The 72,089-nt window shown below is 44.2% G+C and overlaps 1 protein-coding gene and 1 long non-coding RNA gene across 2 annotated transcripts; both read right to left on the minus strand.

Moving 5' to 3' along the window:
* Window positions 1-17,078: 17,078 nt before the first annotated feature.
* LOC115459410 lies at window positions 17,079-36,552 on the minus strand. The gene is made up of 3 exons (XR_003940266.1): window positions 36,542-36,552; window positions 35,204-35,211; window positions 17,079-17,194 (listed from the first exon to the last, which is right to left on the minus strand). It is a non-coding gene; the product is annotated as an uncharacterized LOC115459410 (long non-coding RNA).
* Window positions 36,553-52,188: 15,636 nt separating this feature from the next.
* LOC115459411 (39S ribosomal protein L32, mitochondrial-like) lies at window positions 52,189-70,904 on the minus strand. The gene is made up of 3 exons (XM_030189240.1): window positions 70,721-70,904; window positions 66,091-66,272; window positions 52,189-52,607 (listed from the first exon to the last, which is right to left on the minus strand). Exons 1-3 carry the CDS (start codon window positions 70,845-70,847, stop codon window positions 52,320-52,322), a joined length of 597 nt encoding a protein of 198 aa, XP_030045100.1. The 5' UTR covers window positions 70,848-70,904; the 3' UTR covers window positions 52,189-52,319.
* Between the last annotated feature and the right edge of the window lie 1,185 nt (window positions 70,905-72,089).

The following is a 72,089-nucleotide window of genomic DNA, read 5'->3' on the forward strand; positions in this document are numbered from 1 at the left end:
GCAGCCGAAGCCGCAGGCTGCCGTGGGGATAGGGAGGAGGACACTGGGAGCAGCAGCTCAGAAGAGGGTGAAGAGACTTCCCATGCAGCACCAGCTGCAAAGGAAGGGCGTGGGAGGGGTAGGAGGGGACGGGGGAAGGGAAGGGGAAAATGATGGGACATGCTGTAGGGTGAGGGTTGGTGGGAGGGGGGTGGGTGTGGGAGGGGGGTGGTGGTGGTGGTGGTGGTGGTGGGGTTGAACACACACATGCACTGAATGTAAAAAATAAATGTTCACTTACTTTCACCTAAAACTTGTTTCAATGAGTCTTTGTCTTGCTCTTACGCCAAGCTGGTAGGCATTGAGCTCTGCTCTGTGGGCTGGGGGTGGAGGGGGCTCCTCTTCCAGCTCATCTGGGGCCTCTTCTGGTGGTGGCTGTGGCTCCTCTGGGAGAGGCTGTCCTCTGCGCTGGGCCAAATTGTGTAACATGCAGCACGCTACAAAGATCTTGGCCACCTTTTCTGGACTGTAGAGCAGCTCTCCTCCAGACCGGTCCAGACAGCGGAAGCGGTTTTTCAATAAACCAAAGGTGCGCTCAATGATCCCCTGGGTGCTGCGATGTCTCCTGTTGTAGGTTTCTTCTGGCCCTGGTTGTGGGTGGATCAGGGGGGTCATGAGCCATGTCCTCTGCGGGTAGCCTCGGTCACCTTTGCAGAAAAGCAGAATGAGATAGATGAGTGTGTATCGCTTGGAGCAGGTACAGGGGGGGCGGGGGGGATTTGGATAGTGGGTTGTGGTGGAGGAAGCCAGGGCGGAGGGTTGCCCAGTGGAGGAGGTCTAGTATGGGTGGTACATGCATCTTGCACTTACCTAGTAGCCATCCACCAATGAACTCCCCTCGCTCGAACCTGCGGAAGATGCCCGAGTGCTGTAGGATGTAGGCATCGTGGCTGGAGCCGGGGTACCTGGCACACACGTCTAATATCTCCCCCTGGGCATCACATACAACTTGCATGTTCATAGAATGAAATGCCTTCCTATTTCTGTAGGTGGCTTCTTGTGCCCGGGGGGGTCTGAGGGTGTGTGCAGTCTATCACACCGATGACCGAGGGGAATCTAGCAACAGCATAGAAGGCGGCCATGTTGTTGTGCAGGGCCTGGGGGGTGGTGGGGAAAGTGATGTAGTGTGAGGTGTGAGTTATAAAGGCATCCAGGAACTGGGTGAGACAGTGTGAAATAGAAGCCTGGGTGAGGCCTGTGTTAGCAGCTAATACGGATTGAAAACTGCCAGTGGCCAGGACAGAGAGAGCGGAAGTGATTTTGAGGTGGGCAGGGATGGGGTTATTCCTACGTGTCTGGGGCTGAAGGAGGGGTGTCAGCTGCTCACACAGCTGACGAATGGTGGCCCTATCAAACCTGAACCTTGTTAGACACTGCTGGTCAGTGAGTTGTAGGAAGGTGGTGCGGGGCCTAAACACTCGGGGCCGTGAATACCTCCTGCGGTGGGTGGCCTCTTCGTGTAGCATGCATGCCACAAGTGCATTAAGTGCATCCATATCCCCACCACCAGTGCAAGTATTAGGACTAGTAGTCAAACAGCAACACACACAGATCTCTCACTTCCAGCCACCACGCCCTCTGGCCACTCACTCGCCAAACAGTACAAGACCACAGAGACAAACGGAGCTCAGGGAATAGAGTATACACGTGGGAAGAGTGAATGGGGAGGGGAAGGGGGCGATGGAGCAAAGGAGTAGGAGTAAGGAACGGTCAAAGGGTAAGACACAAAAAGAGGCAGGGCACACAGACGACCGTCACAGGTACTGAACACCAGGGGCGTATCTGCGTGGGGCCTCAGGGGCCTGGGCCCCCGCAGATTTTGCCCTGGACCCCCCTACCGCCATCAACCCTCCCCCGCTGCCGTTCTTACTTTTGCTGGCGGGGGACCCCAACCCCCGCCAGCCGAGGTCTGCTTCCACCTGCCGCTGCCTTCAAAACTTCTTCTTCAGCCGGCGGGGGACCCCAAACCCCCGCCAGCCGCCCCGCGCTGTTTAAAATTCATCTTCGGCCTCCGTGGCCGTGCTGCTGGGATAGGCGGCGCTGTTGAAATCCACTTCGGAGTCTGACGTCGCAGCACGTACAACGTACAACGACGTCAGACTCCGAAGTGGATTTCAACAGCGCCGCCTATCCCAGCAGCACGGCCACGGAGGCCGAAGATGAATTTTAAACAGCGCGGGGCGGCTGGCGGGGGTTTGGGGTCCCCCGCCGGCTGAAGAAGAAGTTTTGAAGGCAGCGGCAGGTGGAAGCAGACCTCGGCTGGCGGGGGTTGGGGTCCCCCGCCAGCAAAAGTAAGAACGGCAGCGGGGGAGGGTTGGCGGCGGGAGGGGGGTGGAGAGACTAAGTCATTGGTGGCGGTGGGGGCTCGGCGGTGGGGGCGGCGGCGGCGGCGGGGGGGGGGGCGCTAAAATGTGCCCCCTCTCTCTGGCTCTGGCCCCCCCTACCGCCGGAGTCCAGATACGCCCCTGCTGAACACGCTCGGCTTTCTCTCTGCAACCACCACTTCAGCTCTTCCACCAACTATATCGCCACTCTCCAACTACACACAATCGCTAATGGGTCTAAAGACGCTTTCCCCCTTGCTCTGGTCGCTTTTATTTCGGGTCCATCATATAACGCCCATCTTCCCGCTCAACCAGAGCCATTTCGCTATTCGTTATACGTTGTACCCGTCCACGTCGTATCACCGCCCCTAACACGCCCCCGACACGCCTCTTATTTGGACGTTTTTACGTCCACGTACGAGCGACACGGACGCACTGAAACATTGCTTTCGATTATATGGATTTACTCGTTTTTGTGAGATTAACGTCCATCTCCCGATTTAGGTCGGAACTTGGACGTTTTTCTCATTCGATTATAAGCAGGTAAGTGTATTCTATAACATAATGCTCGTAAATTCTAAGTTGAATAGTTGAAAAGGGGCGTGGTTATGGCTGTGGAATGGGCAAGGCATGGGTGTTTCTAAAATCTATGTGTATTATAGAATTTAGGTGTTGGTATTCACGCAAAGTAAAACATGGCCTAAATGGATGTGACCAAATTTAGTCACGCAGAGAGGCGCTCAGCGCATTGTATAAGTGGAAATTTAAGCCTATTGTATAAAATTTAGGCATACTTTAGAGAATATACCTAGGTGTACATTTTTACTGAGCAGATTTTCAGGTACCATATATAGAATCTAGCCCAAAGTGTCTAGCGTGCAACCCGAAAGGGAGTGTGGTCATGGGAAAGACATAGGCAGGTCAGGGGCATTCTAAACATTTTGATGCAGTGTTATAGAATACTAGGGTTATGTGTCCAACTTGCACAACAGGATTTACACCAGGTTTCAGCAGATGCAAGTCCTCACAACCAAAGTTGGGTGTGGGAATCCACTCTAAGTGCTATTCTACAAAAGACACTCAGCCCAGAGTGCCCTTAGAATAGTGTTTAGTTCCAATTTTCCCAACGTCTAAATTTAAGCACCATTTATAGAATTTACCCCATAGTGTTGCTGGCCTATTGAGAGCAACTTTTGAACAGAACTTTCTGACAAGAAGCCGGAAATAGTGAGAACCCATCAGTGTACACAAGGAAGGGGTATAACCAGCAGAAGAAAGGAGGTGTTGATGCCCCTGTGCAAGTCATTGGTGAGGCCCCACTTGGAGTACTGGATTCAGTTTTGGAGGCCATATCTTGCCAAGAATATAAAAAGACTTGAAGCAGTTCAGAGAAAACTGACAAAAATGGTATGGGGTTTGTGCCACAAGGTGTATGAGGAGAGACTCGAGGACCTGATGATGTATACCCTGGAGGAAAGGTGATATAAGGATGATACAAACCAGGGGCGTAGCCACGGGTGGGCCTGGACGGGCCCAGGCCCACCCATTTTCCCCCAGGCCCGCCCATCCTTCGCACGCTGTCGCTGCCCTTTGGGAGAGGAAGAAGGGACTGGAGGAAAGGGAGAGAGCATCTGGGACATGGGAGGGAGAAGAAGAAGGGACTGACGGGAAGGGAGAGCTGCTGAGACATGGGAGGGACTGGCAGGAAGGGAGAGAGCTACTGGACATGGGAGGGAGAGGAGGAATGGGGCTGGAGAGCTGCTGGACAAGGGAGGAAGAGGAAGAAGGGACTAGAGGGAAGGGAGAGAGCTGCTGGACATGGGATGGAGAGGAGGAGGGGATTGGATGGAAGGGAGAGAGCTGCTGGACATGGAAGGGAGAGGAGGAAGGGGCTGGAGAGCTGCTGGACAAGGAAGGAAGAGGAAGAAGGGACTAGAGGGAAGAGAGCTGCTGGACATGGGAGGATAGGGAGAGAAAGAGGGGAGATGGATGAAAGGTTGCAGAGAGAAAGGGGAGAAACTAGAAGGATGTGGAGAGAGGGAGGAGACTGAACAGAAAAGGGTAGAGAGATAGACACTGGATAGACGGAGAGGGGAGATAGAGACACTAGATGGAAGGATCAGGAGAGAGGGTAGATGAGTGGAAGGATAAGGAGAGAAAGAGGGAAGACACTGGATGGAAGGGTAGGGAGAAAAAGGAGACGCTGGATGCAAAAGAAAGAGGGGAGACACTGGAAGGATGGGGAGAGAAAGAGGGGAGCTGCTGGATGGAAAGAGGGAGAGGACAGAGTAGGGAAAGACTGGAGAATAAGAGGAAGGGGCATGTGGAGAACAAGGGTGAGGAAAAGATGAAAAGCCATAAGTGATGAACGGACAGGAAACCCTGGCAAGAGAAAGACGAAGGAAAGCAGAATCTAGAGACTGGAAGCAACACAATGAGAAAAAGTAAATGGCCATACAACAAAGGTAAAGAAAATAATTTTATTTTTAGTTTAGGATAAAGTAATATGGTACCTGTGTTAATAAAGTTTCAGAGACCAATACTTCCTTCCTTAGGTCAGGAGAGGATACCGTAACAGCATTATACTGACCTGAGGCAGGAGGTTTTGGCCTCTGAAAGCTCACTGAAAAGTGTGACTAAATTTTGCTGGGGGAGGGGGGTACAGAGAAAATTTTGTGCCCACCCACTTTGGGTTCAGGCCCACCCAAAATTGGCAGTCTGGCTACACCACTGATACAAACAAACCTTTTCCAGCGACGGGAAGGTGGGTAGAACTAAAGGACATGAATTGAGGTTGCAGGGGGGGGGGGGGGGGGGGGAGGGAGAGGCTGACTGCTGACTCAGGAATAACATCAGGAAGTACTTTTTAAATGGAGAGGCTGGTAGAGACCTGTAATACCCTCCCGCGGGAGGTGGTGAAGATGAAAATGGTAACAGCATTCAAAAATGCATGGGATAAACACAATGGAATCCCATACAAAAGGCATGGAACCAAACAAGCTTAGCGGTAATTAGATGGCAACACCAGTAATTGAGAAGCAAAACCAGTGCTGTGCACACTTCTATAGTCTGTGCCCTGAAAATGACAAGCACAAATCAAGATCAAGCATACATATATAGTATCACACCATACCTCATACTATTAGTTTATCTTCTTGGGCCATACAGGTCTTTATCTGCCATCATCTACTGTGTTATTATGTTGTAAGCAACAAAATTAACAAAGCAAAAGAAAAATCTCTTTAAAGAATTAGATCATCAGGGAAGGAAAAATGAGTGGGAAATGCACATATACAGTGTAAGTGCAGGAACCACGTACTATAGGTCAAACCTGACACCTGAATGGCTAAGGAATGATGAACTGAAAACTAAAGATGAGAGAATGATAACTGCATCCCAGGAAACTGAGTTACGGACAAGATGGTTCACTGCAAGCATAGAGAAAACTGGTGAGACAGGCATATGTAGATTACGCAAGAAACAGTGACTCATCTTGTAGCTGGCTGCAAAATTCTAACGGAGAAAGACACAATATGTTCTCATCTATTGGAAACTGTAACTGCTACAACACTGCTGTGTTAGAAAAGCATTGTTTGTTTTGTTGTTTTTTTTACTAAGCTGCGTTGAGCATCTACCATGCATGAAAACCAGCAGTGCAGTAACAAAACCCATGCAAACTGCTTAATGTGGATAGGGCTGAACCTAAAACCACAGAAAAGTAGAAGCTGGCCAAAGGACGATCCAACACAGGAGATAATGCTTGAAAGATGCTTTATTTGCTGCTTCGACAGAGGGACCCGACATGGTCTGTGTTTCGGCGTACTGAAAACACCTGCCTCAGGGGTCACAATGGTTCAACAAAGAATAATGAACAAACAAAGCAGCCCATAGGGATCCGCAGAATAAATACTGAGCATACAGCATAACCCAAAGGGGTCTGAACCTAGGCATGATATGGAAGGTCAAAGGAGTGGCTGGCTGTGACAACTAGCACAGGAGTTGGCACTGCACTCTAGTTGGAACAACTGCTGATACCATGGCTGCATTTGGTGCCACCTCAATTCGCCAGGTGGATAATGCTTCCCTGCCCGACACACCCTCTCCTGAAAAAAAAAAATCATAAATATACAAGTAAATAACACATGATTATCGTATGCTGACAGACAACTTACCACAAAACAACTGTCCTAACTTTATGCAGCAAGTTAACCAAGCACTGGTCTGAATATTGGCCAACACCTGGTTAACTTCTGGGTCAGCTGACAAACCGGATATTCAGTGCTGGGAGCTATGCATGCTCCGATATTGAATATTCGGATTTAGGTCAGCCTGCGGCTGGAAGCATCTTGCAAATCGCTTATCATGATGTGCTGAATATTCCCCCCTAGAAATCATTACTGACCACTCTGACACTGTCCGGATAATGCCAGTGTGGTATGGGGATGGAGCAATGGGGGAGCCAAATGTTATCTGGTTAGCAACAATACTCAGTCCACTAAGCAGAAACCTATCTATATAAATTTAGGATAGCTCAATATTGCCACTCTCCAGATAGTGGTGCTGGTCACTGCTCTTTCTGGATATTCAAAACACAATTTGGGGATATATGTACAAAACGCTGAAAGGTAATGGCTATGTAATCCACATCAAATAACAAAACCCACAGCCAGAAAAAGGGCATTTATCCATATGCACAATTTTATCAAAAAATGTATATATTTATAGGTGTGCTCAGAAAAAAGAGGCCAACACAGGTTAAAAACCCTAACACCCTGGGGTTTACTAAACCGTCTAGTGGCTGCCAGTGCGCTAATCCCAATACAGTCCATTCGCTTTGAATCAGGGGCGTAGCCACATGGGGCCACAGGGGCATGGGCCCCTGTAGATTTGGCCCTGCCCCCCCGCCAACCCTTCGACCCCCCCTCCCACCGCCAACCCATCCCCGCCGCCATTGAGTACCTTTGGGACCCCCGCCAGCCGAAGTCCTCTTCTCCAGAGCGGCCGCGTTGCTGATCTGTAAGGGCAGGCTTCTGTTTCTGTGAGTGACGTCCCAGACTCACAGAAACAGAAGCCTGCCCTTGCAGATCAGCAACGCGGCCGCGCCTGAGAAGAAGACTTCGGTTGGCAGGGGTTGGGGACCCCCGCCGACAAAGGTAGCTGATTTTTCCTTTCATGGATGGGAAAGAGGCAGGAGTGGGTCTGGAGCATGAGAGGAATGGGGCGAAGACCTAGGGGGCCTTTTTAATAGCTTAAGCTTCTTCTTTTTTTTTTTTTTTTTGTTTTGCTGGTTTTAAAGTGCACTATTGTAAACTAGCATGTACTAAGTAAAAGACAAAACATTCTCCACAAAATAAAGAGGAAATGTTATTTGTTTTTACTTATCTGAGTGTATGTTTTTTCCTATCAAATTTTGGCATTCCTTTCCTAATTTTACTAAAGATCAGTGCATGTTATCTGCCACAGGATCCATTGTATCCTTATGGGCCCTGCTGCAAATAACACTAATCTTTAGTAAAAGACACCTTTTATACATTGTTTTGTAGTTAAGGAAACTGCCTTGACCCATACATTGGATTATGTGGTGTATCAAACCGGTGTTAAACAATAAACAATAAAAAGAAAACTCACATTAATGTAACCCATATAGGGTTAAATTATTTTACCTGGGATGCCTCTGAGGGTGAGCTCCGGGGTGGTGCGGTGTACGCTGTCACGTGGGTGGCGTTAGCGGCGGCAGGGGCGGCAGCTGTTCAGTGGTGAGGGAGTTTGGGCGGCGATTCAGGAAGGAGGGGTTTGCGCTAGCAGCTGGGGAGATCTTCGGCCACGTTGATTGCAGCGGCACATTTTGTTTTTTAGGATGAAGGGGAAGGCTGGGAGGGCTGGAGAGGCCTGATTGGCTGCCCTGTGTAAGCGTCTGACGTCGACGTTATGACGTCAGACGCTTGTGAGACGCCGGGGCCAGGGAATCCCCGTTTCTTAAAGGGAACCGGCTCTTTTAGGTTACAGAGCCGGTTCTGAGCGGAAACGGGAACCCAGCGTGGAACAGAGTAAGAAGGGGGAAGTGCTCTGGTGTACTTCTCCGGTGTTTTTTATTTTCTAAATGTGTTGGCAGGCGTGCTGTTGGGTGGCACGTGCTGAGGGGAAGCCACAAGGAGGGAGAGAAGCAGCTGATGGCACGAGCCAGATGCTGGCTTGTGCCAGGGAGTGCAGCAGGCGCGTGCAGAAGAAAACTTAAAAATAAACACAGTTAAATGCTAAATGAGGTAAGGAAAATGTATTCAAATATGTGTAAAGTGCTGTATATTGATGAAAATGTCATAATTTAATGTAAAGTGTATGTTTATAGGGGATTGCAAAGTGTTAGGTTAGTACAGGGGCTCATGCTGGGCTTGTGCCATATATGACATAAGTTCTAAACGGCTTGTGTGGCAGTTGGGAGGTAAGCTAAAGGCTGTGCAGACCTGTAAAAGTGGTCTCTGCGCAATTCAGCCAAGAAATACATTTAAATTGAGTTTTGAAAGGTTTGGGTAATCAATTAAAAATATTGGTGTGTGTCTGCAGTGGGAAAACTTAATTTTAAAAGCCACTCGCGTGTTGTCAGGAGGCTTTAGGCAAGTGATTTTGGTTTGGATGGGAAAGCTGTTGCCTGAATCTTAATTTAACTTCATATGTTAGAAGTGTCTTTGATAAATAAAATATTTGGGCGCAGTACCAGTCTGGCTCCCTAATAGAAGTGAACTTGTAAGGAACTGGTGTGAGTTTCAGAATACTTCTGTGAGGGGTTATCTGCCTTGTGACAAGGTTTAACTAAATAATCACCCCAGTAATTGTGAGCTTCATCAATTTAAGGAAGAGGGAAAAAAATCTCATGATTATAATACCCCTGTCTCTGAAAGAGCGGTGACCTGCTGCAGAGAAAGAAAAAAAAAAAAATCAACACATAGGATTTAATAATCCTAGTGCTTATATTAAATTGTGATACATTTTTGGGGATTTATTGGTTTGGGAGGATTTAGATAGGGATGTTCAATCATATTTTATTTTACCTGGGAATAGCTAAATAGGGAAAGGAATAATTATAATGAGCCACTGCATATTAATATGAGTGGACTGGATAGAAAAGGTTTAAGGTTTTTCTTATTAAGTTGGTTACAGCTTAGAGTAGTAGGTCCTTCGGAGGAGTTCCAGTTCCTGCCTGCAGTATACCCGCTATCATCTTGAAAAGAAAAACAGCACGGTACTGGTACCCAACAATAAAAGAGAGAGAGATTCATACAAAAGTGCTGGAGAGGAGTATCCTTTAATATATCAGCCAGAATCAACCGGGCCCTGTTTAAAAACATTGACTTATAATACTTACCTTATTTTTCCTTGAAGAAGTTCCTGCAAAAGAAAACACAAAACAAAGAATCAGCTCTTACAGTTGTTGAGAATTTAAGAAATACTGTACTGTTGTGTTATATATATTAGAGAAGAAAATTTTGTTAGATTAGTAAAATATACTTATCTAATTTGTCTTTGCGATTTGGTGATGTGAGCCATGATATACCTATAAGAAGAAAAGGGAGAAAAAAACGCAAACTATACTTACCTGCTTGATGGATGAGGGACCTGAAAAAGAAATAATAACAAAGAATCAATTCTTATAGAAGAGGGGAATGTTTAGATAAAATTTTAAGATTAAATGCATATTTAGTTAATGAATTTTGCTAAAGTCAAATTATACTTATCTGATAAAAAGTTGAAGAAGTTGATCTGTTGAGTTGTTGATGTACCAAAAAAAATATTGAATTTGTTAAACGGATTTGAACCTTACACATACCCATAACCTAAATAAAAAGAATAATTTATTGAATTATCAATGTAAATGACATTTGTTTTCCTGAGTTACATTAAAATATATAACCAATTTAGTTTCAATCCTCTCCCCGTTTTAGAAACAGGGAGATGTGGCTAGTGTTAATGTCTGTACCTTAACCCTGTCCGATACACGATATTTTGCCCGAGATATTCTAAAGGTATTGTAGGGTGAAGTATCGTGCCCAGGGTGAGGTCACAGTTGCATTAAAAAAAAGAATGAAAAAAAAAAAGGTTGCACACTTTTCCAAACTGGGGTGCTGCAACAGGAAACAAAATACTACATCCCTTTACAACTCTAAATAAACCACATAGGATAGTTTAACACACATTTTCCGTTCTTTTGCAACAGAGTTGCACAGGCAGGAATCGACATGTCTTTCGACATGGCGGCACAATTCTCAAGCACATTCTTTCAGATTTTTTAATGGTGCTCTGGCTATATTATGCTTCTGGAACAACACACCATGCTTTCTCTTACTTAAGACTGTCCTGCTGCATTCTAGAGAAATTCTCAGCCTTTCTATAATCACAGCTTGCTCATGTCACATTTATGTAAACACTGAGCATACAGTGCTATATATAGAATGCACATATTATGAATATTTAAATATATCAGTACGAGCTAAAATGCCAGTTAAAAATTGTGGGACTAAATTATTCAAACTGGATCTTTAGGTTCACAAGATTTTTTCCAATTTCACCTTTTTCCAATTTAGGGGATCTTTTACAAAGCCGCGCTAGCGTTTTTAGCACGTGGTAAAAATCAGCCGGCAGTAAACACTGAGACGCCCATTATATTCCTATGGGCATCTCAGTGTTTGCTGCCAGCTGATTTTAACTGCGAGCTAAAAACGCTAGCGCGGCTTTGTAAAAGGCCCCCTTAAATAACTGTATTGCATAGTTCCACAGATTTTAACCCATTAAAAATCATCCCAGGAATCTTTACTATGAGGCTCTTTTACTAAGCTGCACTGAAAAATGGCCTGCAGTAGTGCAGATGCATGGTTTGGGCGCACATGGAATCATTTTTCAGCACACCTGTAAAACATGACTTTTTAAAATTTTTGCCAAAAATGGACATGCGGCAAAATGAAAATTGCTGCATGTCCATTTTGGGTCTAAGACCTTACCGCCAGCCATTGACCTAGCAGTAAGGTCTCACGCGGTCTCACACAGTAATGGTCTACGTGAGTAAAATGGCAATTACCACCCGATTACCGCCCGCACGCCAGAAAATAAAAATATTTTCCGGCACACTGAGCAGACAGGTGTCAAAAATGAAATTACCGCAAGGGCCACATGGACATGCGGCAAAATGAAAATTGCCACGTGTCCATTTTGGCTCTGAGACCTTATCGCCAGCCATTGACCTAGCAATAAGGTCTGACGCGGAAAAGAGGCAGTAATGGTCTACACGAGTAAAATGGCGATTACCGCTCGCACGCCAGAAAATAAAAATATTTTACGATGCACATAGTGGGCACACGTCAAAAATGAAATTACAGCAAGGGCCATGCAGTAGCCGGGCAGTAACTCAAAATTGGCATACGTTGGGCACGCGTAGGCACCTACGTGGCTTAGTAAAAGGACCCCTATGTATTCCCACTCTAGGATAAGTGACAGTAACAGAAACAACAGGAAAAACGTTCTCATATTATGCCACTACATTGTGGAACTCCATCTCACCTGAGGCTCAGATTACTGTCTGCCTTCTAGGGACCCTTCTTACTAAGCAGTGTTAGGTGCTAATGAGGGGCATTTTTGAAAAAAACGTCCAAGTTGCGATTTGGATGTCCTTGCAAAACGGTGAAATCTAGGGATGGGGAAACCCGTATTTTCAAAAAAAAGATGGACATCCATCTTTCATTTCGAAAATACCGTCAGAGACGTCCAAATCCTTAAATTTGAATATCCCTAGATTTGGAAGTCCCTAGGCATGGATGTTTCTGACTTTCGGCGATTTTCGAAACCAAAGATGTCCATGTCAAAAACATCCAAATGCAAGCCATTTGGGCATGGGAGGAGCCACCATCTGTAATGCACTGGTCCCCATGACATGCCAGGACACCAACCGGGCACCCTAGGGGGCACTGCAGTGGACTTCATAAAATGCTCCCAGGAACATAGCTCCCTTAACTTGTGTGCTGAGTCCCCCAACGCCACAAAAAAAAACCTGCTGAGTCCCCCAACCCCACAAAAAACACCACTACACCCAACTATACACCACTACCATAGCCCTTACAGGTGAAGGGGGCACCTATATATGGGTACAGTGGGTTTTTAGTGGGTTTTGGAGAGCTCACTGTTTCCTCCACAAATGTAACAGGTAGGGGGGTATGGGCCTGGGTCCACCTGTCTGAAGTGCACTACAGTACCCACTATAACTGTTCCTGGGACCTGCATGCACTGTCACGGACCTGAGTATGATATCTGAGGCTGACATAGAGGCTGGCATGACATATTTTTAAAGATGTTTTTTGAGGGTGGGAGGGCATTAGTGACCACTGGGGGAGTAATGGGAGGTCATCCCCGATTCTGTCCAGTGGTCATCTGGTCATTTCTGGCACCTTTTTGTGTCTTATTCATTAAAAAAACACATCCGGGTGAAAACGTCCATGTGTTCATCAGGGACGTCCTTGTTTTTTTCAATTATGGGTCCAAGTGTTAGGCACGCCCAAGTCCCACCTTCTCTATGCCTCTGACACACCCCCTTGAACTTTGGATGTCCTTGCGACGGACTGCAGTTGGAGACGTCCAAAATCGGGTTTCGATTAAAGCGATTTGGACGTCTCTGGGAGAAGGACGTACATCTTACGTTTTATGTCGAAAGATGGACGTCCTTCTCTTTTGAAAATGAGCCCAAATGTGTGCCTAATGCAGCTTAAAATTGTGTACCATAGGACATGCTCAGGCATCCTGCAGTAACACTTAAATGTACGCATGCTAACCATCTGCAAAAAATATTGAGGGGGCATGGATAGCATGTGAGCCCTTACTGCCTAGAAAATGGGTGGCGGTAAGTGCTCACACAATATGTTTTTTTAACATTAGCGCATGGCCATTAATGCAAAAAGGCCATTTTTAAAGTTGTAAATGTGCACTAATGCCACTTTTTACCTCAGCTTAGTAAATATGCCCCTTAGTAAATTGTTTAAACCTGCTTGTGTAAACTGGCTTGTTAATTAGAATGTTTAAAATTCTAGCTTTTTAAAAATTATTTACAGCAGTTTTTACAATACATTTCAGGAAAAATCTTGACCAGGATATTGTTCACTCTCTCGAGCTCTTTCACAAACAAGCAATAAAACAGTAAAAGAAAGAAACAAAGAAATCACCTACTGTACATTACCAACTAGAATTCTACCAAGCCCTCTAAATAAGGAGAAATTCTAATGCAATAAAATGCTAATATAGGATAGAATATTAAAAATAAAAATCACCAGAATTTCAATTCATCCAGTAGATCAAGCAGAATGCACATTCCCAACTTCTGACATACTTAGCTCTAAGCAACTAGTAGATTTTCTTTGTTTTCTTCAATTTATTTTTCTGCCTCTCCTTTCACTAACTCTATCCTCTCCCCTTTTCCATCCAGTATCTCCCCTCTTTCTCTCCCCATCCTTCCAGTGTCTCCCCCTTTCTCTCTGCATCCTTCCTTCCAGCGTCTCCTCCTCTCCCTGTCCTTCTATCCAGCTCCTTCCCTCATTCTCTCCTACTCTTCCATCCAGTATCTTCCCTCTTTCTTTCTTTCTTTCTTTCTTTCTTTCTTTCTCTCCCTGTCCTTCCACCCATCTATCCTCTCCCAATCCTTCCATCCAGTATCTCCCTCTATCTCCCCTTCCTTCTAGTCTACCCTTTTCCATTCAGTGTGTCCCCACTCTCTCTCCCCATCCATCCAGTCTCTCTTTCTCTCTGCATCCTTCTATCCGGTGTTTTCCCCCTCTCTCTCTACCCTTTCCATTCAGCATGTCCCCTCTCTCTCCCAATCCTTTATGTCTTTCCTATTTCTCTCCCAACCCTTCCATCCAGCATTTTCCCTCTTCTCTCCCTCCTTCCAGCATTTCTCCTCTTTCTTTCTCTCTCTCTCACTCTCTGTCTGACCAGTCAGGGTCTCCCCCTTTCTCCGCATTCTTCTCCCTAGCTTCTCTTTCTCCTGCCTTTTCCCATGTCCCCTCTTTCTCTCCCCATCTTTCCACTAATCTCTCTCTGTACCCCTCTTCCATCCAGTGTCCACACTCTTCTTTCATTTTCTCCCCTCTTCTCTTTCCATTTACCAACTCCTGCCTCCTTCTGCATGCCCTTTTCCCCTTCCCCTTCCATGCAGTACCCAGTGTTTTGTGGCCACTGCTTCTTCTCTTGATGAGCAGCAGTGGCCATGGCAAAACAAGAAAAGCAAGTGCAGGGCCACAGCAGCCTTCAGGCATGCAATATTGGCTCTGCCCGGGGTCAGAGGACTGGCAGAGCCGACAGGGCATGCCTGAAGGCTGCTGCAGCCCCGTGTTTGCTTTTCTTGTTTTGCCGCAGCTGCTGCTACTGCTCATCAAGAGAAGCAGCAGTGGTAGCATTGGCGGCAGTGGATCACCTGGTGCACAGTGTGTCTCAGCGGGAGACTTTCCTACTTTGGCAGGAGTTGAGTGTGGGAGATGACCCGCAAAAGCAAGAGTCTCCCGCTGAATGCTGAATGCGGGAGACTTGGCAAGTCTCTGTATTCTAGTTATTGCTCCTCCATTCTTCTGCAGCTTGTTGGCTGACTCCCTCCCGTCACCCCTGCAGCCTGTCCAATAGACTGCAGGAAAGAAGGGAACTGTTGTAGCCTAGCAGCTGCTAATGGGGAAAGCTGTCACGTCTGTGGCCGTGACGTGACCCCTCTCAGACTCACCTTATTTCCTGTGGTCAGCTTCTGAGCTGGATTCTGTCTGTTCTTTGTGAGTTAGTTCTGTCTTTGTCTCTGTGTGCTGGCTGTATTAGATTGTCGGTGTGCTGTCACCCGTTCCAGATTTCAGCTCAGTCCAGTCCGGATCTTCCAGGCTGCCCGACCCTTAGTTGCCTGGTGATTGTTGCACCTGAGTCTGAGCTTCCTGCTGGGCTTATTAGCCATTTGGAACCTCTCTGCCTTTGCCTTTGCATTGCGTCTAAGGCCCTGGTATGTTAGTGCTTGTTGCTCTGCTGCCTAGTTTTGAATCCTTGCCTTGATTCTTGTCTGTTCTAGCCAGTTAGTGTGTAGTTAGATTAGGTTGTTGTTAGTTTGCTAGTCTTGTCTCTGGGTTTTAGTTTTGTGTTTAGTCCTTGTCTGTTTGTATCCTGCTGGCTGCTTTGCAGCTTTTAGTTCTGTGTCTTGTTAGTCAGTGTTTTGTTCCCTGTTTCAGTGGCTGCTTGCAGCTTTCAGTTTCTGTCCCCTAGCTTGTCCTGTCCCTGCCTTGTGTTGTATTGTCTAGCCCAGTTTTCTGCCTTGCTGCCCATGTTCCTTCCTTTCCCCTCTGACACTCAGTCCCTGTGCTGCCTAGCTGTTATCCAGCTCCTGCCCTGTCCTGCAAAGTCCTGTCGGCCACCTGAAGCTGGGAGCTTAACTCCTGGTGGAAAGTGGCCAGGTACAGGTGAAGCCTAACTGTTGTCAGAGTTCTGCCTTGCCCCTGGTGTGGGGTGGTTTTGCCTGCCACTGCCGCTTCTCGGCAGTGGCACAAGGGCTCACAACCCAGTTCCAGCTTTGAAAACGTGACAAAAGCAGACAGAGTCAGATAACTTTATTGTCATGACAATCTTATCTATGTTGTCAAAGTAATACCTATAGCAGTTACAGTACAAAAAAAAAGAGAGAGAGAGAGATTGGGAGAGGAATAAAGAAGGAAAGGAAGGGGTGAGAGGAATAGAAAGGGGTCACTGGTGAGGAGATGCAATGTTGCTCTGAAATGCTGGAAGAAGCAGAAAAGAGCAGTAAAGGGAAGAGAGGCTGGGTGATGGGGGCAGGGACTGATAGTGGAGTTGTGGGAGAGGAGTAGACACAGGCTGTGAGGGTGAGAGGAACTTAGGAAGAGAGCATGGGCTGTTTGGGAGAAGGTTGCTAGCAGAAGAAGACATGATCTGGGAGAGGGGAAGAGCAAGCAGAGTGCACACAAGCTGTAGACAGAAAAGATGTAAAGAGATGGAGAGTAGCTGTGTGGGACTGAGAAAAGAGCGGCTTAGTGAAATGGTGGTCATGGAGGAGAGAACAGACAAAGGTGAGAAAAGAATGAGAAGTGGAGAAGGGAATAAGACTAGAAAAAAGAGAGATGAGAGAAACCATCCAGAGAAAAATATACATTGAGGAAAGAGAAATAATGATGACATGAGAAGAAGACCTGGAAAAGAATCATTAAAAGAAGGAGCATGAGGACAGAGAAAAAAACCAAGGGACTGAAGTTAAATACAGACACAAAGGCTGGAAAATTGTTTTAGTTTTTAGTAGTTGAATATGAAGCATTTGTCTGTGGAGACCTTTAAACTACAGGTTCTTGAGGTTTCTATAAAAAAGGACATTAAATTGTTGGGAGTATGGTTGGACTCAAGTCTGACGATGGAAAGTCATGTAAATAATTTGATTTGAAAGACTTTCTATAAGTTGAAATTACTTAGGAGGTTAAGATATTTTTTGGATAAATATCATTATCCAGACTTCAGTCCTTTCTTTGCTTGATTATTGTAATATTTCCTTTCTGTTAAACAATTGCAAAGCTTGCAGATTTTACAAAATGTTTCTGCAAAGTTGAGTTTGGGGTGGGGAGCACTAAATTTGATCATACTGCACCATTGTTACGTGAACTACATTGGTTAACTGTCCATACAAGAACTGAATTTAAACTTTTGACAAATGTTTTTAAGATTTAATATGGTTTGTGCCCCAATTATCTGGTATCTTTAATATTGGTTTATCAGCCTTTTCGTTGTTTACGATCTTCAAAAGAACTGCTTCTGGCATCTCCAACTCATCTATGCTGCTGCTTAGTTAGTACCAAAAACAGGTTGTGGGTTGTGTAGATGGGCTAGGGTAGACTGGAAGGCACAGTGTGAGTGTGGTGTAGAAGAGCTAGGAGTAGGATGGTTAACTGTGGCGATGAGTTGGGGTTAGGGGGGAAGAGAGACTGGTGGGATTTGCAGTGCTACTCCTAGCCAGCGGCGCAGCAAGGGCGGGGCGGTGGGGGCGGTCCGCCCTGGGTGCACGCTGCTGGAGGGGTGCAGAGAGCAGCCGCACGCCTGTCAGCTCTGCTGTTTCCCTGCTCCCTCTGCCCTGGAACAGGTTACTTCCTGTTCAGGGGCAGAGGGAGCAGGGAGCCAGTGGAGCCGAGAGCCGCGCGGCTGCTCCCAGCAGCCAAGAATGCACCCGGGGGGGGAGGGGTTTGATGCGCTGGGGGGGGGGGTGTTGTGCTGCACCCGGGGGGGGGGGGGGGTGCGCATCGGCGATCCACCCCGGGTGGCAACCGACCTAGGATTGTCACTGCCCCTAGCATTTCATTACCCACAAGTCCTCTCTAAGTGTGCACCACCTGCTGTGCTCTTCGTTTAAAGACGGTCTGGCCAGTTGTGTTCACAACCCACCATGCTTTAATTTCCTTTATATGGACTTGGTAATTTATGCCGAGTTGATCACCTCCAATCATTTTGAAAAGTTGGCTCCTATACCAGAGAGTCAGGGCTGTCACACTGAAATAAGCATTTCTAGTATCGTCAAAATATAATTGGCGATGCGATGGAATAACCATGAGATTATGTTGTGATGAACAAAGAATATGAGCTGGAATATACAGTATCAGCAGATTAAATGGAAAGGATGGTAACCCAGAATTTTAAAAAACCCCAATGGGTAATAAGGATATTAAAAGGGATTCACAAGGAAACCAGAAATCAGTGTTTTTTCATCAAGAGGGGGGGGGGGGGCAACATGATCATATTTTTTAGTTCCAAAAAGCATCTTAACGGATGCATTTTGAACTAACTGTAATTGTTTAATACGACAGAGCTTACAGCCTTAGAGTAATGAGTTACAGTAATCCAGGCATAAAAGTGCTAAAGAGTGGAGAAGCAAATGACGAGTATTATGATCCAAAAGTGAATGGATATTGCATGCCAGTATTAGCATTGAACATTTACATCAGCCATAGACCTGGCTTAACTGTGGGCATGTAGATGCAGCAAGGACACATGAAACCTAAAGGATTCCATAAATTACACGTGTGAGTGGGAGCTCCATCTATGTCCTACCCATATACATACACCCCTCTTACATTTATATGCAGTTGTAGAATAGCACTTAGATAACCCACTGACACTTTTCTGAATAATAATACTCTTGTGTGCATAACTGCTAGTGTTCTATACAATTACAGTGGTGGAAATAAGTATTTGATCCCTTGCTGATTTTGTTAGTTTGCCCACTGACAAAGACATGAGCAGCCCATAATTGAAGGGTAGGTTATTGGTAACAGTGAGAGATAGCACATCACAAATTAAATCCGGAAAATCACATTGTGGAAAGTATATGAATTTATTTGCATTCTGCAGAGGGAAATAAGTATTTAATCCCTCTGGCAAACAAGACCTAATACTTGGTGGCAAAACCCTTGTTGGCAAGCACAGCGGTCAGACGTCTTCTGTAGTTGATGATGAGGTTTGCACACATGTCAGGAGGAATTTTGGTCCACTCCTCTTTGCAGATCATCTCTAAATCATTAAGAGTTCTGGGCTGTCGCTTGGCAACTCGCAGCTTCAGCTCCCTCCATAAGTTTTCAATGGGATTAAGGTCTGGTGACTGGCTAGGCCACTCCATGACCCTAATGTGCTTCTTCCTGAGCCACTCCTTTGTTGCCTTGGCTGTATGTTTTGGGTCATTGTCGTGCTGGAAGACCCAGCCACGACCCATTTTTAAGGCCCTGGCGGAGGGAAGGAGGTTGTCACTCAGAATTGTACGGTACATGGCCCCATCCATTCTCCCATTGATGCGGTGAAGTAGTCCTGTGCCCTTAGCAGAGAAACACCCCCAAAACATAACATTTCCACCTCCATGCTTGACAGTGGGGACGGTGTTCTTTGGGTCATAGGCAGCATTTCTCTTCCTCCAAACACGGCGAGTTGAGTTCATGCCAAAGAGCTCAATTTTTGTCTCATCTGACCACAGCACCTTCTCCCAATCACTCTCGGCATCATCCAGGTGTTCACTGGCAAACTTCAGACGGGCCGTCACATGTGCCTTCCGGAGCAGGGGGACCTTGCGGGCACTGCAGGATTGCAATCCGTTATGTCGTAATGTGTTACCAATGGTTTTCGTGGTGACAGTGGTCCCAGCTGCCTTGAGATCATTGACAAGTTCCCCCTTGTAGTTGTAGGCTGATTTCTAACCTTCCTCATGATCAAGGATACCCCACGAGGTGAGATTTTGCGTGGAGCCCCAGATCTTTGTCGATTGACAGTCATTTTGTACTTCTTCCATTTTCTTACTATGGCACCAACAGTTGTCTCCTTCTCGCCCAGCGTCTTACTGATGGTTTTGTAGCCCATTCCAGCCTTGTGCAGGTGTATGATCTTGTCCCTGACATCCTTAGACAGCTCCTTGCTCTTGGCCATTTTGTAGAGGTTAGAGTCTGACTGATTCACTGAGTCTGTGGACAGGTGTCTTTCATACAGGTGACCATTGCCGACAGCTGTCTGTCATGCAGGTAACGAGTTGATTTGGAGCATCTACCTGGTCTGTAGGGGCCAGATCTCTTACTGGTTGGTGGGGGATCAAATACTTATTTCCCTCTGCAGAATGCAAATAAATTCATATACTTTCCACAATGTGATTTTCCGGATTTAATTTGTGATGTGCTATCTCTCACTGTTACCAATAACCTACCCTTCAATTATGGGCTGCTCATGTCTTTGTCAGTGGGCAAACTTACAAAATCAGCAAGGGATCAAATACTTATTTCCACCACTGTACATGTACACAGAGTGTGGAAATGTGGCCACCTAGATTATTGAATGGCCCTTAACATGTGATTAGGCAAACTGTATGGAGTACATGATCTATTTCTATCCTCGTGTTTTATGTCTCTATATGTCTTTTTAATATATTTATAAATGTCATGTATATGTATATATATATATATATATATATATATATACATGTCAGACCTAATAGAACTACCACCCAGGAATGCAAAAATATCTTCTCGCACATTCCTTAATCTTCATCCTCCCAAGTGTAATGGTCTGAAATACAAATTAATGCACGCATCTACCTTTTCCTATACGAGCACGCAACTCTGGAACACGTTGCCACGTAACCTGAAAACGGTCTATCAACCGACCAATTTCCGTAAACTACAGAAAACCTATCTCTTCGACAAGATATATCACAAAGATCAACATGTGTAACTGTATAATCTTTAAAACTTCTAGAATTGTCTTATAATGTCTTTTGCTTTAACACTATCATGTATTTCACCACCATGTAACACATAACCCTCTGTAAAACCAAATGTATATTCTCTTCTATTTCCAGTACCCATGTTGAATTGTAAGCCACATTGAGCCTGCAAAGAGGTGGGATAATGCAATAAATAAATAAAATAAATTATCTAGAAATAGGAATAACTAGTGGGCTAACTAAATTTGTTTTGTCACAAAGTTATTCAAAGTTGTTAAATCGCAAGAGGATTATGAAAAATTGCAAGAGGACCTTATGAATTGGGAGGCAGATGACATTTAATGTGAGCAAGTGCAAAGTGATGCATGTGGGAAAGAGGAACCCAAATTATAGCTACGTAATGCAAGGTTCCACGTTAGGAGTCACGGAGCAAGAAAGGGATCTAGGTGTCATTGTTGATGATACGTTGAAACCCTTTGCTCAATGTGCAGCAGCGGCTAAGAAAGCAAATAGAATGTTAGGAATTATTAGGAAAGGAATGGAAAACAAAAATGAGGGCATTATAATGCCTTTGTATTGCTCATGGTGAGACCGCAACTCAAATACTGTGTGCAATTCTGGTCACCGCATCTCAAAAAAGATATAGCAGAACTAGAAAGTGTACCGAGAATGGTGACAAAATGATAAAGGGGATGGGATGACTTCCCTATCAGGAAAGACAAAACTGGCTAAAGCTCTTCAGCTTGGAGAAGAGATGGCTGAGGGGAGATATGACAGAAGTCTATAAATTACTGAGTAGAGTGGAACGGGTAGACGTGAATCACTTGTTTACTCTTTCCAAAAATACTAGGACTAAGGGGCACGCAATGAAGCTGCTGAGTAGTAAATTTAAAACAAACTGGAGAAAATATTTCTTCACTCAGCATGTAATTAAACTCTATAATTCATTGCTAGATAATGTGGTAAAAGCACTTAGCTTAGCAGGGTTTTTAAAAAGTTAGGATAATTTCCTAAAAGGAAAAATTCATAAGCCATTATTAAGATGGACTTGGGAATATCCACTGCTTATTTCTAGGATAAGCTGCATAAAATCTGTTTTACTGTTCTGGGATTTTGCCAGGTACTTGTGACCTAGATTGGCCACTGTTGGAAACAGGATACTGTGCTTGCTGGACCTTCAGTTTGTCCCAGTATCATGGCAATGCTTATGTTCTTACGTTCTTACAAAAAGATCTAAAATTTTCAGAGCTAAATAGGAGGAAATAGGTTGCTGCCTTCAGTATCTTGTCTCCCTACCATCAGGCTTGCCCTATATGTTTTTCTTCCTAGCAAGTTATCCATTAAGCCATCAAAAAGCAGTGTTGAATTTCATTACTTACAGTAAAGCCCATCCCTTAATTAAACCTGCTGTCATCTAATGAGCAGGGACATAGTGTAGTTCAGGCACAAGATCTCTGACATCCACCACAGACTAATGAAAGAGATAATTCAACCAGAATGTAATACACTGTAAATTCCATTCTTTCTCTTCACAAGGCGCAAAGCAGTAATTACCTGAGAATCAAGCTTCAAGAATGATTTCAGGATTGCCAGTTATGCCATGAGCATTCTGGTGAGGGACGAAGGGTGGGGGAAGCATGGAATCTATCTAGGACAATGACTTTTCTCACCTAGATACAATCCATTGCTGACTTCAGGTATGCAATAGCTTCTGTGAGGGAGTACCCCAGCCCTATCCCTCCAAGCATATGCCCTGATTTTCTGTTTTCAAGAGAGCTGGACTGGAAGGCACAACAATTGTCATCACATAACACATTGTTTTGCGTGAGTTTCATTCCTTTAAGCCAACACGCCAAAACAAAACATAATGTAATTTGTCATCTTATTATGGAATAAAATTGAACAGCTAAGTGGCTAGCTTGCTAACATGTTGCCACAAATACATGTTGGAGATTTTTATTGCTCAGGCTAGTGGTAGACCCCATCCAGCTAAGAAAAATGCAATTCAGCCCTGTTCTGAGGAAGAGTAGTAAAGCGTTTCATCCAGGGCCGCCGAGAGCCAGAGCCGGGCCCGGGACAAGGCCGCCCCCAGGCCCCCCCACCCACCCCACCCGAGGTTGCCGTTGGGCCCCCCCACCCGAGGTCACCGGGCCCCCCCCTCCACCCGCCACCGGGCCCTGAGCTAACCTCCGCCCTCGCGGACGTTACCTCAGGCGAGGGCGGGACACGTAAGGAAGGAGTGGGCTGCCATGCTGCTGCTTGCCGCGAAGGTGGTGAAAGGAAAGGAAGGAGGCATTTAAGGTTAGTTAGTTCGGGAGCGACGGCGGGCGGGCCTGACTGCGGTGGCGCCGGGGCCCCTCTGGAGGCCCGGGCCCGAGGACTTTTGTCCCCCCTGTCCCCCCCTCTCGGCGGCCCTGGTTTCATCCAGTGGTGTGCTGGTAAATGTTTAACAACAGGCTCTCTCCCCGGTCCACCTCTGAGCCCCCCCCCCCGTCCACCTTTGCGCCCCACCCTCGTCCACTTCTGCGCCCCACCCCCATCCACTTCTGCGCCCCACCCCCATCCACCTCTGCACTCCCCAAAATTGCAGAGCTGGCTATAGCCGAGGAGAGAGCCTGGGGGGGGGGGGCAATGCATTACTCTCCCCAGGAAAAAACCCCAAAATGATCCCAGGTTCCAATCTAATTCATGTTTAATGTGGGATAAAATGCCATAAATAAGTAAATAAATATAAACTTTTAATGTTGAGCACCTGATTCTCAAAGTGGACATATTTCAAACACTATAATGAAAATAAAATGATTTTTTCTACCTTTGGTGTCTGGTGACTTTGTTTTTCTGATCATGCTGGCCCAGTATACTATTCTGCTGCTATCTGTCCTCTTAACTCCGTTTCCAGGGCTTCCTTTCCATTTATTTCTTTACTTTCCGCCTTTCTTCTTCATTTCTTGCTCTACATCCATAAGTAAAAGCTGGGTCCTACTCCGCAGACTTGACTGTCCAGTGGATCCAGCTTCTGCCTATTTTCTTCATCCATGTGCAGTTGTTCTCCTCTCTTCCTTTTCCCTCATCTCATCTCCTTTCTCACTCTTCCCTTCCCTCTCCTCCATCCATGTCCAGCAACCCTTCTCTCCCCTGCCCTCCCCTCCATCCACCCATGTCCAGCAACTCTCCTCTTACCTCCCCTCCATCCACCCATGTCCAGCAACCTTCCTCTCCCCCTGCCGTCCCCTCCATCCTCCCATGTCCAGCAACTCTCCTCTCCCCTGCCCTCCCCTCCATCCACCCATGTCCAGCAACTCTCCTCTCCCCTGCCCTCTCCTCCATCCACCATGTCCAGCAATTCTCTTCTATCCCCTGCTCCCTCTATCCATCCATACCCAGCAATTCTCTTCTCTCTTCTGCTCCCCCTCCAGCCATCCATACCCAGTGATTCTCTTCTCTCCCCTGCCCCCCTCCAGCCATCTACCCAGCGATTCTCTTCTCTCCCCTGCCCCCTCCAGCCATGCGTACCCAGCGATTCTCTTCTCTCCCCTGCCCCCCTCCAGCCATCCGTACCCAGTGATTCTCTTTTCTTCTCTCCCCTGCCCCCCTCCAGCCATCCATACCCAGCAATTCTCCTCTCTCCCCTGCCCCCTCTATCCATCCGTACCAGCGATTCTCTTCTCTCCCCTGCCCCCATCCAGTCATCCGCACCCAGCAATTCTCTTCTCTCCCCTGCCCCCCTCCAGCCATGCGTACCCAGTGATTCTCTTCTCTCCCCTGCCCCCCTCCAGCCATGCATACCCAGTGATTCTCTTTGCTCCCCTGCCCCCCTCCAGCCATCCATACCCAGTGATTCTCTTCTCTCTCCCTGCCCCCCTCCAGCCATCCATACCCAATGATTCTCTTCTCTCCCCTGCCCCCTCCAGCCATGCGTACCCAGCGATTCTCTTCTCTCCCCTGCCCCCCTCCAGCCATGCGTACCCAGCGATTCTCTTCTCTCCCCTGCCCCCCCTCCAGCCATCCGTACCCAGTGATTCTCTTTTCTTCTCTCCCCTGCCCCCCTCCAGCCATCCGTACCCAGTGATTCTCTTTTCTTCTCTCCCCTGCCCCCCTCCAGCCATCCATACCCAGCAATTCTCCTCTCTCCCCTGCCCCCCTCTATCCATCCGTACCCAGCGATTCTCTTCTCTCCCCTGCCCCCATCCAGTCATCCGCACCCAGCAATTCTCTTCTCTCCCCTGCCCCCCTCCAGCCATGCGTACCCAGTGATTCTCTTCTCTCCCCTGCCCCCCTCCAGCCATGCATACCCAGTGATTCTCTTTGCTCCCCTGCCCCCCTCCAGCCATGCGTACCCAGTGATTCTCTTCTCTCCCCTGCCCCCCTCCAGCCATGCGTACCCAGTGATTCTCTTCTCTCCCCTGCCCCCCTCCAGCCATGCATACCCAGTGATTCTCTTTGCTCCCCTGCCCCCCTCCAGCCATCCATACCCAGCGATTCTCTTCTCTCCCCTGCCCCCCTCCAGCCATCCGTACCCAGTGATTCTCCTCTCTCCCCTGATTACCTCTGTCGAAGCGGCTGTGTCATTAAAAGCCCTGCCCATCTCTAGCCTTCCCCTTCGTGAGTTCGCTCCCTCAGAGTCCCGCCCTCGCAGAAAGAGGAAATGACATCAGAAGGCGGGACTCTGAGGGAATGAACTCACGAAGGGAAGGCTAGAGACGGGCAGGGCTTTCAATGACACAGCCGCTTTGACGGAAGTAATAAAAATGATTTTAAACCCCCCCCCCCCCAAGGCGGCGCAGGCAAACGAGGGCAGTGGTGGGAGGTGAGGTAAACGGGGTAAGCATGGCTTGTGGTGCCCTCCTGCCATGCTTACCTTGTTTACCGGAGCCGGTTTGCCCTGCAGAACAACCGGCTCGCAAGATCTTAAAAAATTTAACAACCGGCTCTTGCGAGCCAGTGCGAGCTGGCTCCATCGCACTACTGGTTTCATCTTTTAGGTCAGTAGTCTTCGTTAATGTTTAAGTCAGGACTGCTTTGGGTCCAAAAGGGCTGACAAATTTCTTCCCACATGAAGTGATGATACTGACCAGTGTGTGTCTGTGACATCCATTCCTATCAATCTACCCAAAACTTCCAGATGACACATGAGACCTTTGCGGAATTGCTTATCATAAGTACATAAGTATTGCCATACTGGGACAACCTGAAGGTCCATGAAGCCCAGCATCCTGTTTCCAACAGTGGCCAATCCAGCTCACAAGTACCTAGCAAGATACTAAAACAGTACAATACATTTTATGCTGCTTATTCTAGAAATAAGCAGTGGATTTTCCTCAAGTCCATTTTAATAATGGTCTATGGACTTTTCCTTTAGGAAGCCATCCAAACCTTTTTTTTAAACCCCTCTAAGTTAACTGCTTTTACTACATTCTCCAGCAATGAATTCCAGAGTTTAATTACACATTGAGTAAAGAAATATTTTCTCCGATTCGTTTTAAATTTACCACTTTGTAGCTTCATTGCGTGCCCCCTAGTCCTAGTATTTTTGGAAAGAGAAAACAAACGATTCATGTCTACCCATTCCACTCCACTCATTATTTTATAGACCTCTATAATAGCTCCCCTCGGCTGTCTTTTCTTCAAGCTGAGGAGCCCTATCCACTTTAGCCTTTCCTCATAGGGAAGTTGTCCCATCCCCTTTATCACTTTCGTTGCCCTTCTCTGTACCTTTTCTAATTCCACTATATCTTTTTTTGAGATGCGGTGACCAGAATTGAACACAATATTTGAGGTGCGGTCGCACCATGGAGCGATACAAAGGCATTATAAAGTCCTCATTTTTGTTTTCCATTCCTTTCCTAACAATACCTAACATCATAATTAAGCCACACCCAACCCCCACACAGTTTATAGGCCTGCAAAATAACATCAGACTACCTAAGCAGGCCAGGATACAGGGTGGGCTTAGCTTCCCCTATGACACTAGCAAACATGTAAAACCTAACAGCCAGTTGAAAATGATTTTCGGCACACACACAATTTTTTTCTTCCAAATTTCATCCTTAGCCTCATCCTTCTTCTTGGTGGACCCATCTTGGGGAGGATTGTTGGGGTAGAGGTAGGGGTGGGGTTCCTTCTAGGGCATGAGGTGATTCAGTCCATGTGGCTCGTGGGTCAAGGTCAGTTAGGGGTACACACAAGTCCCTGGCTTTTTCTCCAGTCTTAACCAGGGAGAAAAGAGAGAAAGATCTCTTTGCTGAGGCCCTGTGAACAGTTATATTTGATAACCTGTGAGCAGTTATATGTGCTGATCTCCCCAGGTACTATGTAGATAGAAGATAGTAGATAGTTTTATAATTGATTCATATTTCAGTTACTTGTTACTGTTTGCTGATTGCACCTTTCCTGTTCATTGTTCTAATTTTTTCATGAAAATAAACATTTTTACTTTATTGCCTCTGCTTGTCTGGACTGAATAAGAATCCTGGTGGTTTTTGTGTTGGGTCTGTCAGTGCTTTTTAGGATCTGTGGGACCACTGGGAGTGTAGGCCCAATAACCTAGAAATCTCTGGAGATAATTTGAGAGTGGGAGACTCGCCCAGAGGCAGTTGGGACCCAGTCGGTGGGAGGAAGGTGCTAGTGTAGAGCACAAGCGGCAGGTGCAGGCAGAACTAAGCTGTGCTGAGAATAAACCCTCTAAGTGGCCATAGAGTAGCCCCAAGCGGATGGCTAGGTGTTTCGTGACAGTGCACTAAAATGAAATAACTTGGACTAACACAAAATGTCCTGTGTTATTTTATTTTAGTATGCTTTGAAACTAAATAACGCACAACAAAATGTTTAATTTATGCTAAAGGTTTTAGCGCACACTAGACAAAATGAAAAAAAAGAGCAATTGCACATCTCCAATAAGCACTCTCTGAGTCACCCTTAAATATGACCTGGAATTAAAGATTCTGCTATGGGAGGTTCAACTTCTCTTGTAAGGTACATTAGCATACTGCAGACTTGGGGCCCGGTATTCAAAGGATTTATCTCCAGAGGTCTCACCAAAAAGGTTTACATAGAAGCACTATCGCCTCCCTTTTCTTGCTATTATTATATAAATCTTGTTCTCCCTCCACCCCTGTTTACCTCAATAACCTTCTTATCCCATATTCCCTCTTCCGATGTCTATGCTCTGCTGACAACAATCTACGGGCCCTACCCCCACCTTCACGTCTTCATCTTAACACCTCCTGTGACTCAGTTTTCAGGTACCTTGGCCCTAAATTATGGAACAACTTACCTCTCAACATCAGGAATCAACCAACTCTTGCAGACTTTAAACAAGCCTTAAAAACCCATCTGTTTTCATCCTCCTGTCCTAAAAAAAATTAACCTCGCTATTTCAACCCCACTGGTACTTTTCTTCCTTTCTCTTAAACACCTATAGAGGCTTATTTTCAAAACACTTAGGGGTCCTTTTACTAAGCAGCAGTAAAAAGGGACCTGTGCTGGCCTCAGAGCATGTTTTTGACATGCACTGAAGCCCCTTTTACTGCAGTGGGTAAAAGGTTGTTGTTTTTTTTTTTTTTTTTTTAAGAAATGGCTGTGCTGCAAGTGAAGCACTTTCCATGCGGCCATTTTGAAGGAAGCACTCACTGCCACCCATTGAGGTAGCAGTAAGGGCTTCTGCGCTAACCCAGCTGTAACTGGGCAGCGTGCTTCACTGTCCAATTACCAGAAATGAATGCACTGGGGGTGGAAACTACTGCTCGGCTGCTGAGATAGCCCGGTGGTACTTCCGGTTTAGCGAGCAGTAAGCCCGCATTTGGCTTACTGCTGCTTAATAAAAGACCCTCTTAGACTTATTTATTTAAACATTTCTAGTCTGCCTACAAGTAGGCATATCACAAATCAACATATATAATAAAAAACAATAACAGGCACTGGAGTATACAATATTCAAAAAATAACAAGCAAAATCAGTCCCATGCATGTTAAAAAGTTCCTTCCTTGTCATCAATATCAGACCAGTCCAGACTGCTCCTTCAAGTCAGAATCTTCTTCCCTTGTGGGCTGTGAGTTTCTGCCCATCCTCTGGGGGCCCGCCTGTCTGTAGCAGCTGGGTTGCTGCTGCGGTCTCACGGGAGGACTTTTCCTCAGCAGGGTCTGGCTGCATTTTGTGCCCTTCCCTCTTGGCCATGCTGCTCTCTCTCTCTTGTTCTCTCCCTCTCTCACATTTTTTCCCCACATGGGGCATACCAGCGGTAGTGGTCCTTAGCCTGGGCATTTTCTCTGTGCGAGTCTGTCTGTTTCTGTGGTGGCCCAGTGGTCTGAGCCAGTCGGACTCTTCTGTTGCCAGGCTCGCTCCGGTGGAGGTGCATCTGTCCCAGGGGCGTAGCCAGACACCCAATTTTGGGTGGGCCTGGGCCCAAGATGGGTGGGCAGAAGAACTCCGCCCTTTCCCACAAGTGATTTGGTCTCTCCTTCTCTCGCCTGCATGCCATATGGTCTCTCAAACGTCCCCCCCCCCCCCCCCCCCCCCATACCTTTTAAATAGCAGATTTTCACTGGCAGCAAGCAGCAAATAATACACACTGCTCATGTTGGCTCCACAGCCTTCCCTCTAATGCAACTTCTTGTTTCCACATAGGCAGGAATACATCAGAGGGAAGGCTGGTATGCAGGAAGGACAGGAATTTTTGGCTCGTGGGGCTTGGGAATCCCTATCAAACACTTCATAGGTGTGCTGCTACTGGGTGGGCCTGAGCCCTAAGTAGGTGGGCCTGGTCCCACCCAGGCCCACCCTTGGCTACGCCACTGATCTGTCCCTTGCAGGTCTACAACCTCACTTTCCTGAGGTGCGCAGTCTCTTGCTGGTATAGTAGAGTACTTTGTTTAGGGAGCAGATCCTTTTCTTAGGTTGCTCTTCCTTTCCTTTTTCTGCCCTGCCTTGGGAGGTCTGGATTTCACCCATCTTTTGATATCAGGCTTTGCTTCACCTCTGACTGTTGGGCCTTGCTATGTCGCAGCTGGCCAGACCAGGTATTTTCTTCAAACAGTTGCGAAGTGCTATGCCTTGCTTATTCTGGCGGGTTTGGACCTGGCACCCTGTGTTGAGCCTGGTTCCGTTCCTGGAGATTGTGCCTAGCCGTCTCTCTCCTTGTCCAGTTGGGTTCTGTCCTATGAGCCAGGGGTGGCTGTTTTGCACAGATTGTCTGTGGCCACTTGGTTCCTCTGGAGAACCCAGATGAGACTTCTACTGGAATAAGTGGCTTATTTATTTATTTATTTATTTGCATTTGTATCCCACATTTTCCCACCTATTTGCGGGCTCAGTGTGGCTTACAATACATTGTAAATGATGGAAATACAGTTTGTTACATTACGATTATGGGTTACATTGTGAATAGTTAAGGAAGACAGAGTCAGATCAATCACCTTTGGGGCGTAGAAACTAAAGGATATGATGTTGGGAATTACTACGCTGATCGAATAATAGCAAGAGAGCGATGGGGTAGACAGTTTTTATCTGTGGGTAGATTGTTGAATGGGAGAGAGTACGGGGAAGTGGAGTACATGGGGTAATATCTTGAGGCATTGTTATGGTGTATATAGGATTTATATGTTTTGATCCTTGCGGTATGTTCCTCTTCTTTCTTAGAAGTGGGGACGTTCCGTTCTCTTTGGTCTTTTGTCTTGGACTGGGCACATTTGTTTTCAGTCAGTGATCTTAGAGCTCTGGCTTTGGTCCGCTATCTCAGTGGGAGGCTTCCCCTCTGTGTTCCCTGGTGGGCATGGGAGATGTATGCTGCTGATTTACGATCTGCTTCTGATTCCTTGGGAGATCTTAGGCTTGTTTTACACCTCCCTATGTCCTCGTTGGGGGGATGTGAATCTAGGGTCCATCGGTTGAGGTCTGAGCCAGTTAAGTTCTTCTAGCTGCTCCTTGTTCACTGTTGCTGTGGAGTTCCGACTCGAAGGCAGTTCGGAGAGTGTACAGTGTTTTCTTTCCTCTCTGTCTTTGATTGTTGGTCACTGTGGGTTGTCATCTCCTCTCTGCTACATTCTTTACAGTTGGAGCTGGGTCTTTCTGGCGTCCATGTTTTGGGTCTCTCTCTAGGTTTCTTTCTCAGGCTCCTCGGAGCTTTAGGGCTTTTGCTCTCTCCATGGTGTTTTCACCTTGCTGTCTAGAAACCTCTGTCTTCTTGCTTCTGTCAGGGTTCTGTGGACAGTTCCCTGTACTGGGGTTTCTCTCAGAGAGATTTCTTGGTGTCTGTATGGACATTTTTCTTTGTCCCAGGGGGCTGGTGATTTTTATTGTCCTGCCCTACTGCTGTGACTGCTTTGCTACATCCAGTTGGTCTGGACTGGTCTGGTATTGATGACAAGGAAGGAAAAATTACGTTTCTTACCTGATAATTTTCTTTCCTTTAATCATACCAGACCAGTCCAGACGCCCACCCTGTCTGTTTTCTAGATTTGCTTCCTTCTCCCTTCTTCTAGGGCTCAACTCATCAGCGTTGGGGATTGGATCAATTTTTGACGTCTGAAAGCAGAATCCTTTTCAGGAGGATGGGCTTCGCCCTTATTCTCCTTGCCACTTGTGATGCCAGCTCTGGACAGCTCTTGATTATTTTTCCATGATAAGCTGGTTCTCCTACTACAGGACAGCATCGGCATGCCAGCCGGAAAGTCTGATTGGTGCTCCTTCTTCCTTTTCGATGGGTAGTTTGGCTGCTGTTGGTCGTGCAAGGGTCCATAAGGTGTCCCATCTGGTAGTTCTTGGAGTGCCAGTAAGCTCTGTTTCCTGTTTTCTTGTTTCAGGCAGTAGAGAGCACCATTGCTTATTTGAAATACTGAGCATTCCAGACTGCACGATACCCTTAAGAGGCGAAGTACTTGGAATTGTTTTCTTTGTCTCCTTCCAGTGGTGGGTGGACATAACCCATTGGTCTGGATTGGTCTGGTATGATTAAAGAAAAGAAAATGATCAGGTAAGAAACATAATTTTTCCATAGTAGCCTATAGAACTTTGTAGGTCTAAGTGCTTTGAAAATGAGCCCCTTAGTGGTGTAAAATGCCTAGACACCTATGTGCAGGCCTTTGGCGGTATATCAAGTATACTGTAATAAAAATACAAATAAAAATAAAACAATTCAAATATGTCTACCATCTTACAGATTTTTGTGGCAAACTGAAAAAAAAACTCATTTTTCAATAGCCCTTATGCAATATTACATATCAAAATATTGAAAAGTTCTAGACCAAGGACTGGTCTGTGAGGCACACCACTGGTAATGCCCCTTTCCTTGAAGTCAACCCCATTACCACTATCCTTTGTTGCCTCCCACTCAACCAGTCTCTACTCAGTAAGTCATTTTAAGGTCCATACCATGGGCACTCAATTTATTTATGCCACCTATCTGGCATCATGTCAGAGACCTTGATAAAATCCAAGTATAGTACATATGGTGGTTTCCTCTGATCCAGTTCTCTGGTCACTGTTTATCTTTCTGCCCTCTCCCAGGTATAAAGGTACTAGTTACCTGTAACCTGGACTGTCCAGCACTCCAGGGATTATGGTCCTAACACCACCAGGTGGAGAGACAGAAAGTCAAAGAAGGCTATAGTAATATGAGAATAATCAGTAATTGTTTATTACACTTACCAATCAGGACTACGATTAGAATACGTAATATAATTAATTAATTCTCATATGAGATAGCAACCGGGACACAAACGTGACCTCTGACATTAGCTCTCTGATTGCCTCTGTCCATGATTCTCCTTTTATACCCTTTTCTCTCATAGGCTAGTATTGGAAGTACAAAGTCAGCATATCTTAACATATTCCAGCATATTCTAGTAAATTCTATCTTACAGAAGCAAAGTTCTTCATAACATATTTGCTTATCATAAGTAAGGTCAGTAAGGTTATCCTACTTTGCAAAAACCATCTTCCCAGCAACCAAAGTTGTGTCTCTTCATTATCTGCTTTCATGGTCAGCAGCAAATTTCCCCTTACATTACTACATTCATGTACAGTATTGTCCTGCCACACATATCTCTGTTATGACTCCATATCTGCCTGTCTCACCAACAGAAGGGCAAGCTGACATGAGATTCACATTCTGTGTAATTATTATTTAGCTTCTCATTGACGCTTAACCTGTTCATAGCCTGTTCACAGAGGCCTAGCTTTGCTCATAATTCTCAGTTACTGTTGTAAAGTTATTTTATGGTTCATGACCTGCATGTCCCATATAAACATCACCCAAAGAAATTGATTAGTTTTGCCTGACAAGTTCTACCTCTGCTAAAATTGTGCTGCCTTGAACCCAGTAATCCACTAATTTCAGAAACTCCACTATCCCCTGTTTCAGCAGCAACTCCATTAATCTACTCACCGTCAAGGTCAACCTAAGTGTCTACTGAGATGTAACCAAAAGAATATCCATCTTCACTCAAACAAAAAGAAAAATGCAATCCAATTCCTTCACTTTTTATAGTAATAGTGAGAAATGGACATACAAACTATTTCAGCTATTTCAAATTACCTTAAACATACACAGTTAATTTAATAGCACCACAATCAACTGTGTGCCCCCACTATCATTTTCAAGTCATGCTACACATATTTCTCAGTTCTAATACCTCCTAAGTAGACCCCTTTGTAACAGTTGATTGGAAAAACTACAAATTTAATGATATTTGTCCAAAAGGAAGTCCAAAACACCAGGTGCTTAACTGAACCCTACATCATTCTGACAGATTGTATGATCATTTTAAAAAAGGAAAGATTTTACTGTCCAAGCTAGCTGCTCTACCAGCCACAGGACCATTAGAGGGAGATAAAAGAGGCATTGGGTACTGGAAAATTATTATCATCCTCACCAACCCCCCCCCCCCCCCACCCCTTTACAAAGCTGCTGGGGGGGGGGCAAATCATTCTGACCAGAATACTTTAGAAATAAGTGCTAATGCAATAAAAATAAAACAAAAAAAGAATATAAAGCAATACCTTTTGGATTGCACTAATATATTTTTGACTACCTTTCAGGAGCTAATCCCTCCCCCCCTTCCTTAGGTGGGACAGAAAGTGCAAAAGATAACAATATTAGAAAATAAAAATGCATTCTAATGATAATCTAACAAGTCAACCTTGAAAAAAGATAGATTTTTGAACATATATCACCCTAAACCCTTCAAACATTACTGATATATTAATAACATTTTTATGATTTGGACAGAAAAGACAAACAATTTCATAACTCTTTCCATGCATTCTATCCTTCAGTCAGATTCAAAATTGACTATACAGAAAAGGTTAACAACAGCCATCAACAAACATCTGTATCCAAGAAACCAACTGACACATATAGCTACTTTCACAAATTCAGCTTTTGCCCCCTTCCATCCAAAAAAATTAGTTATACACACCGAGGCCACACAATACCACCATATACACTCTGACCCAACAGACAGGGATGACCACCTCAAAATCCTGACTGAATCCTTCAGACATAAAGGCAACAACCCCAAATCATCTGGCATGCAATCCAAAGGTGGGGAAAACTGAGAAAAAGCATAAAAGATCTATAACCACAACTTTAGAAGCATGAAATCTAATTAAAGAAGGAAATATTCCCTGTTTTGCCAATACTGGCCTTCAGAAAACCACTCAAACTGAAGCAAAAATTAGTGAAAGACAAGTTTCTACCAGAAGGTCAAAAACAAGGGGGTGGAACAACACCCTGCAATATACCACACTGCCAACTGTGCCAGCACAACCGGAGGACCCCACAGTTACCCACATGGGAAAACCATTCAGCCTCATATTGTGCAATCTAGTGGGTTCATGAGAATGATTTGATAGATTTTGTTTCTACAATTCACATTCCAAGAATGAGTTCATTGTTATGAATTTATAGAAGAATCACCACAAAGTGCCACCACAACATCAGCACCAGAAAAGCAAATCCATTAGCAGAATACCTCCCATGAGCATGCGAGAAAGAAGTCCTTTCTTTCTTTCTTGCATTTGGAAGTGTGTGGATGCAATTTTTAATATTCAATTGCATTTCAAGTGTGAGGCTTTCTCCAGCCCACTTATATTTCCTGTTTAGTACCTGCATTTTTGTAGTATGATATTTTATTGAATTTTAACACATTAAAAACGGTAGAATAAAGTGTATACACCTATAAATGCTCTGGTTTTGTACATTAATGTGTAACACAAGAAACCTCGAAAGTTTGATAAATCACTCACATGAGTTGGACTTGATGTAAGTAGTTAACAAGTAAGAAAAAATCAATATGCACTATTACAGCATCAATCTTATATTATAATATCTATTCCTCCTTAATAACAAAATGAGAGAAAAAAGAAATAAAAAAGTATCATGTTTGTGAATGTAATGTGGGCATCCTTCAATCCTTTCTTTCCAGAGTATCTCAGCAAGAAAAATCCTAGAATTAAAAGAAGTGAGACCAGAACATTAACCCCCTAATTCCATAAAGGTCATTGAAAATTACGTGTGCAAATTTAGGCAATTTGTGTGCACAATTTAATAGGATAACAAGCAAATTAGTGCCAATAATTGACTTTTTAACAAGTAATTAGTGGCACTAATTAAACTTAATTGAATGTTACCTGTGTAAAAGTTAAGTGCGGGATATGCGCCTAAACTTTACAAACAGCCCGAAAAAGGGGGTATGGAAAGGGGATGGTCATGGATGTGTCGAGACGGAACAGGAGCGTAGCTTTGAGTTATGCACGTAATTACAGAATAAGGTGCTGTGTAGATTGTAAGCTCTGATGAGCAGGGACTGTCTTTTCATGTTAATTTGTACAGCACTGCGTAAGTCTAGTAGCGCTATAGAAATGTTTAATAGTAGTAGTAGTACATAAATGTAGGTGCAGGCATTTCCACCATGTTTTCGTTTGTGCAAAATGCTGGTGCCTAGATTTACATGTGACCATAACACTTAAGAATAATTCTATAAACTGCATTGAACATTAGGCGCAGCGCTTAGAATAAAGCTTAAGTGGGTTTTTTGAGCCAAATTTTTAGGTGCCATATATAAAATCTAGCCTTAACTGACCTAAACAATTCCTGAAGGACACTATAAGGCTCTGAAAAGATCTTAAAAGGTTAAAATAATATCCTAGAAGCAGAGTCAGATTGCTAAAATTTTTTCTTTAGATTATTTTTTATTTTTATTCATTTATGACATTTATATCCTGCATTAGCCCGAGTAGAATTCAGATTCAATGTGGCTTACATAACAATTAAAAAAGCATGAACATGCTCAAAATATATTAACAGAAAATAAAATACATCATATAATGTTAGACCAGTAAAACTTGAGCTAGGAGCAGATGTAATCAAATACCTGGGGGCCCTGTTTACTAAGATGTGTTAGGGTTTTTAGCTATATTCCTATGGGTGTCTCTAGTATTAGCACACGCTAAAAATGCTAAACGCCTATAGCGCAGCTTCGTAAACAGGGCCCATAGAGGTCCTTTTACTAAGCCATGGTAAAAAGTGGCCTCTGGTAGTGTAGACACGGGTACTGGGCGTGTGCCGGGTCAGTTTTGACTGCATCTGCAAAAAAACCTGAAACCGGCACACGTCCAAAACTGGCCTGAGCCCTTAATGTCACCCATTCATCTAGCAGTAAGTGTTCATGTGCTACACATGTGGTGACCGGTCAGCGCATGCCAACTGCCGATTACCACTGGAAATGATGCGCATGGGAGGAAATAAATAAAGCAGCAGAAGAGAGGGTCCAAGAGTACATAAGTCCAATGGGCAACACAGAAAAGTACAAAGGGGCCTCCAAGGTTGGAAAAATGCAAAACTTTAATGGAAGGAGACCTGACACGGGCCGTGTTTCGGCACTCAAAGCACCTGCCTCAGGGGTCAAGAATGAAGTCTTGAGTATCAATAAGCATACAAAGCACATAATAGTAAACTCACTCTACTGCTTGCTAAAGTTTGTGCATCAAATTGTAGAGTGAGTTTACTATTACGTGGTTTGTATGCTTATTGATACTCAAGACTTCAATCTTGCCCCCTGAGGCAGGAAATAAATAAATCAATCATCCAGATGTTATGGGTGACCACCAAATCTAAAATTACCACCAAGGGACATGGTAACTTGGCAGTAGTCTCATTTGTGCGTGCACTGCATGTGCATAGCGCATAACGCGTCTTTGTAAAAGGGCCTCTTAGTGATTTAAGCTAGATAATTGAAATATGGAGGAAAAGGTAGGGGCTAGAATTAGCTGGGATACACAGGAGTAGTGGGAGGTGGGATGAGGTAAAAATTAATGCCATGAGTTTATTTAAGAAGAGTGCTTTTAGCCTTAAAGGCTAGACTGAAGAAGTGAATTTTCAACAGACTTCAGAATAACAAATAATCATTGCTGCATTTGATGGTTTTAGGTAAGGAGTTCCAAATTTTAGTGCATTGATATGAAACGTTAACAGTATGGATTGATTGTTTTGTTGGTTACTTTCTTACAATTCTGGAATTGCAGGATAAGATACTCTCTAGATGATTTAGAGGAGTTATGTGAGGGTAATTCAATGAGGTTGTTCATGTATATTTGGGCCGAACCATACAAAATTTAGTGAATGAAGGTATATAGCTTGAATGATATTCTATCTTTTATTGGCAACCAATGTGAATCATACAGAAGGGGAGTTGCTTTGGCAAAGCATGGCAACATAGTAAATGATGGCAGATAAAGACCTGAACGGTCCATCCAGACGTGCGGCAGTGTTTTGAGCAGTTTGTAGTTTTTTTGAGGCGATCCTCTTTAAGTCCTGTGTAAATAGAGTTGCAGTAATCAAATTTTGTTAGGACTAGGGATTGAACTAGGGTACACAAGACTGGTTTTGTGAAGAATGGTATTAGTCTCCTCAATTTATATAATAAATTGAAGACATAATGAATTGAAGATTAAGACAACTTCAAACTATACAATACTTTCTAAGTATACAAAGTTTCAGAATTATAGTACAATCCATTTTCCCCTGGATTCTAAATAGCACGACGTGAGTTGTGCACAAAATCCAGTCACATTTCTGGATTTGTGTGCACAACTTAATTAGTTAACAAGCCAGTCAGTGCCAATAATTGCAACTTAACAAGAAACTATTTACACTAATTGGCATTGATTAGGATTTATGTGCAGAACTGTCTAAGCGCATTCTATAACATGATGCATATACATTCAAAGTTGAATAGTTGTACTTATGCAATCACAGAGACGTATATGTTCCTGTGTTGCCCTGTTGATATTTTAGAAGTCTATTTTTCATGCTGCTTGTCACTGGCATATGAATGTCCATTTCACCATGTATTTTAGAACAGGCTCTACATTGGCAGATCTTGTTCTACGATACTAGAGGAACTTCATATGTCCTGACTTGAATGTCTAAATTCCGATATGGACAACCTTTCTAAAATGCTGCCCCATACTACTATATTGTATTCATTAGTGGAAAAGGGTGATGGACCCCCCCAACCTGCAAGTGTATCTCCAGGGTCATAGGAAATACAATCCCAAGAGCTTTAGTTACCAAAGTATATTGTTTCCCCAAATCTTTTAATTTTTGGACATTCCCACCACATATGATAAAATGAACCCTCCAATTTACATCTTCCTCTCCAACACAGGGCAGATTCTTCCAGTAAACCTTTATGTAAAATTTGAAGAGTTAAATACAGTCTCATCAAAATCTTAACTTTCATACTAACTCTAGTTAAGGAAATCAAGCCTTTAAAAAAATATTGTTAAGTAGATTGCCAGAAAGAGTCCTCTATCTCCTTATTTAAAGTTGTTTCCCAGGCAGTCATATATTTTGAGTTACACAAGATTTCTTCATCTCATGTAACATTTGATAAAGCTGAGAGATCATCCTTGCTGGTTTCTATTTCCCAAATAACACTATTCCCCAATTCAGTAGGGAATGATAAATGTGAGTCTTCTTTAAGTGTAACAAAATGTCTTAGCTGGAAATTGATCAAAAGAGAGCAGGGTACCAGTAACAGCCTCTAAATCTTTCTGGGAGTTTACCAGCTGTCTAGTATATAGCATAGGGAATAATATTAACTCAAACACTCTTAACCGAGATGTAATATGCTTCCATATTTCTCTGACAAAAAGGCTTGCCAAAATAAGTGCAAAACAGAACAAAGTTAAGAAATTCAAGCTTTATTATATATTTTCATCCAAATTGTAGTCAAGGGTTTAAGAAAGGAATGGCCTGAGCAGTTAGCTAAGTACATAAGTACATAAGTACATAAGTAGTGCCATACTGGGAAAGACCAAAGGTCCATCTAGCCCAGCATCCTGTCACCGACAGTGGCCAATCCAGGTCAAGGGCACCTGGCACGCTCCCCAAACGTAAAAACATTCCAGACAAGTTATACCTAAAAATGCGGAATTTTTCCAAGTCCATTTAATAGCGGTCTATGGACTTGTCCTTTAGGAATCTATCTAACCCCTTTTTAAACTCCGTCAAGCTAACCGCCCGTACCACATTCTCCGGCAACGAATTCCAGAGTCTAATTACACGTTGGGTGAAGAAACATTTTCTCCGATTCGTTTTAAATTTACCACACTGTAGCTTCAACTCATGCCCTCTAGTCCTAGTATTTTTGGATAGCGTGAACAGTCGCTTCACATCCACCCGATCCATTCCACTCATTATTTTATACACTTCTATCATATCTCCCCTCAGCCGTCTCTTCTCCAAGATGAAAAGCCCTAGCCTTCTCAGCCTCTCTTCATAGGAAAGTCGTCCCATCCCCACTATCATTTTCGTCGCCCTTCGCTGTACCTTTTCCAATTCTACTATATCTTTTTTGAGATACGGAGACCAGTACTGAACACAATACTCCAGGTGCGGTCGCACCATGGAGCGATACAACGGCATTATAACATCCGCACACCTGGACTCCATACCCTTCCTAATAACACCCAACATTCTATTCGCTTTCCTAGCCGCAGCAGCACACTGAGCAGAAGGTTTCAGCGTATCATCGACGACGACACCCAGATCCCTTTCTTGATCCGTAACTCCTAACGCGGAACCTTGCAAGACGTAGCTATAATTCGGGTTCCTCTTACCCACATGCATCACTTTGCACTTGTCAACATTGAACTTCATCTGCCACTTGCACGCCCATTCTCCCAGTCTCGCAAGGTCCTCCTGTAATCGTTCACATTCCTCCTGCGACTTGACGACCCTGAATAATTTTGTGTCATCGGCGAATTTAATTACCTCACTAGTTATTCCCATCTCTAGGTCATTTATAAATACATTAAAAAGCAACGGACCCAGCACAGACCCCTGCGGGACCCCACTAACTACCCTCCTCCACTGAGAATACTGGCCACGCAATCCTACTCTCTGCTTCCTATCTTTCAACCAGTTCTTAATCCATAATAATACCCTACCTCCGATTCCATGACTCTGCAATTTCTTCAGGAGTCTTTCGTGCGGCACTTTGTCAAACGCCTTCTGAAAATCCAGATATACAATATCAACCGGCTCCCCATTGTCCACATGTTTGCTTACCCCCTCAAAAAAATGCATTAGATTGGTGAGGCAAGACTTCCCTTCACTAAATCCGTGCTGACTTTGTCTCATCAGTCCATGTTTTTGTATATGCTCTGCAATTTTATTCTTAATAATAGCCTCCACCATCTTGCCCGGCACTGACGTCAGACTCACCGGTCTATAATTTCCCGGATCTCCTCTGGAACCCTTGTAACATCCATATTGAGGATTCCTTACTTGGATGTAAGTGGTGTAAACATCTGGGCTTCCAATCTTACTCAGAGTCTTCTCATTTAAATCATAGAGGTAATGTATATATTTAAGGCAAGCGGACCAATACTATAGTAATAAATTTGGTATACCCTTTGTTCAGAAATTTCCTACTTCAGACTTGTCAGGTTTTCTTGCCCTGTCAAATAAATGTAAAAAAAGAAAGATTATGGTAAACAGATAGGCAAGTGTGTAAAACAAAATAAGAATTTAGGGGAGACAACCATTTTTGATATATTTATTCTACTTTGTCTTGCCATAGCATTAATTTGTACATAAGTATTGCCATACTGGGAAAGACCAAAGGTCCATGAAGCCCAGCATCCTGTTTCCAACAGTGGCCAATCCAAGTCACAAATACCTGGCAAGATCCCAAAAATGTACAAAACATTTTATACTGCTTATCCCAGAAATAATGGATTTTCCCCAAGTCCATTTGGTATTTACTTGCATTAGTAATGTGACACTATAACCTCATGATATATTAAAAGAGGAAATAAACTGAAATGAGGTGTGTTTTAAAGAACCTGTAGTTCTGCAAGAGTCTAGACCACATGGCATCAACACTGATTTAGTAAAATTCACTGAGAAAACAGATACCTGTCTGAAATCCTTCAAAATAACAAGTTTGGCAGTGACTGGGATAAATTTTGTAGAAAAATGAATGTGTCATCTGCATATACAGAGAGAGAACATTTTTCTTACACTACAACAATACCTTATTTCCAAATAAGGGAAAAAACTGATAGTTACAGCAAGTTATAGATCTGTCTCCCTTTTAAATATTCAGTAAAGAAGCATTTCTGTCAATAGATGTCTTTAATTCAGCATACAATATGGCTGGAACTCTGCTGCCACACTCTGGCTGAGAATGAAACAATCCTACTGTTTTGAGGACAGCTTCTTCAAACCCAGTTACAACCTAAAGTTTGGACAAAAATAAAAGTAAAGAAAAAACTGCACATATTTTCTTTTGATTTACTTTCTTGTAACTTCTATAAAGAGGGGAAACAATTCCATAGGAAAAAGAAAGCCCTAAAATATTTAAAAGAAGCACTATAGGATTTCTTCCCAATTCTTGAGTAAAGTGGTATGGTAAAGGTTAAGAGTAAAGGGGTTTTTGATAGCCGTGATAGTCCACTTTTAAAGTTATTAGAGCAATAAAAAAATAACAAAGAAACTAAGATGATACCTTTTTTATTGGTCTAACAATACATTCTTTGATTAGCCTTTGAAGGCATAAATACCTTTCTGATCTGAATACCTTTCTGATTTCTATTTCTTCCCAATTCTTAAAACCTAGAACTGTCAGGCAAAAGTCCTACTGTGCTTCATTGATTAACAGGGCAATTCTATAAATAGCACCTAGAGGTATACGTGGTAAAGGTGTCATGAATTGACAGGCACCTCTGTGCATTAGATGCTATTCTATAAGGTAACACCTAGGTGCCATGGTGCCTCACTGCATGGGGATCTTGGTCATGGATGAGGTGTGTGCAGCATAAGGGGCAGATCCTTGAAAAAGCCACAAGGCAAAACACGGCACGTGTTTGATAACACAGCCCCTTTGCTGATTTACTACTAAAGATGTGTAAAATTGTGAGAACTAAAATTCGAACAAGGTATTGTTTTTGTAAATAGTTTGATATAAAACAGATTAATGACAAGAGAGCATGTAAAGCTTAGAACAAAGTGTGGAGCTCGGAGATGTGCTGCTGAGGTCTGTGGAAAGAATTAAGAATCCTGAGTGGATGGGATTATCTTTACCTTATGACTACAAGGGGAGGCCATGGGTTTCTCTCCCAGTTACACTCATAGGGCCTTATACTATAAAGGTTATGCTCCTAAATGTAGGCTTATAATGGGCATCTCAGGGCTCCATTGCCCCAGGTACAAAAGAGGTACCTATATATTGTATGTAAACCATTTTGATTGTAACCACAGAAAGGCAGCATTTCAATTGTTTATTTTAATTTAATTTTAATTGTATTTAATTGTTATTCAAATTGTGCATAGAGTTAATGATTGGAAGTTTTTTGGCCAATGATTGATTCATGTCATGAGGAGGTATTGCTGTGAAGAATCAAATAAAGCAACCTCTGACTGTCGACTGCTGAGCCTTTTTCCTCAGTACAAAAAAGTAAAAAAAATGTAAAAAAATAAAAAAGTAGAAAATGATTCATTGAGGGAAGGAGCAATGATGACAGTTAAGAGACTTTTAGATCATCAGTTGTCTTTCTGAAATTTGAGCCGTCTCAATTTTTGTATTAATTTTTTTTAGATTATAATAGTCCTTCCATATTATATTTGTATTATTGTTGGTTTAGAGGACTAACAAATATTTTGTATACCGGCTTTTGCTTTTCTTGTCCTCTGGCCCTGTGTCCTCATCAGTACAATTATCTCAGTAATGATTTTGGCTGCACAGTATGGTATTCAATTAATTGCAGTGGTATCAATAGGGTGTCCCTTTACACAGGTTATTCATCTTACTTATACTTTTTACTTTAGTTGTAAATTCAATTTTGGTCATTTTTTCCTCTCCTGAACCCCAGCATATTTGTCTTTTTTCAAATAGGAAAGTAGCTCAGTTGTTAATTCCTCCATCTCTGGGTCTTTCTTCTGCATTTCTTCTTCCTCTTCAATTGACTTCTTAGCCTTATTTTTATTTATCTCACTTTCTAAAGTTTCCAAAACAGCTGTCTTTCCAGCACTATCTCCTCCACCCACCTTTGACTAAAATTGTGAAAGAAATTTCTTCAGGAAGGTAGTTTACCGAACTCTCTGAAGCAAGCAACTGTAAAGCCCTTGCTTAAGTTACTTGATCGATGGTAAAGCTATGGTAATGTATAGTGTGATTGGGGTTAGATAAGATCAAGAATTTAGTTTTTTTTTTCTCTATTTAATTTTAATTTAAAGGTGGAGGCCTGATTTTCTATCCAATCAAGGCCAGATTTAACATTATTCAGCACGTCTTCAATGGTATTGTCAAAAGGGATACAAATTGTTACATCATAAGTACATATAAGTATTGCCATACTGGGAAAGACCAAAGGTCCATCAAGCCCAGCATCCTGTTTCCAACAGTGGCCAATCCACGTCTCAAATACCTGGCAAGATCCCCAAAAAAGTACAAAACATTCCATACTGCTTATCCAGTGGTGTGCTGGAGCAGGCTCTGGAGAGCCGTTTGTTAAGTTTTTAAGAATTTTGGGAGCCGGTTCTCCATGGCTACTTTAACAAATGGATCCCAAAATGTGGGCTTGGGCCCCTCCTGAATTCTCTTTTACTTTGCTGGTGAGAGAGAGCCCCCTGTTAACAATTTACCAGCACACCCCTGTCAGAGCTTATCCCAGAAATAGTGGATTTTCCCCATTTAATAATGATCTATGTGTTTTGAATATTTTGTGTTCAAATATCAAGGAGTTTTTTTTCTCTTCCTAGATGTTACCTGGAGTCTTGATCCTTAAGCACTAGTTCCTGAAGAAGCCTCAACAGGGGTGAAACGGTGGCCCTATAGGTCTTTTTGAGAGTTAAGTGCTGTTTTTTCTTTCTAGTTGGAAGATTGAATAATGTTTGTATAAACGCACAAAAAAAGATAAAAAGTTTAAAAAAAACGGAGTTTTTAGCCCAATGATAGAAACAAAGTATTGGTTTGAAATATTTAACCATATCTCACTAAAGGCTATAGTCCTTTAGTTTCTGAGGGCTTTTCTCCTAAAAAAAAAGTTTCTTTTCAACAATTTGGAATGTTATATGCTAATGCTTGGTTTTGTTCAGTATTATATTACCTTTGTTTGCATTAATACTTGTTGCATTTTTTCTTATTGTTGTGAGATGTATAGGAGACCCTGGTGAGTTAAGAGAAGACAAAGGGAAGCAGAAACCAGAGCCTGAAAAATAAAATGACCATACAACAAAAGGCAGAAAAATAATTTTGTGATTAAAGCATATCAGATTTGAAATGTACACCCTGCCATATCTGGTGTTAAACATGGCTGGGTCCCAGGGCAGAAGTCTGGGAGGGGACCTCAAAGCCAATTACCAAGCTGCACTTTCTTTAGCTTCCAGCAGGCTTGGAGCTCTCTCTGGTCAGGGGACAAGGCCAGTTGCCCTAGTCACACTCCCCTAACACCATCCCTGGCATGTGCCCATCTCTATATTTTGCACAGTACAGGAATAAATGCATCTTTCTATATCTCTGGTGCTGTATTACATAACTGTTTGAGACTTGTGCAGACGGGGTCAGAACTTGCAGGGATGGGGCCAAACTGTCCCCGTGTAATTCTCTAGTATACTACCTAGTAGGGCTTTAAGATCAGGGTTGTTATTACCACCCCTTCAAGAGCTTTCTGGGATTCAAACTGTGAAAGTGCTTTATTGTACTCATGTTGTGGAATAATTCATCCACAGGTATGAGAGCTAAGAACTCCCTGAAGAAATTCAAGATTTTATTAAAAACACATTTATTTCAGAAGGCATTGGGAATGGAACTCCAGGGATGATGGCAGGAACTGGGTGTAAAGGTTATCGCTATCTATATGTAGATATTGAATGTTTTCTTCTGATGTATGATGTCTTAAGTTAAGCTCTGGAACTCTTTGCAAGAGGCTGTGGTAACAGAGGTTAGCGTACCTAAGGTTTAAAAAGGTTTGGACAAATTCCTGGAGGAAAAGTCCATAGCAGGGTCGTCAAGGGGGGGGGGGGACTCCCCGGGCCACCAAGGGCCTGGCGCCGGAGTCTCTTACCCTCTCCTGCTCCCAGGCCGCTGGCAAGCCAGTCCTGTCTCTACCTGCCTACCCTAAGCTCTTCTGTCTGTCATGCGACCCCCTGCAAAAAAAAAAAATCTCTAAAGCAGCAGCACAGCACCTTCTCTGCGAAAGCAGCAGATCGCCTCGGGCGGACCTTCCCTCACTGTGTCCCACCCTCCTCTGATGTAACTTTCTATTTTCGCGAGGGCGGGACAGTGAGGGAAGGCCCACCCAAGGTGATCTGCTGCTTTCGCAGACAAGGCGCTGTGCTGCTGCTGTAGAGATTTTTTTTTAATTTAAATGAAGGTGGTCGAATGGCAGGCAGAAGGGAGCAGAGGGTAGGTAGGTAGGTGGAGACTGGGAACTGCAGCCTGGGAGCAGGATAGGGCGATGACAGCAGTAGCGATTGATGGGTGTGAGGGATATCCTTGGGGGGGGGGGGGGGGGGCGCAGCCTTGCCCCGGCTCAGTCTCTCGGCAACCCTGGTCCATAGTCTGCTTTTGAGACAGACATGGGAAGCAACTGCTTGCCCTGGGATTTGTAGTATGGAGTGTTGCCACGATTTGGGTTTCTGCCAGGTACTTGTGACCTGTCTTGGCCACTGTTTGGAAAACAGGATTCTGGACTAGATGGACCATCGATCTGACCCAGTATTGCTACTCATGTTCTAATTGCTGTTTCTACCAGCTACAATGGTTGTTGTGAGTGTGTTGATTAGTGTTTTAGTTCATAGTTTGTTCAAGATTTGTATATTTTCTCGTGATGAAGTTTAAGTGAAACTTGGACCTGAGTTGAGGAAATGCAGGAAGAAATGGACTGTGAATCAGTGGCGTAGCTACTTGGGGCCACGGGGGCCTGGGCCCCCATAGATTTGGCCCGACCCCCCTGCTGATGACCCTCTCGACCCCCCTCCCGCCGGCAACCCTCCCCACGGCCACCGCCGTCACCATGGGCTGCCTTTGCTGGCGGAGGACCCCAATCCCCGCCAACCGAGGTCCTCTTCTTCCTGCGAAGGCTTTGTTCTGTTTCTGACGTCGACGTCAGACTCACAGAAACAGAACAAAACCACGTACAACGTGCAGGACGTCAGAAACAGAAGAAAGCCTTTGCGGGAAGAAGAGGACCTCGGCTGGTGGGGATTGGGGTCCCCCGCCAGCAAAGGTAGCCCACAACGGCGGCGGCAGGGGAGGGTTGGTTGAGAGGGTCGTCGGCAGGGGTTGTCAAACTTGGTGGGGGTGGGTCGGTGGCGCCGGGGGGGGGGGGCTAAAATGTGCCCCCTCACCTTGAGCTCTGGACCCCCCTCCCGCCGACGTCTAGCTACACCCCTGCTGTGGATTCTATTATTCTTCACTGGTTTTTGCATGGTGAATCTGACCGACAGGAACATGGGATTACTGGTGTGAATGTGGCTGTCATATATTTCCATCAGGACTTTGAGCAGTAGGTAAGTAGATGCTCATGCTACATTGTTTCAATATGTTATGGAAATTATTTTGTTACTTTGGAGGTTTTGAAATTGTAGGGGATGTGTCATGGAGTAAATTTGCAGTAAAGTCATTATTGTTATATTTTGTCAGTACATGGTGGTACTGGTATGATGGAGAACATGAACAGTGCAATGATGGTTCTCCTTGAGTCAGTCTCATTTTAATGGTGACTGCACATGTGAACTGAGCACTTTTCATTACTACTCGTGTAATGAGTGCAAGAATGATGTGAATTGTTAATGTAAAAAAAACTTTTTAAAAATATTTTCTTCTTAGTAATAATTGTACTTGAGTTTGTTCGGCTCCTCAGCCAAAGCCAGAATCAGAACAGTGTTCTGGTCTTTCTCTCAGGCTTGCCTAAAAAAAAACCAAAAGCCGAATTGAGTTCCAAAGAAACCCAGTGAACTGGAGGTATAAAAAAATATATAGCGCTCTTGGCAGTAAGACAAATAATAGCACCTGAAGTTTCACCAGGGAGAATGAGAAGAAAAGAGGCCTTCACTTGGTACAGTCAGACACTGCTTCCTGCTTCATTACACAATGTAAAAGAGTAGGAAAGGGTATACTTGCCATTTCCTGAAGGCACATCTTCCAGCTTCAAGAGCGAGCAGGTGGCAGGAGGGACTCGGACTTCCGAGTATTCTTGTCAAGCTTCATACAGTTTCTTAAGAGCTCTCTGTGCTCAGCTGGAATACAATTCACAAACTGGTCCAGGAGCTGGCCTCAGACAATACATTGTCTATCCTGAAGAGGCACCTCAACACCAACAAGCCCCTTCCAGAGATAGGAGTGAGAGGAAAGCAACTTGACCCATTCTAGTATTTCTCATAGAATTACCTTCTTACACAGCTCCACTTCTCATATGGAGAGGCACACTAGCTCAAAATAGCCAGAAATAACCGTTTTTGGAACCTATTGGGCCAAACCAGCCCAGGATTTGGACAGTGCACCATCACCATCTGCTGGAGACGGACAAAATACTGGATATCTGTGCATGTATGGTGTCCTTGGGGGGGGGCGAATCACAGGTAACTATTTTGTTTTTTGGTCTCCATCCGCTGCAGGTTGACAGGCACAACACCCAGAGGTTATGGATGGTCTGAAGACACTATAGAAACCTCAGTTATAAAAAGCAGTCCTTTGGTCCTTCTAATGTAAATATCTCAGTATTTCTCACAGCTGTCGTATCTACTTTATTAGAAATTGTTTGACATTTGATCTATTCACTATAAGAAAGGAAAAACGAATCTATTTTTAAATAACTGATGAAAAACACTTTCAAGATTCTATATATAAAGCCAAACATTGGGCACTACTTCTGCACCAAAAATTCAGCACAGAAAAGCCTTCTAAATAGAAGTGGGCATTTAGTGCACTATTAATTCAATACATTTTAAATTTTTTTTTAACTAGGATTACATTTTTTAATCCTGACCAAACTTTTTTAACTCCCCTCTGTTGTCCAGCATTGCTTTCTCTGCCCTGCCTATCCTGTTTCATCTTTGCATAACGTAGCATAGGGAAGGCATCAGTGTTAGTTGCAAGTAGCACGTAGGAATCACTGCCAGAGACCCTAGGAACAGCCAGATAAATGTGTGTGGTGGGGGGGAGAGGGGAAGATGCTGGACCTGTGTGCTAATTGTGTGTGTGTGGGGGGGGGGGGGGGGGGGAAGAATCAGCAGCAGCAGAGGAGATAAATGGGTGTCTGTGTGTCAGGAGCAACAGGTTTGGCAGCAGAAGGGGAGACATTTGGGTGTATGTACAGGGGACGGATGCAGCATTAGAGGAGAAAGGTAGGTGCTTATATGGAGGGGAGGGGGAGCAATGTGCTGTGGGAAGAAAGTGGGTGTATGCAACATTTCATTATATTCAGCAGGTTTAAAAAATGTCCATGCAGAGGGAATTTACTGGTAGCAAGCCACCTAGCCCAGAGGTACAATTGATCATGTGTTCAAAGTTTTTAATACCACGATTAATTTTGATTAAAATGTTTAACCGTTGACCACCCTTGGTTCTAACAGATGCAGAGTGCCAAAAAGGGGCAGAAAAGGCAGATCCATGTGAAAACACACTTAACCGCTGATTTATAGAACACTGCGTTTCCACGTGGATCTGCAAAGGGGGCATGACCATGGGAGGAACAAGGGAAGGTCCGGGGCATTCACACAATTGCGCAACAGGAGTTACACCTGGTTTCAGTTGGTGTAACTTTTCTTGCCCAAATTTGGGTGCAGATCCCAGTGCTATGCACTAGTCTATAAAGGGCACTGATCCCACAATGCCCATTAGAGAACACCATTCAGCACAGATTTTTTTTGTGTGTGTGTCAAATTTTGAGCACCATTTACTGAATCTGGTCCGTTGCCACTACACAGCTCATTCATTCTTGGGTTTATCTTTACAAGACTGGACAAGTGTTTAACAAAAAAAAAACAGCAGCTGCTTGCATTTTACTAAACTAAAACATGAAGTTTTATAGTATATGATGATACCAGTAACCTTTTCTTCTATATGACAATGAGTAATCTCTGCTCAAAGATACTGAAACTCAAACAACATGATGTTCATTATAATGCTCATTCCTCATCACAATCCAGAATGCACCTTCCTTGCTGCTCATGTGGTACCTCTTTAAAATTGCTTTTGACTCGTAACCATTTGCCTCCACCTACCCTCCTCTCCTCTTTCCTCTACACATTAATTGATTTGTTTGCTTTATTTTTTGTCTATTAGATTGTAAGCTCTTTGAGCAGGGACTGTCTTTCTTCTATGTTTCTGCAGCGCTGCGTACACTTTGTAGCGCTATAAAAATGCTAAATAGTAGTAGCTAGTTTCATAATAAAACAAGGGGGCTGATTTGTACTATCTTCTGCATATCTACTAAAAATATTTTTTTTTTCAAAAAGTACCTAACTGGCCAAGTCAATTGAAATGATTAGACGATTCCCATTGACCACCACCAATATGCATAGCACATATTGGTCTTCAGACAGCATCAGCAAGCCACTGTCTTTCTATACGTATCTGTCTCAGACTGATATCCCACATGAAGTCCAAAATATATAGAAGTTCCCAAACTGTGCATCCCGGGACATTTGGGAGTTCACATGCTGAGTGCCGCTCTCCACCGTCCACCCACTCGCTGCAGGCAGTGATGTAACAGCTGCCTTTGGCCTGCCCCCAAAGCCTTCTTAGTACAGCATCCTGTCTACACGGGAACAAGAAGTGGTTGTACAAAGAAGGCTTTCAGGGCAGGCTGAAGGCAGCGCTTACACATTGCTGCTGATGCTGGCAGCCTGGAAGTTTGGAAGCCTGCTCCCGCTCCAGGACCCTGGCTGCTCACTACTCAGATGTCAGGGAGTGAGAACGGGACTGTAGGACATTATGCTGCCTCCCTCCTGTGCTCAGGTCCAGGCTCTTCATCCTCCTCTCCCCAGCGACAAGGTAAAAAAATGGATTATAATGGATTACAAGGGAGCATGGGTTGGGGGGGGGGGGGAAAGAGAGGGAGAAATATTGGACATGATGTGGGGCAGGGGGTATAGGCCTGTGTGGCCAGGGAGGGGGTGTGTGCCACGAAAAATTGCTCAGACACTCAACTCCCCCTTCATTATCTCCTCAGACCCTTGCTGAATTCTTTCACAACAAGGTTCAAAAGATAAACCTTGCTTTCTCTACCTCACCAGCTCTCCCTCCACTAGTCCGTTCCCCTCTCTCCCTTTCCTCCTTTCCTAAAGTTACTATTGAGGAAACTACACTTCTCCTTTCTTCCTCGAAATGTACCACCTGTTCCTCTGATCCCATTCCCACCCACCTTCTTAATGCCATCTCTCCTACTCTTATTCCTTTTATCTGTCACATTCTCAACCTCTCACTTTCCACTGCGACTGTCCCTGCTGCCTTTAAACATGCTGTGGTCACACCTCTCCTTAAGAAGCCTTCACTTGACCCTACTTGTCCCTCTAATTACCGACCCATCTCCCTCCTTCCTTTTCTCTCCAAATTACTTGAGCGTGCTGTTCACCGCCGCTGCCTTGATTTTCTCTCCTCACATGCTATTCTTGACCTATTACAATCTGGTTTTCGCCCTCTCCACTCAACCGAAACTGCGCTTACTAAAGTCTCCAATGACCTATTACTGGCTAAATCCAGAGGTCAATATTCCATCCTCATTCTTCTTGATCTTTCCGCTGCTTTGACACTGTCGATCACAGCATACTTCTCGATACCCTGTCCTCACTTGGATTCCAGGGCTCTGTCCTTTCCTGGTTCTCTTCCTACCTCTCCCTCCGCACCTTTAGTGTTCACTCTGGTGGATCCTCTTCTACTTCTATCCCTCTGCCTGTCGGCGTACCTCAGGGTTCTGTTCTTGGTCCCCTCCTCTTTTCTATCTACACTTCTTCCCTTGGTTCATTAATCTCATCCCATGGCTTTTCCTACCATCTCTATGCTGATGACTCCCAAATCTACCTTTCTACCCCTGATATCTCACCTTGCATCCAAACCAAAGTTTCGGCGTGCTTGTCTGACATTGCTGCCTGGATGTCTCAGCGCCACCTGAAATTAAATATGACCAAAACCGCGCTTCTCATTTTCCCCCCCAAACCCACCTCCCCGCTCCCCCCGTTTTCTATTTCTGTTGATGGCTCTCTCATTCTCCCTGTCTCCTCAGCTCGAAACCTTGGGGTCATCTTTGACTCTTCTCTCTCCTTCTCTGCTCATATCCAGCAGACCGCCAAGACCTGTCGTTTCTTTCTTTACAACATCCGTAAAATCCGCCCCTTTCTTTCCGAGCACTCTACCAAAACCCTCATCCACACCCTTGTCACCTCTCGTTTAGACTACTGCAATCTGCTTCTTGCTGGCCTCCCACTTAGTCACCTCTCCCCTCTCCAGTCGGTTCAAAACTCTGCTGCCCGTCTCATCTTCCGCCAGGGTCGCTTTACTCATACTACCCCTCTCCTCAAGACCCTTCACTGGCACCCTATCCGTTTTCGCATCCTGTTCAAACTTCTTCTACTAACCTATAAATGTATTCACTCTGCTGCTCCCCAGTATCTCTCCACACTCGTCCTTCCCTACACCCCTTCCCGTGCACTCCGCTCCATGGATAAATCCTTCTTATCTGTTCCCTTCTCCACTCCTGCCAACTCCAGACTTCGCGCCTTCTGTCTCGCTGCACCCTACGCCTGGAATAAACTTCCTGAGCCCCTACGTCTTGCCCAATCCTTGGCCACCTTTAAATCTAGAGTGAAAGCCCACCTCTTTAACATTGCTTTTGACTCGTAACCACTCGCCTCCACCTACCCTCCTCTCTTCCTTCCCGTTCACATTAATTGATTTGATTTGCTTACTTTATTTATTTTTTGTCTATTAGATTGTAAGCTCTTTGAGCAGGGACTGTCTTTCTTCTATGTTTGTGCAGCGCTGCGTATGCCTTGTAGCGCTATAGAAATGCTAAATAGTAGTAGTAGTAGTGGGTGCCGCGAGTCGAAAAAGTTTAAGAACCACTGAAATATACTGACACTTTTTAAACAGGAATCTATAATGTATGGCAGCTTTCTTTACATAAAACAAAAAATTATAGAACTAATATTTAATTTACTTTCATTAGTTTATGTTTTTATGCTTTAAGACACAATCCACTATTGTATTTGTTAGGATTCAGTTTGTGCTGCTGTATTTTCACCACTATGCAGTGTGAACCACGATGGGCGTTTCCGTGGTCTTTCTATGATTCTTCTTCCTTGATCTCCCTCCGAGGGCTTTTCCCCTTCGTAGAGGACAAGAGTCTCTACTGTGGCAACTTGGAATGGTCCTCCTTCCTGTGCTTTTATCTGCCCTCGAATCTTGGCTGTCTCCAGGCGAACCTTTTCGTAGCAAAAGCCACAAAGGACGTGTTTCTGTTTGAGATGGCCACACTCTGGGCAGACATCGATGTTGTACTTTAAAAAAAAAAAAAAAAAGAGATAAAAGGTAGAAGGATCAGAAAATATTTACCAAACATGTAATTTAGGTATCACACCTGAAACAGTAGTAGGAATGATTGAAGACTGTACATGGCCTCACATTTACTAAACACCTGTATTATGTTAATTGACAATTATCTGGAGATACTTGGCACTTGTAAAATGTTTGATGCAACAAAACAGCTATAACTGTGATTAATCTCCGACTTAAAAATTTTAGTCAAGCTTAATCACACTTTCAATCGCTATCTGAATAGTGCCACTGAATATCTCATCACTGCCATAGCATGATCAGGGCAGTTAACAGGACAGGACAGTGACAATATTCAGACTGGGCTGAATATTGGGGGTAGGGGGGGTTTGCAAATACCCTAACTCTGAAGCCCCTTCCCAAAATATCCACTCCCTCCTGAACCACCCCCTGTCAAAGGGCCTCTCAGGAAATGGGGAAGCAAAAGACAAGTATGAAGCACTGCATGCTACTATATAACAAACTTATATAGTATTATTATACCTGGCACCTTCCAGCATTACCAACCTGACATTAAAATACATTTTCTGGCTAACTTCATCTTTCACTGCCAAGGCCTATGGCTTGATAAGCCTCAGCTCTGCGTGCAAGCTGCAAAGGCACTTCAAAACATCAAGGTCACTGGTGGACAAGGAGAATAACAACATTACACCACCACCAGGGGAACTGACAAACTCGATACTGCAGAGACTGGGCTCGTTTCAGACCTAGGAAAGCCAATTCTTACTGGTACAATGACATCATGGTTAAAGTGCCCTTTAATGTGGTGCCAGTGGGACAATATTGTGGCCCCTCAAGCCACAACATCTGAGACAAACACAGTATATTGTGCATTGGCAACAAGGACAAGAGTGCACATCACCAACTCAGCAGCACCCTGTAATTTTGGTAAAAGGAAGTTCCTGTTGAAAAAGTGGTTGGTTGCTGCTTCTGCATCCATCAGATCTGAAGTGCTGTCCTGTTCTGACTGTCTGACTGATCTATCTGAGCAACACCCTGATAGCAGCTGGACGTCATTCGACATCCCTGCCCAGGTTGTATAGCTGACTGACTGCTGCTCTGGGGTTAGTATAGCGGGTTAAGCTAGAAGCTATTTTTGGATTCTCTATGTGTGTGTCTGCTTCAGGCTGAATACAGATAAAGACTATCTGTGTCATTATTCTTGCATTTTTCACTGTTTTTGCTGCTTTTGTAAATAAGCAATCTAATTTTATAATACCTTTGGGATACCAAAGCGTGGCGGTCTCACTTTTTTTTCTGTAATTTATACTAAGTTTTTCTGTAATTTATACTAAGTGTCACGTTCCCAATTACACCCAAGAAAGAGTGTAACTGTGTATGCCCTACAGAAGAAATTCCACTCCTGAAGACCCACTCCCATATCATCCACTACTTCCCCCCCCCCCCCAGCCTACCTTAAGGATGCCCTGGTGGTCTTGGGTATGATGGGCAGGAACAATCTTTAAATCAGGATCCCAGCAATTAAGTACCACTAGGCTACTGCAGCCATTTTGAACCCAAAGCCAGCACAGGAAGGCAACTGAATATCAGTTGGCATGGGCAAGGCTAGATAGCTGCTGCCTGCCATCCTACCTTAAATCAGCAGGAAATTCTTAAGGTAAGCCTGGGAGGATGCTCAATTGAGGTCATCACATTCAGCATTCATTTTAAATTCTCATTAACATGTGCATGTTAATCATAAAGGATGGCAATTAAAACAACAGTACTACTTTTATGTCTGTGTAAAAGATGTCATGCAGATTAGAAGCCACAGTGATTTCTTCCTGAAGGGAGGAAGAAGAGTTGCTAAATTTAATCATTATCACAATTTTTTTCCTCCTTTTCCCAACCTTCCTCACCCACGATGCTGTCTACTTAGTACAGACTCATATTTCCCAGTTTTCTTCCATATAGGCCAAAATGAAAGTGTGACCACTGATGTGTAAGAAAGATGAGACAATGTAAGAAAGTGGAGGAGTAGCCTAGTGGTTAGTGCAGCAGACTTTGATCCTGGGGAACTGGGTTCGATTCCCACTGCAGCTCCTTGTGACTGTGGGCAAGTCACTTAACTCTCCATTGCCCCAGGTACAAAATAAGTACCTAAATGTATGTAAACCGCTTTGAATGTAGTTGCAAAATACCACAGAAAGGCGGTATATCAAGTCCCAGTCCCATATACTTCCACTGCTATCCTCTGACTACCAAAAAGCTGCTGCTGCAATGATTCAGGTTGCCTTGTCTTTGCTTGGGGCTGCAATTGTTACCAAAACAAAATCCCTAACCCAGTATAATCTCACAGACCATAAATCTGAGTATCTGACATTTGTTTTAAACAGCATTTTGCATACAGAAGACTGGCAAAATGTCCCCTGGAAGAAATGCGTATTTAAAACCAGACATCAGCACCTCAGATTCTCCACTAACACATCTATCCCTAGGGCAGCCTTTATGTTGATCTTACCAACAGTTTATAAAAAAGCAAGTCAGTGGAAAGAATCTTAAAAGTGAAATGACAGCAATCTCATCCCCCCCCCCCCCAATCTTCCTTTTCTCCCCCCTTTTATTGATTTCTAGCTCAAGCATACTGTGGACATGAGCTCAACATCACCAGCACTATCATCCATTTCCTGCTCAAGCCATTCCTAATATTTGGGAATTGGAGAACCCAGAGGTAGGAAAGGAAATCTTGGGCTATAGTCATTAGCAACCTGGTACCACTGGTGCCCCTAGCCCAGGGGTTCCCAAACCTGACCTGGGAGCTCCTCAGCTAGTCAGGCTTTAAGGATATCTACAATGAATATTCACGAGAGAGATTTGTACACAGTGGAGACAGCATATGCAAATCTCTCTCATGAAAATTCATTGTGGATATCCTGAAAACCGGATTGGCAAGGGTGCACCCAGGCCATATTTGGGAACCACTGCCATAGCCAGTCTAGATTTCAGCATGCCCACAATATATATGCATGAAATGGATTGAATATGCAATGGAGGCTTTCTCTAGGGCTAGGCTTTGGCAGGGACTTTAACCAGCCAAACCTTAAAATTCATAGCACTTTATAAAAGTATACTTATGAATTTACAGACCAGTTTTTATTAAGTAAAACAAGCTCAAAGCAGTGTACAAGATAAAATTAAATACGGCATAAGACAAGGGAAAACAACAGCACTGCTTGTTCTTGGATTTTATAACAGCTGCTCAGTGTTTTCTGATGATTACTAAATAATGTTTGTGTCTGTGTGTTTAAATGTGACATGGAGTCAAAGTAAATTTTCACTAGTGATACTACACTTAAATCCCCCTTATGTATTAATTCATCCTTGTGTATGCATATATATATATATGTATAGTTACACTATCAACAAAAAATATAATTACTGAAAAATGAAAAAGTGGCAATCCATGAAAAACTAGACGGGTTTGCCAGGCCATGTTCATCTACTCATATGTGTGACCTAAGAAGCTGAAACACAACTAATTTTTTGTTCATCCTTTAAATGTTTTTCACCACCTATTTAGACTTCTGGTTTTCTTGAAAGCAGATATGGATACTTGAATTGCATTCTTAATATGCAAACAAACAGATTTTCCTAGCATCTACCTTTAGGCAAAGGAGCCAAAATCTGAAAGGCTGGAGTGGCAACCACTTCCAAACTGGAAACAACAGTGGTAAATACTCGATCAGCAGGAAGAAATTGGATTTTAAAAGAGCAGCAGCCACCATGGCAGGAGAGATTAAGGTGGCTGTGTGGAATCAATGCAGAAAGTCACGCAGTACAAGTGCAGGGCTTCTACTGCAAGCTTTGTGCAAAAAAATCCCTACGGGATGCAGCAGAATCAATGAACATGAAAAATTACTATTATGTTAAATCACAGCAGTAATGTGCTCATTGAAAAATGTCCCCCTTTCACTGTGCATGAGCAGTAATTGGCTCACACATGGAAAGGTAGGGTGACAAAAAGCTGGCATTGTTTCTGCATCACCCCCCACCCCCATCAAGATAATAATAAAAAAATTGTGGTACCCTCTCACAATCACCTCTTCCTTAATTTAGTTTAAAACAAAAAAACCAAAAGTCCCTAGTGTCTATTGCAACCCCATCCAAACCCCCTCCCCCCATTGGGGCATACCTGGATGAGGCAAGAATGATGCTCACTTGCTCATATTTTTGGTTCCACCGGCACCTGATCCTACATGATGCATCCTGGGATGCACTGAGCAGGGGGTCAGACTGCCAAGTTAGGGAACTTTCTCCTATTTGGTAGTGTGGGTGGAGTTGTTAGAAGCAGAATATCTGGCTAGATGGACCTTCAATCTGATACAGAATGGCAATTCTTATTTTCTTATGTTATTCCCTCCCAGTACCTAAATCTTCTAAAAAAAAGAATTCCACCTGTTTTCAAAATTCTCTCTAGATTAAGCTACAAAATAGTATCTCACACAAAAAAAAACAGAGATAATGCCTAAGGAAAGAATAAAAATCTGATTTTTGTTTCTTTTTATACACCAAGATAATGGATGCAGCAGATTTCTACTATACAAGCAACTTGGGGAATGTAACTTTTTGCCAACATTAAAAGGAGTTGACATATTAAGAACATAATAGCCATACGGTCAGACCAATGGTCCATCTAAGCCCAGTATCCTGTTTCCAACAGTGGCCAATCCACAATCCAGCTCACAAGTACCTGGAAGAAACCCAATTAGTAGTAACATTCCATGCTACCAACCCTGGGGCAGCAGTGGCTTCCCCCATGTCCGTCTCCATAACAAACTATGAAGTTTGCTCCAGGAACGTGTCCAAACCTTTTTAAACCCAGAACGCTAACTGCTGTTACCACATCCTCAAGCAGCAAGTTCCACAGCTTAACTATTGAGTGAAAAATAGTTCCTCCTATTAGTTTTAAAAGTATTTCCATGTAATGTCATTAAGTGGCCTCTAGTCTTTGTACTTTATGAAAGAGTGAAAAATCGATTCACTTCTAAACCACTCAGGATTTTATAGACCTCAATTATACCCCGCCTCCCCAGCTGTCTTTTCAAAGCTGAAGAGCCCTAACATCTTCAGCCTTTCCTTGCATGGCAGGAGTTCCATCCCCTTTATCATTCTGATCGCTCTTCTTTGAACCTTTTCTATTCCGCTATATCTTTTTTGAAATATGGAGACCAGAACTGAATGCAATACTCAAGGGGAGGGTCGAATCATGGAGCAACACAGAGGCACTATGATATTCTTGGTCTTATTTTGCATCCTTTTCCTAATAATTCCTAGCATCCTGTTTGTTTCTTTGGCTGCCGCTCAACACTGAGCAGAATGACACCTAGATCTTTTTCTTAAGTGTTAACTCCTAAGGTGGACCCTAGCATCACATAACTATGATTCAGATTATTCTTCCAAATGTGCATCTCTTTGCATTTGTCCACATTATTTTTTTTATTTACAATGTTTATTTAAATGTATAAAGCAAACAAAATCTTAGTTATAACAGCAACAAGGTAGCTTACAGATAGAGAACATGAGCAATAACGACCCCCCCCAATCCTATATAATAACTCTCACCTCCAACGTTCTATGCTTGGGACCGTGGCTCCCTGGCTGCAGGTGGACTGCGAGGCAGACACGCACGGACGTCAATGACGTCAAAACAGCTGATTCCAAGGCAAGGAGAGTAGGGAAACACGCGCAGCGTGTTTCCCTACGCCTCCTACTGCCTTGGAATCAGCTGTCACCCCCCGCGCTACGGCTCCCTCGAAACCCACCCCCTTCCTGAACCTGTCAATCCCCCCCACCGAAACGCCGAAAAACCGCACCCCCCGCCGCTGTTGTGCACTACCTGTGCTGACAGCCGAGTGTTGTTCTGCCTTCGGGTGGGTTCCTCAATCATCTTCTCAGAAAGTTTAACTCCGTGCGTCTGACGTCAGACGCATGCAGAGGAACGTCCCGACAAGATGTTTGAAGAACCAACGGGAAGGAAAGAACAACACTTCGGCTGTAAGAACAGGTAGCACAACAACGGCAGCAGCGGCGGCGGGGGCAGTTTTCGCCGACCGGGGGGTGGGGTGGGGGGGGAACGACAGATTCGTGGAAGGGAGGGTTCAAGGGGGCCGTAGCACGGGGGGCGGGGGGGGGGGGGGGAATTGCCTGCCTAAGGCCCGTTTCCTTGCCTACAGAAACGGGCCTTTTTTACTAGTCAAGTATAAATCAACAACTAAACTCCTCCCCAACAATAGCCCCTAGTGCTATGGAGATAGAGGTGGTAACACCATGTCAGATTAGGAAGATAAGTACATAAGTATTGCCATACTGGAACAGACCGAAGTCCATCAAGCCCAGTATCCTGTTTCTAGCAGTGTCCAATCCGGATACAAGTACCTGGCAAGATCCCAAAAAAGAACAATACATTTTATGCTGCTTATCATAGAATAAGCAGTGGATTTTCCTCCAAGTCTATTTTAATAATGGTCTATGGCGTTTTCCTTATGAAGCCATCCAAACCTTTTTAAACCCAACTAAGTTGACTGCTTTTTACTACATTATCTGCCAACGAATTCCAGAGTTTAAATTACACATTAAGTGAAGAAAAACTTTTCTCCGATTCGTTTAAAACTTACTACTTTGTAGCTTATATCGACTGCCCCCTAGTCCTAGTACTTTTGGAAAGAGTAAACAAGCGATGTATCTGGGTGCAAGGTCCATGTCGTATAGAGTCCCCAAATTTTATGATAACAAATGATGCAGACATTTCAGAGGGCAGTTAACAGACATCCTCAAGATAACCTTGAAGCTTGGCAATATGACTCTTCCTCCCCTCTCCAAGTTCCCCCCAACTGTACCTACCATATATGTACCTCATTCAACCACAATATCGCTTTGAATTAATCCAAACCATGTATTTGTTCAGACTGGAATCGGCTAAACGCCATTAACAGTAATATGTAAGCCACAATGAGCCTGCAAAAAAGGTGGTACAATGTGGGATACAAATGCAACAAATAAATAAATAAGACAATATTTAAAATCATGTTCCCATCTAGTATATTCATAGGAGACCACTAGATCCTGTTCCCACTTCCCAACATAACACATAATGGGTACAATATAGGAGAGCTCTATATAAGCAAGAATTCCCCCCTTCTCACCCCAGCCCCCAAAGCACGTTCCAGGAGAGACTCAGCCAAACCCAACTCAGAGCATAGTCTTGCAGCTGATAAAATTGAAATGCCTGAGCGGCTGGGAGACCATACCCGTCCTGAAGGACCCCAAAGAAAAGGAATTCCCCCCCTTCTCTCAAACCTGCCCATTCACCCTAAGGCCTGGACTCTCTACTGCCGATAGCAGGGATACAAAGAGGCATATTTTCAAAGCACTTTGGGGGAGGCTAAGTTCCATAGGTTTCTATGGAACTTTGGGAGGCTAAGTGCTTTGAAAATAAGCCTCAAAGTGTCCGGGGTAAAATGGGGGGGTGGGGGGGGGGGGCAAAGCAGATTGGTCATATGCGTGTAAAACTGTGCTCAGATCCAACTCCACACAAAGGGACCAGCGGAAGCAAGGTAGGAGCCCCTCAAATAACTTCCAAGAAAGGCTGAAGTAGAAGCCTTTCATGGGATTGCCCACTGGAGGAAGAACCCAGGCCATACTTGCTCAAGATCCTTCCACACCACACGAGGACCCCCAAAGCCAGTCCGCCAATATCCTAAGATGTGCTGCTTGATAATAGCGATAAAAAGGGAACTCCCATACCCCCTTTTGCTCGCAGCTGGTACATCACAGCGGATCATGAAACGGCCTTCTCCTCCAGATTAATGCAAAACATTACGCTGCAACCCCTGAAAAACATCTGTCTAGAAGTGAAATAGGAATGGTCATAAGTACAAGTAATTTCAGAAAGCATCATCATTTAACTGCATGAATATGGCCTATCCAGGATACAATTTAAGCCTTCCCAGCGCTCTAGCCTCTAAAAGAAGCAGTGGAAAGAAAGATGAAGCCAATGCAGAAATCAACCTCAATGCCCACTCAGTCCAGGATTGCAAACAAAAAAGTGCCAGTGCACCTTGTCGAAACACATTCTCGCATCAAGCCGACAACCAACACAGAGGAAGTTCTCCAGACTGGGTTCTGCAGATTAAGATGTAAAGCTCGCTGAACATTGTCAAAGGTCTGATGACCATGAACGAAGCCCATCTGGTCTTCACAAATCAAGATGATTCCCCTCATCAAACAAATTAAACACTTGCAAGAGTTCCAGAGCAACAAGCCCCCTAAAGGTCTTATAAAACTTATAGTGAAGCCATCAGGTCCCAGTGCCTTACCATTGGGTAGAGTCTTGAATTGCCTGGTGAATCTCATCTATATCGGATGAGAAAGTGTTTGTTGCTCCGCTTCCATAGCTGGGTAATGACACCTCTACTAAATAAGAAAAGATACTATCTTGGTCTGGTTGAATATCAGAGGGTATAAAACCTATCATAGAACTGAACAAACATGTTCTGTAAAATAGTGGGGATCAGTGTGGAGAGCACTCTGGTCATCCCTAAGACACGGAATGTGGTTATGAACTGTTTGTTGCTTAAGTTTATGGGTTAGGAGCCTACTTGCCTTACTACCAAATTTATAAAACGAGCCTAGTAGACCCACTGGCAATGTTCTGAGATATCAGCCAACTGCAGAGATATCAGCCCACTGCCTGATCCTCTAGCTGGTGCCGAACCAACCCCCCCCCCCCCCCCCAACCTAAGCTGGCGGTCCAAAACTCGACAAGCGTGCCCAAAAGGTCCCCTCTGCAGCAAAGTGTGCTTTCCACAAGTGAGCCCGCAAAGCTATAAAAATGACCCATGACAGCTTTAAGGCCCTCCCACAAGATTCCCGGTCCATATTAAATTTCAATTGCCAATTTGGATGCCTAACCTTCCAGTTTCCCAAGGTCTTCTTGCATTTTTCATTTGAATAGATTTGCGTCATCTGCAAATTAAACACCTCTCTCATCATTCCATTTTCCAAATCATTTATAAATAATGTTAAATAGTACCGGTCCCAGTACAGATCCTGCAGCAATCCACTATTCACCCTCCTCCATTACGAAAAATGGCCATTTAACCCTACCCTTTCTATCCAATAACCAATTCCCTAATCCACAGAAGGAAATTGCCTCCAATCCCATTACTTTTTAATTTTCTCAGGAGTCTCAACTGACTCTCAATATTACCACCATTCTTCAAAAAGACACAAAAAATTCTGCTGAAGATGGAAAAGCCAGTTTCTTTTCATGACTTAATACTATTCCCATTCAATGGAATGCAAAATGAATACAGAGGAATGGATGGGTATATCTTATTTGATGAAACCTATTTGGGTATTCTCAATATATTTTATAAACTGTTGGAAATTCCAAAAGAACTTGGAAAGAATTATACAACAGAGATCAAGAATCTGTCCTATCCATTTGTCTAAGGGCAAAATGACTTTCTGTGGAAAATTTAACGAATGCCATGAAAACCTTGGCATGAGGAGAAAAACTGGGCCAAATCAAGCCTGAGTTGCACAGAAATGAGACCCCTAAAAAAAATGGCCATATGCATTCTAATAGGAGAAGACGTTCCAGTTTCTGTAGCACAGAAATGTACATAGGGGAACTCTTCCTTTCAGTTCACCATAACTTCTACTGCCTCTCCCGGTTTCGCTACTCCCCCAACCTCCTAAACTGCACCACCTAAAGAAACACCTACTCCCAGCACAAATTGCCCCACCCCCAAAAACTATCCTCCTTACAAACACCTTAATCCCAACAATTATACTCGCAACTGCCTATCCACCTTGAGTTCCTCCCCCACTGCCCAAACACCTCTCAAACAGCCCCTACCCACAAAGCTTACCTACTGCATATTGCCCCTGCCCCCCGTTACTTACCCCTGCAAACTACTCCCATCCCGTTATCACCCCAAAGCAGAGAGCCATACAGAACACACAGACTCACACCACACATCTTCGGTAGTACAAACCATTCTCCAACTATGAAGTACTGAATTTAAGTTATTCAGATAATACTTTCATTTGCTTTGTTATTTTCTACTGTGAAACTGTCTAATTGAATATCAGTTGGTATAGGCAAGGCTTAATAAAGGTACTGGCAACCTAAAAACTTACAGTGCATGTCTGGGGGAGAAGGCAGGGTAGGTGTGGTACATGTCAGATGTGCTCAGAAGTTGCCTAATAGCTATCTGTTCCTCCGCCCCCTGCTACCAGAAAGTGAACTAATATGGTCTGGACATTTCTCAGGTTTTAAAACTGTATCGCATGTTGCCAATACCTCCCTCTTGTGTGAGAGAACCTGTCCCAGTGGCTTCCTAGGGGGGCGGACACCCGGGACGGCGCCCCGCCCCCCAGGTGCAGGCGCCCCCCCCCCCCCCCCCAAGCAGCGCGGACCCCCCCTCCCCGGGTGCATGTCGCTGGGGGGGGGGGGGGGTGCCGGCAAGCGCGCGCCTCCTGCGAGTTTTACTAACTTTGCTCGTTCACTGCAGCTCCCTCTGCCCCGGAACAGGAAGTAACCTGTTCCGGGGCAGAGGGAGCGACCACCAATGGGAAAGGCTGCTCTAGTCACAGAAAGGGAGATGGTGAGCTCGAGCAAGTTATGTACTGTTTATTATCCAGTCCTTGGGACACATCAGGCCAGTCAGATTTTCGGATTTCCACAATGAATATACAGGAATTCGATTTGCTTAGTGAAAGCAGTGCATGTAAATCTACTATCCTGACAATCTGACTGGTTGGGTGCATCCCAAGCACTGGGTTCAGACTATTAGGGAGCTCAAATGAGAGGCCTGTAGATCTCACCCCTTCTCCAAACACGGAGTAAGGGAGGATGTAAGGCCCAACCCCTCCTGTCAAGGACATCTTTCACCACAAGCAGGCGGGCCATGGATAGTAAGCTTCCTTGACTGACTTGCTGAGCTACCAACAAGTGGGAAAGCGAGGGTTTTACATGCTACAATACAATACAGCAACAGGACCAGCAATGCTGCAGGTCCTGTAACTGGCCTGTTGGGATGCAAAAACTGAAGGGGGTGGGTGAAGGAAGAGAAGACAGAGCCCTTGCACTTCTCCTGTAGGGCTCTTCTTCACCATTATTTTTTTTAAGCAATTAGGAAATAGTTGTTGGCCTGTGTATAAGATTTTACCAGTAGATATGAAAATGACCTTTCAGCTATGATCATTTTGCATAGCATACAAAAAAGAAAAACACCTCAGATTTAAAAATGTGGTAAGTTGGTAAAAATAGGTGCAATATTTTATGAAAACTAGGGGGAAAACCTTTCAGACTCACAAAGGAACAAACATATTAGGTCTCACGTTTACATGTGTAGTAAAATGGATCACGTCAAGCAGGTTTTAATATACTGTGGCTTTTAATAGTGTCTGTAGCACAGCTGACTGCTGTCTTCCTGTAAAAGAAGAATGCTAATTCCCTTGAGATGTCTTTTATTACAACAGTAAGTCAAAATGGCAGCACTCAATAAAAGGGTAACGTGATCTTTGTGCTTTCTAACGATTTTATCACAGTACTCTTGACTTGTTTCCTGAAGCTGCCTAGCATTACCCTATATGCCACTTTCCTGATCTCCTATATGGACAAGTTATTCTTGGCTCTAAAAAACTAATAACATCAAAATACATTTATCACAGCCTCATGAAATATCCTGTGCTCACAGTACCCACAGACGAAGGAACCTGATATAGAAAACCTCACTCTGGGATCTCATTTAAAAGTGGTCAGGAAAGTTTGAATATTAGCCATTACAGAATAAATCGGGCCACAGGGTGCTGAAAATAACTTCACAGCAAGGTGCATTGAAAGGAATTAATTTTTATCAAAGGCCAGGACAGCAACTCTGGTTCTCAAATACCATAAAGCAGTTCCAGCTCTTAGGATTTCCACAATGAACCTTTGAGGTACTTGCCCTCTCTTAATCCATAAGTCAGGTCAAATTTGCCTATCATGAAAACCAAACCTGTTAAGTCCTGGCAGACTGGAATTCAACATCTGTAAAGCAAAACTCTTCAATCACTCCTCCACATCCCCCCTTGGCCTCTTCATTCTGAGCCTCATATTTCTCACAGCTAGCCTAGCTGCAGAAAGTTACTTTTGACAAAGTTTAACTTTCCTAAGCGTCACAGTATCTAAAGTTTGGCTGCCAATGACAACCTCCTTGCTGCTGGGTTGCAGAAGGGACTCTGGGAATAGTGTAGGAAGAGAACAGTCCTAGACTGAAGCATTGAGAGAGGAAGAGACTAAACCAAGGTATGGGTAGGACAAAATAAGGAAGAACAAGAGTGAGAAAGCAGAAGCAAAAGAGGCAAAACATTAAAAAAAAAAAAAGGGACCAACCCTCATCCAAAAATAAAAGCATAAAACCCAAAACATCCAGGTTATTGTTAGAAAGGCTGCTTTGATCATTGGTTTGGAAAGGGAGTACTTCAGTCAGGCTAGATGTACATGGGAACATAATCTGGTCCTCATCCACACTCAATTCTATGCTGTCCTCACCTCATCCCCAGCAGCCTCCTCACCATCCCCCATCAATTCTTCTCCATCCCTACACCATTCCCACCATATTGGTACTGTCTCCCCCCCCCCCACCCCCACCCAAAGAAAATACAAATATGCAATAAGACAAACCAGAATCATACTACAAAACCAAGATAGGGCCAGACCAGAAACACATGAAACTATATCAACTCGTAAACAAACTACTAGACAACCACCACGGTCCACCATGACCAATTCTGACCACCATTTTTTGCAGGGCAGGCACCAAGGCAGGAAGATAGGAGGTGTTGCTCACCGTACTCCTACCTCCATCTTTTTCCAGGTATGGGGAGGGGAAGGGCGGTGGGGTCACTAGACCATCAGGTTAATCTTTGCTGGTCTGGGAAAGGGTGCGAGGGGAATCCCTTCAGTTCTGGGAGGCAGGGTAAGAGAGAGAGGGGTCTCAGGGAGTCACCAGGAGGGGGGGAGGTAGGGAGCACAAACAGGCAGCCTTTGCAGCTGCCTACTTGTGCATCCCTCCTCTCCGATAGCTTCAGAGCAGCTGTAAATATTTGCTCATTAGAGCTAGGCGCTCTGGAGCAGTGCAACAACCGGAATGCTCATTAGAATACCAATGAGCTCATTGTAATACATTTGCATGGAGTTCTTGGTGACTGCTAATGGCACACTTTAAGAGTCACGGAAAACCTCTTTATGAATTACACCCTAAATTAACGTTTGCTTTAGACTGGCTACAACCTGACTAAAGCTAATGATCCCAAGTACGGTAAGCTTAGTACATCGGGCCCTAAGTCTTCGTCTTCTTATATAGTACATCACTTAAAGCTTATAAAAGGGATTGACCTGTAAATTTAATCAACTACATGAAACTGGAAGGTTACCTTAACTTTAATCAGCTTGTTGGGATTTCTTCTCCTGCAGCGGTTCACTTCGATGGAGCGTCTGCTCTTAGGTGCTGCCATCCAAAAGATACTATCTAAAAAGCTGGGCGCTTCATCCATTTCAGTATCACCCAGTGCCAGCTCAGGAACAGTGACCGGAGCTTGAATCGCTAAAGCTGGATCTGGCAAGAAAGAAAACAAGATATGGACGCAAGATTACATCTTAATGAACCCAAAATAGAAGAAAATACTTAACAATGACAAACCATATAGATGAATGACAAGGGATGGAACAACTTTTTAGTTGGAGGAGACAACTGCAAACAAAAATAACATTAAACAACAATTTCCAGTCCTAACTTCAAGTTTCTAATTGCTGATACAATGCTGGGTAAATTATTAGCAGGCCTTCCCATCCCTTGCCTAAGGTGAATGCAACAATATCATACTAACACAGTAGATGACAGCAGATAAAGACCTGTACAGTCCATCCAATCTGCTCAACAAGGCAGCCAGAGCTGCATGTCACTCCGTGCAGACTACACTCCATGTTCAAGTACTAGCATCACAAACAGGGCAGTCAGCAATTTGCCATAATGCCAATCAAAATACATAAATCAAATGGGAACAAAACACTTTTTAAAAAAATATATAATGATCTTTGTGTAAGGATAGCACAAACACAACAACATAATTCCATATAAACTAAATTGCATACAGTAAGAGGCTCATTATCCAACCACCAACTATCTGACAGAATTTCCCCCCATCATAAAGGCTGAAAGTCCCTCCTGCCTTTTCCCTCCTCAGGATCCAGCTTCTACTGTCCCATCTCACTCCAACTGCAGTGCTCTCTCTCCCTCTAATTCCCAGCAAAACCTCTAATTCTGTTCTTCTCCAACAATATTATAACCAAACCAGCACAAAACCAGCTCTTTTAATGAATGTATGTGAACTAGGCAACTACTGTGATAGAAGCCTTGGCAGTGACGTGTTTCACGTCGGAACCACTGCCCAACAACTCACTTATCATTGGCTTCAACTATTCTCACAGCATTTCCAAAATTCCACCCTTTATTAACTCTATGAGGCAGATGCAGCAACCAAACGTAAAAAAATCTAAAGCGTTAAAGTCCCTAACGATTTTAAAATAACGAAAAATGCACCAAAAAAAAAGTCACACATGTTGAGATCGGTATTGAAACGTACAATGTATCAAAGAATCACAATACACATCGTAAATCGGCCACCAAATCATGCGCAGAGCAGCCAAGCGTTATGTTAGCTGCTCTGCGCATGCCACAAACAGTCAAAACACAGTCAAATCACAAGCACATGGCTCCCAAATCAAAACAAAAATAAAAAAAAAGGGTCGGGAGGGGGCAAGGGCGCTCATCAGGAGCGTCCTGTACGGACGGCCTTGCCCCCCCCCCCCCGCTGCTCCCCACTTTCTGCCGCTCCCCCCACCCCGAAAAAGCAAAATTCAAGCAGCCCCTGCCCCCCTCCCTTCCTCACTACTCTCTCACCTCAGCTCCGCCTCCCGACATCCTCCTCCTGTGCCCCGCCCCTTTTGGGGTCGTCGCCGCCATTCCCCTCCTCCATCGGGCCCCCCTCCCTCTTACCGGGCCTGTGCAGCGCCTCTCTCCTCTGTCCGAAGGCGCTGCACGGGCAAGAAGAAAGCCGATGCCTGCCTTCGCCCAGCTTCGATGGCGCGTCTTTCTCCTGCTGGGCCCGCCCCTGTCTGACGTCGGTAACCTACGTAGGTTACTGACGTCAGACAGGGGCGGGCGCAGCAGGAGAAACGCGCCATCGAAGCTGGGCGAAGGCAGGCATCAGCTTTCTTCTTGCCCGTGCAGCGCCTTCGGACAGAGGAGAGAGGCGCTGCAAGGGCCCTGTAAGAGGGAGGGGGGCCCGATGGAGGAGGGGAATGGCGGCGACGACCCCAAAAGGGGGCGGGGCACAGGACGGAGGATGTCGGGAGGCGGAGCTGAGGTGAGAAGTAGTGAGGAAGGGAGGGGGGCAGGGGCTGCTTGAATTTTGCTTTTTCGGAGTGGGGGAGCGGCGGAAAGTGGGGAGCAGTGGGGGGGGGGGGCAAGGCCGTCCGTACAGGACGCTCCTGATGAGCGCCCTTGCCCCCTCCCGATCCTTTTTTTATTTTATTTATTTGTGTTTTCTGACATCCTTTGGACCAATCACAGCGCTTTTAGCTCTGCTAATGCGCTGGGATTGGCTCAAAGTTTCACTTTACGATTTTTCCTGGCACAGAGCTGTCCTAACGAGAGGTCCAGACCTCTCGTTAGATTTCCTGCCTTTTTCCTGCGTAAAGGCAATCGGAAAAGGTTAGTGCATGTCGTTTCAATGGGGTTTTCACATTAATTGCTCATCTCCATTCCGTTTTCGTTAGCTGCTGGCTTCCTCGGTAAAAGCCCTTTGATGCATGCAACGGATCAAATTTTCCTCGTTGGAGAGTCATTAAAGGCTCATTTAGCTTTAGTGCATCTGCCTCTATAAAGCTTAATGTTTCACTTATCTTAGAATGCTTCAATAACAACTTAGAGGAATTTGGCCAAATCGCCTAGGACCTGCACCAACATGTCATGTTTCGCTGTGCTGTGTCAGGGCCATGGTACTTAAAAATTAAAAAATTTTAAAAACCTCATCTCTCCGGCATCTGTGAATCTTTTGCTTGAAAAGATATGGATTTCAAGGATGATGATGCAGAGGAACTGAGAACCTCAAAGACATACTGAGCCAAACTGACAAGTTAAAGAGCAATAAATCACCAGGACCAGATGGTATACACCCCAGGGTACTCAAAGAACTCAAATCTATTGTTAGTGATCTGTAACTTGTCATTAAAATTATCCGTAGTACCTGAAGACTGGAGGGTGGCTAATGTAATGCCGATTTTTTAAAAGGGTTCCAGGGGTATTCCCGGAAATTACAGTCGAGAAAGCCCAACTTCAGTGCCAGGGAAAATAGTGGAAACTATTATAAAGAATAAAATTATGGAACACATAGACAAACATGGTTTAATGGGACAGAGTCAGAATGGGTTCAGTCAAAGAAGTCTCACCAGTTTCCTTCATTTCTTTGAAGGCATAAACAAACATATGGATAAAGGTGAGCCGGTTGATGCAGTGCAACTGGATTTTCAGAAACCTTTTGACAAAGTTCCTCATGAGAAACTCCTGAGAAAATTTGTAAAAAGTCATGGGATAGGATGTCCCTCTGTGGATTATTTGACGGTAGGGTTAAATGGCCATTTTCCTCAATGGAAGAAGGTGAATAGTGGAGTCCACAAGGATCTGTACTGGGACCAATGCTATTTAACACATTTATAAATGATCTGGAAAATGAAATGACAAGTGAGGTGATTAAATTTGCAGATGACACAAAACTATTCAAAGCTGTCAAAACATGTGAAGACTGAAAAATTGCAGGAAGACTTAGGAAACTGGAAAACTGGGCATCAAAATGGCAGATGAAATTTAATGTGGACAAATGCAAAATAATACACATTGGGAAGAATAATCCAAACCATAATTACCCGATGCTAGGGTCCACCTTAGGAGTCAGTACTCAAGAAAAAATCTAAGTGCCACTGTAAACAATACACTGAAATCTTCTGCCTAGTGTGCACCGGCAGTCAAAAAAGCAAACAGGATGCTATGATTATTAGGAAAGGAATGATAAGACCAAGAATATTATAATGCCTTTGTATCGCTCCATGGTGGGACCTCACCTTGAATACTACGTTCAGTTCTGGTCGCCGTATCTCAAAAAAGATATAGGTTCAAAGAAGAGTGACCAAAATGATAAAGGGGATGGAACTCCTCTCATATGAGGAAAGGCTAAAGAGGTTAGGGCTCTTCAGCTTGGAAGCGAGACAGCTGGGGGAGGGAGGGATATGATTTAGGTCTATAAAATCCTGAGTGGTGTAGAACAGGTAGAAGTAAATCAATTTTTCACTCTTTCAAATATACAAAGACCAGGGGACACTCGATGAAATTACTTTGAAAAACGTTTGGAGGAAATATTTTTTTCACTCAAAGAATAGTTAAGCTCTGGAACTCGCTGCCGGATGTAGTAACAGTGGTTAGCATACCTGGGTTTAAAAGAGGTTTGGACAAGTTCCTTGAGGAAAGGTCCATGGTCTGTTATTGAGGAAGCCACTGAATGCCCAGGAATTGGTAGCATGGAATGTTGCTACTAATTGGGTTTCTGCCAGGTACTTGTGACCTGGATTGGCCACCATTAGAAGCAGGATACTGGTTTAGATGGACCATTAGTCTGTCCCAGTATGGCTATTCTTATGTGGTTCCAATGTGAAACAAGTCACTGCTGAGGCTTCTCACAGTAGTTACCTAGTTCACATATATTCATTAAAACAGCTGGTTTTGCACTGGGTTGGTTATATTGTTTTACAAGGATAACCCTACATAATTAAGAGATTTGGGACATTTAAGGCTTGATTTACCCAAGTCTTCTTCCAGCATGCAATATCCCCAGCTCTCATTCTCCCTCTCCTGAGGCACCCCCCCCCCCCCCATACGCCTAGCACAAGAAATACATATATAAATTTAAAACTAAACCGCAAAAGCATGCCTAACTCGCCTCCCCAGCTTACCCCAGGGCTGATGCAGGCCGAGCACCTGCACCACCCTCAGCTCTGCACGCGCCCAACACCGACGCAGAAAAGGCACTAAACGCCCGATCCTCAGCCACTGGGGATCCCACAACACAAGACGCGCCATCTTCCGTAGTCCGTACTACTCATAGAGCGCGTGCGTACTGGCACTCCAGTCCAGTCGAGGCCAGAAAAAAAGTTAGATCACCTCCATACTCAGAAATGTTAGATTGAGAACAAGAGGCGGCGTGACGTCAAAACGTTGAAGCCGGCTCAAACAGCCCCGCCTCCCGAGCTCAGCCATCATTCCCGTACACCCAAAACAAAGCAAACAAACCAATGCATTGCTGCGTCCACATTGTCATTCTTTAATGATGGTAGCGTTTTTATTGGATCTCACTTATATTTTCAAACATGCCGGCTTGTGCAGCATACGGATGTACACAGAGGAAGTGTAATAACGGAATAACGTTTCATAGGTAGAGAGTAATTTGTTGTGAATCGTAATCAGTGTGTCATTAGGAGGGGCTGGTTGGGACTCCCTAATACCCTAGCAGGCGTTGTATTCGTGCATAGATGTTTTTCACCTAATAAAGGGACACCAAAACCTACCTCATGTTATGAGAATCAGGTGCTCAACATTCGGGAAGGTGGTAGAATTAGAGGACATAAATTGAGGTTGAAGGGGGGCAGACTCAAGGCTAATGTCAGGAAGTATTTTTTCACAGAGAGGGTGGTGTATATGTGGAATGCCCTCCCGCGGGAGGTGGTGGAGATGAAAACGGTAACGGAATTCATACATGCTTGGGATAAACACAAAGGAATCCTGTTTAGAAGGAATGGTTCCGTGGAATCTTAGCGGAGAATGGGTGGCTACGCCAGTAATTGGAAACAAAACGGGAGCTGGACAGACTTCTATGGTCTATGCCTGATCCTGACTAAATAGATAGGGATGGGCTGGAGTATAAATTTTAAGGGGCTTCGATGTTAGCTTCAGAACTTAGTACAAGAATAGTACTGGGCAGACTTCTACGGTCTGTGCCCTGAGAAAGGCAAGGACAAATTAAACTCAGTTATACATATAAAGTATAACATACCATGTAAAATGAATTTATCTTGTTGGGCAGACTGGATGGACTGTACAGGTCTTTATCTGCCATCATTTACTATGTTACTATCAGGCTTATTTTCGAAAGTGAAGGGCACCCATCTTCCGACACAAATCGGGAGATGGGCGTCCTTCTCTCAGGTTCGCCCAAATCGGCATAATCGAAAGCCGATTTGGGCGTCCTCAACTGCTTCCCGTCGCAGGGACGACCAAAGTTCATGGGGGCATGTCGGCACTGTAGCGAAGGTGGGACTGGGGCGT

The sequence above is a fragment of the Microcaecilia unicolor genome, unplaced genomic scaffold (genome assembly GCF_901765095.1).
Source record: "Microcaecilia unicolor unplaced genomic scaffold, aMicUni1.1, whole genome shotgun sequence".
NCBI classification, from domain to species: domain Eukaryota; kingdom Metazoa; phylum Chordata; class Amphibia; order Gymnophiona; family Siphonopidae; genus Microcaecilia; species Microcaecilia unicolor.

Bases quoted from the DNA above. Each gene is read 5' to 3' on its own strand.
- LOC115459411 (XM_030189240.1), bottom strand. From the start codon at position 70,847: ATGGCGCGTCTTGTGTTGTGGGATCCCCAGTGGCTGAGGATCGGGCGT. The intron at 66,273-70,720 runs GTAAGCTGGGGA...CTTTCTTGCCAG, and splicing joins CGGCCTGCATCAGCCCTGGG to ATCCAGCTTTAGCGATTCAA. The intron at 52,608-66,090 runs GTAACCTTCCAG...TTTTTTTTAAAG, and splicing joins ACAAGCTGATTAAAGTTAAG to TACAACATCGATGTCTGCCC.